Below are 72089 nucleotides of genomic sequence, written 5' to 3'. Positions count from 1 at the left end.
CTAGAAGGTGCCAGGTTTGGAATGACTAAATATACTTTCCATCAACAAATGACACAACGATATAACTGAACATTCAAGAGGGTTTCTTCATTACAACTACTACAAAAAAAGTGATAAAGTTTACATTAAAAAAGAACAACCCCTCATTGATGCTGCCTTTTATGTGCTGCTCTCAGCACGACAAGCAACACTGCAGAAAATCACTGTGCTGTTGACGCAGGCAAAAAAGAGGCTTGCAAGCTGGAGCACGTAAAAAATGTCAGACTAAGGATATTTATTTAGTTACACGCCTGTTACCACTCATTACTCAACATTGCTGCTTGTGTTCAGTACTACTTTCAACTGAAGACGCTGTGAATAAAGTAGGGGAACAAACAGAGGAAGGGGGAAAACAAGCCACAAGGGTCAAAGTGGGGCCACTTGGGGATGTCTTTATTACACCAGCATGAAAAAGAGATTATTTAGCTGTTTGGGTTAATGTAAAATAGAGGAGACATCAGCGCTTTCTTTGTCACTATGGGTTTGCTATGTACGATTATCCACTTACAGCATATTTGGGCTACAGTGTTGTATTTTTACGTTTTTTAGTTGCTGCAAACAAATTACCCACTGGGGAAACAAATAAAGACTGAACTTTTTGTGCTTGAGCTCTGATGCTTTCTTTGTCAGTTAAAGAAGCAAAGGCTGAGAATTCTTAAATCATCATGCTTCATTAGGTTTTTATGAGTTAGTAGTTGCTCACATCCATTAGCAACTCACATTGACACATACAGTATACATATAAAAGAGCAAGCACACATCCCATACACGAAGGCACACCAACATGCAGATTCACACATCGAAGCCATTTATCACCACATGTGTGACAGCGTGAAGCAACTGCAGTCTAGTTTCCAGGATCTTGACAGCAAACAGGAGCTACGTACATGGACGAATGCAATCTCCTCTCATCTCTCTACTGAAAACAGACAGACGCTGACTGACAACAAAAAGCAACTGCCTCACTCCTCTGTGCATTAGCTAACACAAACTTGATTACAGGTGGCAACAGTTTGTTGTCAGTTGGATCCAGGTGTTCATTCTTGAAAGCAATTATCAGCTAAAACAACATAACAAATACCGTTTGGCAGATATCCTGCCTATGATTCTTTGAGTGTCCAGACAAATAGAAACTCAGGTGCACTGTAAAGCAAAGCAACTGTCCTGTAATGAATGCAATTTTTGTTCAACTAAATTCTTAATTTTGACTAAACAATCTCCACTTAAGGTCAATTTACTTAATTCTGTAGCTTTTGATCATATCACACAATTTTTATCAGCAGAAGTGTCTTAAATTTTCTATCAGAAGCTACAGGTTATACCAGAATGTACTGAATTCATCAATTTTGGTGGTGTGTTTCATTATTTAGTTCAATTTTACATGTTTAGGAGGAAGAGTGTGTTATTACTTCTTTCAAAAGATACACAGTGCTACTTTAAAAGTTGAGATTGACAGTTTATTCTTGATTTTGGAAACAGCAGTTCCTAGGTGACTCAAGGTCCACTTACATGCTAGTTCTGGAGCTTCTGGTCATATCACTCAGTGACATTAATTTTTACTTGTTGATGAGACTGTGTTAGAGACATGCTGTATTTGTAAAAACACTGTCAACACTTAGGTATCAACAAAAACTGACATTTTCAATAAAGTAGTATTTGTTTGTATTTTCTGGTCACTAAGAGCATGAGTAAAAGCCTTTAAATGGGGCCTCAGTGGAAATTAAATGCCAGGTTTTCAGTCTTCATGTCACTTCTATTCATTGACTAAGCAAAGGGATTATTAGCAATGTCTTTACCTTGGCCTATCTTACTATTTATTCACAGTATTTTTCTAAACAGGGTTGTGAGAAGGCACTGTGCTTTCTGTTCCAGTGGAAGCTCCACCCTCACAGAAAACACCTATAAAAGAGCATGAGGATTAATAATTCATTGATATCCATGACTACTCACAGTCTCCTTTATAAGGCAGGATTATATTAGCACCGTACCCGTCAAGCAGTCTAAACAACTCTTACGGCGTCATTAAAATTTTAAAAGCAGCTCAGCATAGAGGCTGGGTAAATAAGAGACAATTACTGTGTTTGATAGAAATGTGATGTGGTTCCCATTCAAAGGAAGTAAGCGCAAACCTTGGTGGGAGGAAAATGACTTATAGCCAGTTGAGGGATGATTTATTTAAAGGGCACTTTTCAAGCTAAGTTCCACATCAGATAGTATGGACAGTCACAAGTTCAGTCACGTACAGCAGCTGCTGGAATATTTTGCTTGAGAGGGGTATTAATAGAAAATTGAAATCCAAAATCATTAGCATCTATCTCCTGCCACCATCAATGAAAGATGCTTACTCAATCTGTTTGGTAATGGGGGATGTTTAAGCAGGTTATTAGCATTAAAATCCAAATGGAAATAAAGAAGCAGACCTGATTGTAAAGTTAATGCAGCGTGCACTCATTTTACAGCCACTTTCAATCTCTCATAGATAAACCAGTAGATCACTTTAATTAGACAATGTGTTAATTGACTGCAGGTCCTGGGGTGTGATGTGTCAACATTAGTCTCCATCAATGACAACCTCCTCCAGGCACGACACCATTCACTCCGACCAAGAGTGAGACATGATACTGAGAATGATTGAGGGTGTGCGTGTATGTGCATGTGTGCATGTGTGTTTTTTGGGGGTTTTTTTTTACATGAACATGTGTGTACACGTGTACAAATTTGTTTCTGCCTGTTTGCATGCAGAGTTTGCATGTCCCTGGGTGCTTGTGATTTTGTGTATTTGTGACCTAATGAATACATATCAATGTGTGGGAGGGACAGAGTCTGCTGAAGGAGAACAGCGTGGAAAATAGAGGGAAAAAGTGAATAAAGGCCGAGGCGGAGAGAGAGAAACACAGCATGTGGTCTATCGCTTCACTGTGGTCTGACATTATTACGTGCTCATTGCATGGCCGTTCTCCCCGGAATGCCCATGTTTGGGAAATGGCAAGGGACATCAAAATTACAAGGTATTGCACTTGGCTCAGAAAAAAAGTGGATAAGGTCAAAATGCACTGTTCCTCTGGGACTTAGAAGTCTCAAAGCCAAAGCTCAATATTCCCTAAGTCAATCCATAGGTGTTCAAACTGTGCACAGCAAGAGGAAGACAGTGAGAAGAAGCCACGCTACCCTAGTAGGCGGTACCCCGCATTCTCTGGATACCCCTGATGGGAAAAAGGCATTTAATAGAATAGAAATTAAACCAAATTAAATCTGACACTGGGGTGTACCAATATAATTAACACACATATACTTACACACGCACTACTCTCTACCTCGCTGTCTTTCCCTCACACGAATAATGTCAGCACCCTTGTACTGCTGAACGGGATCAGTGGCCAAGCGTATGATTATACTCAACCCTCTGAAGTCATAGCGAGGCGGCTTCCATCAGCGCCTCAGCCACAGTGGCAATCATACAGGAAACATAATGAGGCTATTAGGTTTGGCGAACGCAGCCTTAAAGCCTCTTGTCCAAGCGGCTGGGTTTCTACTACGCACGTGCTCATATCTTCAAAGCTTTTAGTGGCTTGATTTGATCCGAGATCTGCGGTGCACTGCATTGCATCCTGATTGGATGGCTTCCTGAATGGCTTCCTTAATGTTGTAGCAAGTGTATGCTGAGCGCAAAAGAAGATTTTAACATTATGGGACACTTTTAAGTGCATCAGGTGACCTTTAGCAGGAGTTATAAAATGTACTCTCAAATTGTGCTCACCTAGTTAACGTCCAGGAGAAGAAAAGTGGTGGGACTTTTTTTGTGAGAGCAGTCATAAGGGTTAGATGTTTTTGATAGTAGTATGTGTTAATCTGATATGTTACTGTAGTTTTCTGGTTATATTTCAGATGATATACTTGAATGCACTGCCCTTCCCACACAAAACCTTTGTAAGCAAACAATGATTTTTATTCTGCATGGCTAACATCTGTGCTACACATTTAGATATCCTGAAATTAAATATGACCTGCGTGACTCATCCTACACATGGAAATTTAAAAGCTTAGGCACACAGTGTAAGCATTAAGTGACATAGCATGCTTTTAAATCCACACTGCATGGAATCAGGAGGTCAAGAGCGAGCCTCATTCCAGCCCCAACTGTTTAGGAACTGTGGCCAAGAGTTTAACGCTGGAGGCCAGTCAAGACAGATTTCATTCATGATTTCAGATTTCATTCAGACACATTCATGTTTTGTGGCACATGGCTTCTTGCCACACCATCATACTTTCACTGCAAAAAAAAAAAAAAAAAAAAAAAAAAACTAGAGACGGGAAACAAATTTGTAGACACTAATTAGAGGAGGAGGAGAGGTTGTAGCGAGGAGAGATCGAGGGATGAGGGAGATAAGGCCTGCTGGAAGGCTACATTATTTATGACATTCTAGTTTTTTCCTTCTCTCTTCCTCCAGAGCAGAAGGCCACCAGGGTAGAGGGAGAGGGAAGAAAAGAAACAACTTTATAATGTATTATCATCAGTAATTTAGGCTGACAGGTCAGAGGGGTTGATGAAAAGTGAGCAGGAGCAAGATCCACCTCTTCATCCTAAATCACATCCCCTTGCTGCAGAGGCTGTGGTTGAAAATGCTACACACGGCTCTGTCCTTGTCTTCCTACACTATGTATGGTGCATATAATGACCATAACATGCAAATAGCAGTCAGGTCAGGTTGATAATGTATTCTACTACAACATTTTTGCTGGATGTCATATTCTAAAAGACTCCTGTTCTGAAAGATTATGACGTCCTGCAAAATGTATTGTATTTTCCTGATCCTTAAGTTTAAACGTTTAAAAACGAGCACGTGCATTACAACATGCATGAGTGTAATGCCCAGTGCGTGTGTGTTTTTGCTGCATGACATTTTTGCCTTCAAATGCCACTCACTAGCCTGCGTGTGTTCCTTCGGTTCTCAAGAGGGATCTGGGAATTTCAAACACACACAGTCAGTCCTGATGACGTGCCAGATATGACTGACCTGCCTCAGCATGAGTTCTCACGACTTTAAAGACCACTCGAGTCGAGCTCATACTCGCACCATCTTATGCTAATTTTCCTCACCCCCACCAACGGATGGAGGACAACAAAGGCAACGCCATGTGCTAAAGTACATGAAATAAACATCAAAGGGTGAAAATGTGGCATTGATTAACCAAAAATAAGCTGATATTTATGGTTACGGTTTTTTTAAAGGAACATATCCATTGTGATTATGCTGTTAGGATGAAATCTCAAGGTTCCCCTAGAAGAGATGAATCTTTCAAGATCACATTAAAAGAGACACTGCTAAAGCTATCCATTTTATATTCAAGCTGTCAGTCACAATGCCATTATGCTCAAGACTGTGGAGGGTGGGGGGTTACACAGCCTCAAAGATACTTGAGGAGAAAGAACTTGTCATTTTGCTGTAGAGATGCTTCATTGGAATTATGCCCATGAATATTATAAATGACAGTTAGTCTCAACATTGCTACCTCTACATTCCCAGTTAATATCAAAGGTTAAGGCTTCAACATAACCATGAGACACGTACAACGACAGACAGAGAGAAAGAGAGGTAAGGCAGTGGGGGCAGAGACAGTGAGTTGGACAGGTACAGAGAGACAGTGAGAGTGCATTAGCCTTGTGTACACGCCTCAGAGGACACCGCCCCCCCCCAGGGAACCCACAGCAGCGTCATGTCCTCCAGGAGGTAGTCACAGTACAAGACACGGCCGACCAATCTGGCTGAAATAGGACTGAGAGAAAGTCTCTGCACCAAGAGGTGGTGAATTTATGCTCAATGCCGAGGCCAGTCAACCAGACAGCATACCAGTGAGCCAGCTGAGATTCATTTACATTTATATTCTAGGCTTTTAGTCCAGTGGAATTTAAATGGATGAGCAGGTAGGGATTTGCTGTCCTGGCTAAAGGTCAGTGGAACAGGGCACATGACTGCCATCCATCCAATCAGTCCTTCAGGATCAGTTATGTTCCACCAAAAAAAGAAAAATTATAGTACCAATAAGTCCTCTAACATGAATAATTAAGCAGGTTGTTTGTCCATGCCTTCCAAAACTGACCCATATGAGACAATGATTGTTGCCATGTTTAAAAGAACTACTTGGTTCAGATTAGGGAGAGATTGTGGTAAGGGTTGAACAAAACCAATGTGGTCAAGCTTATGAATTATCAGTGTCATGCTAAACTGAAGAACTCTTTGGTCAGGGTTAGGGAAAGATTGTGTTCAAGATTTTTTTAAAAAACAACAAAAGTGGGAGACATGGTGCAAACAGTGGCCTCCATTGTTAGGGTCGGCCACTTTGTACACCTGACCTCCTTCCTAAGAGGTTTTGCTGTGCAATAAGGCCATCATGCTATAATGACTGTTGCTTCTAAGAGACAACAGTCATTATCCACATGGCCACAAGAGTTACCATGTCAGGACAATATCACCATTGGTCAGTTGCACTTTCTGTTATTATAGTGTGATTATTTTCTTTGTTTTTTTGCCTTTATTTAATGGCAGACTGATAAAACAGAGAACATGGGGAGAAACCCCAGGGTATCACATGCAACAAAAGTCCCCTGCAGGGATCAAACCTTGGACATTGTGATTACATGGTAAACATCTTAGGCCACCAGGAAGGCCCTGGTGGTTTTAAGAATCTAACTAAACAACCAGTACTGTCCCTTTCCTCACAAGGACAGTGCCTGTAGTGAAATGATGTGGGAAAAATTAAGCCTGCAAAGGGTACAATAGGCGGTGAGTACACAGTCAAGGTTAAGGTGACTGATGCGAGCGGGTCATCCATCCAACTAGCCAGTCATCCCGTTAGCCAGCCACTTACTCTTACTCTAACTTAACTACTGCTGAAGTTAAGTTCAGGACTTCAAGCTCAATCTCCTTGTCTTTCCACTCCATTCATCACCAGAACAAGCACCAACAGCCAATGAAGATTAAGTAGCAGATCTCCATCTCTTGAGGATGCTCTTGAGGTCAGGCCTGATTCCACTTCTTTTTCCAATGAAAGAGGGAAAGACTTTGAAATAGAGGCCTCAATCTTCAAGATAATTATTAAAGATGTAAAGCTGAGGAGCAGGGGCACACAATAACCCCCTAACCCTCTCCATCCAGCGCATACTCACACACATGTACATGCCCACACAGACATGTTCCTCTCACAGTGCCTCAGTCTTCACTGCGGGTTAAAAAACAAGTTCATGTACCGTTCCATAATCAGCACAGACAAGACTGAATATGTGGTTGTTGTTTTTTTTTTTTTTTTTCAAACAGAATAAAGTGAGTGGAGCAGCCAAAACAACAACAAATTAAGCTTGTGAAACCCATTGGCTCTCCGTGAGCTTACATGGTTGTGTAAATGACTTTGATTCATTTTTTCTCATTATTCTCTTTCTATGAGGGCCCTCTTGTGTAAGAGGGGCAGTATGTTCATCCATTTTGTGTGCAGAATGGGCTTGACTATGGTCTGTGTCATTTCAGAGAAGTAAGAGGTACTGTGAGAACTATTTGCTACTGCTGTAAAGATTTACACATGTTATGGCATGAGGTTGCCCCTGTCTTTGACCTATACAGTAATGTTGTGACACTCAAAGGACTGCATGCTGCCTTCCTACACTGCAAGGTAATCTATTAGGGTGCCGGTTCTGATATACATATTTTTACAGTCTTAAATTGAGCATCTAGCATTCTCTAAATGAAAACTGTATTTTTGAAGGTAGTTGTTTCAGACATTGGGAAAATAAATATCTATTTGTGTCTACTGTTAAAGTGTTAAATGAAGAGATTTTTTCTCAATTTCTATTTTGCCTCGCTACTGTCACAACGGTACAAGAAAGTGTTGCATTTAATCCCTGAGTCTATGTCATTAGCCACCATTGTTTCAAGGAGGCACAGATCTCTTCCTTGGTGATAATGCAGATGGGGGTAAGACCCAACCTCCAAACACTGAACACCCCCCTTTGGAAAGTCTGTGGTAATGCATCCAGGCTGACACCTTTTTTTATTTTCAGAGTAGAGACTGTATGACACAGAAATGCTGGTCACCATTTACATTTGAAAAGTATATTGGTCCTACATATTTAATAAACCTGGACGAATTCACTGTTTTAGGTGTTCAGTTCAGCAACCAGTAAAGCCTCAAATTCAAAGGAAGCATAAGCAATTAGAGAAGAAATTCATGATCTAACGAATTAAAGGATTTATGGTAGATTGAGCAATAATTTATAACTCCCTCCTTCCCCAATCGATTAATTTGGATGAAAAACCTCGCTTCATTAGGGAGGAATGAATCATGCATTAGCATATCTCAAATTCGGCGCAAATAAATCATAAATATTTTCCCACTAAGGCTATAAATCACGACAAACTAAATATTAAACTCACAATGTAGATGTTAGGATAATGTCACAAAACAGCAGTAGAGATGCAGTAACAGAGAGGGATTTTCGTGGGTAATGGGAAAGTCAAAGGTCGAGGCCGAATTCAATTCACAGTCGCTGCACAAGTCTGGCATTTAGGGAACAGTGTGCGTCGGTGCGCATCTGTAGCCTCCAGTGCACCTGTTAACAGTGAACCACAACTCAGCGGCACGACAGAGCAGAGTCTCTGCTCTGAGCGTCAGGGAGTTTATTCACCCAGCGGCTCAAAATACCCCACTCTTAGGAAGGAGTTAATTTGAACTGTGGAGTCGTGAAAAGCAACTAAATATACAGAAGAAAAATAATAAACAAGGGCTGTACTTACGCTGCTGTTTTGCTCTGACCAGTAGACCACCGCGTGGTTATGCGCGGAGTCCCCCGTCAGAGCGAAAGTGCTACTGGTGAGCTTGGGCTCATCCTGCCGGTTATTCCCTCTCCCTTCATCCCTATTCCATCTGAACTCGGACCTGCCCTGCCTGTGTCCGTCTAACAGCGAGCCCCGATCCTCCGAAGTGCCTGCATCCACGTCAGACCGGCCAGTCCACCCGCTCTCGCTGAACTCGGCAAACTCAGGACCGCTTCTTCTCGCTCTCCGGAGCGCAGCATCCTCACCCAATTCGGGCTCCCCTTTCTTATCATTGCCGCGGTGACTTTTTTCACTGGACCCTGATGCATCATCTTTTGTACTAACTCCATCCAAACTGACATCTTGAGGGAACTGGGGGATATCCTTGGCAGAAACGCCTGTCTCATGGTCGTCGTCCACTCCAGTATTTTGGTCTGCAACCCCGAGTTCCCTAAACTCTACTCGGATGTTTTTTAGGGGGGTCGGCTCCTCTGTCGGGTCAGTGCGCATACCCAGCTGTAATTCCTCCAGATGAAGTTGAACTGGCGACGGGCAAGATGCGCAAGTTATCTCCGCCTTGACATTTTGTAGGGTATGAGCGGCTATCATCACCCAGATACCCAGAGATAAGTGCAAGCCTGGGCAGAAGCCAGCCCAAGTCTCCATCGTTGACAGAGATTTGGGGGGGTGAAGGACCGTTGGAGACCTTATCCGACACCTCAACTCCCTTCACTCAGGTCGATATGGAATAACTGACGCCTCGATTGTCCGTCTGGTTATTTGGGGGTGGGGGGGTTGCTCTTCAGCGAAACTGTTCACGTCCAAGGATCTTTGGTCGGGAAAGCCACCACACAGGAGGGAGGAGCTGTATCGCAGCCAGCTGCCGAGTGTGCGTCCGGAAGAGACAGGAGGGAGTGAGAGAGAGAGTGAGAGAGAGGGGGGGAGAGAGAGAAGAGAGAGAGAGAGAGAGAGAGAGAGAGAGAGAGAGAGAGAGAGAGAGAGAGAGAGAGAGAGAGAGGAGCGCTGTCCATGGTGCTGAGCCTTCTCCTATTCTTTACACTTAAAAGTAGTTTAGATATGACCTATGCAGAATAGTCTATAGCGCAAGTCATATGATAATCTAAAATCAATCTTTTTGAATGCATTATATTTTTCTTATTTATTATATATTTTTGTTGTGTATTATATTATCTTACCTGACATTTTGTAATATTGAATTTTGATTTAATTGGACTTCGATTCGATTTCAATCATTATCACCAGTATTAGCCGTATCACCCCGGATTTACACATCTAATGACTCAATCTAAAGGACTCTGTTAATAAATAGAATAAAAGTAACAAAAACTCAACTCAACTCAAGTCAAATTATATGAACTTATATTATAGAACTTATATTATAGAACTACAACAGACCTGCTCATCTGTGCGGTGGCACAACAGCACACGTTTTTAGGGCGATGGATCCTCTTCCTGTGGTATTGAAACCATTGCAGACTTGTATTGAAACGCTAGACAACAAATCATTTCCTTTACACTACACTCTGGACTTATCAGAATGAAGTGCTCGATGTCCACAACTTATTAATTAGTTATCAAGTTAATATGCTTAAATTTGGTTTTGTTGAAGGGTTATTACCAACATCAGCAGTGTCACCCTGGATTTACCTTATTAATGACTGGATGTTCATTGAAAACATCCAAATGTCCAACATTTCATTACTGCTATTTTAACTATTCAATAAAATAGCATTGTATCATATGAACAGCATCGGAAAACATTGTATTATATGACAATATTTAATTTTTTTCACATGAAATATTGTAAAATTGTGGCGGATATTACGAAATTGTTTCTTTTTTTTTTCGTTTCTTTTTCCCAAACTTGGGATGAATTTACATCATTCTGTTCAGTAAGACACCTGACACTGAAAAATATGTCTATTTAGAAAACCTTATCCAAACAGGACCAACCATATAGTTCCATTAAGCACTTTACTTACTTCAGCAGAGTGATAAAGATGACTCAGTCAGGTGGAGTTAAGAACAATTCATTTTTAACAAGATATCACAGCTAAAATATGGTCAGCCAAGGTGGTTTAGCACAGGACTCTCTAAAAACAGAGATACCATCATCTCAAAGTTAAGTAATTAAATAAATAATAAGAAGAATAATTGTGTCCTTTTTTAAGCCACAAATAGGCAAAATATCACATGTACACTGATATACAGCTGCCTGGCCAGCAACCAGCAGCCTCCACTGGTCAACTATTTGTCCCTTTTGTCAGTGTGGTATGTCCATTAACAGCATGCCAATCTCTCACTCTCATAACAAACTCAACATAATGTGAGGAAGAAGCAGAGACAGCTCCAACTCATTGAGGAGACCCGGTCAATGACGGTATGGGGGATATAAAAAAAAAACTCAGCGCTGGTGTATGTGGCGCCTCGGGGGGGCAGAACACTCACTGATGGATTGGGGAGAATTGGCAGGGAGTTGCACCACTCCTTGGGGGGAAATAAGGCAGCGCCTAGAGGCATATGAGAGAGAGGAAGGAGAGGGAGTGCTGGGATACAGTGCCGCGATATGCACATCAAGGACTTAGAGCACGGATGGAATGGTGATATAAAAGCAGAAAACGTGTGTGTGTGTTTGTGAGTGTGTGAGAAAGAGAGAGAGTTTGTCTGTTTGAGTGGGTGTTTGTTTGAGTGTGTGCCTCAGTACAGCAGGGTTATTCATTAACGATCTGGCATGTTGTGTCCTTGTCTATCAACTTGACTGCCCACAAATTGCCCATCAGGGAACACTCAGGGGACTCTGTCTGAATTTCAACAAATTTCCAATCATATCAGTGTGAAAAAGATGGTTGTGTGGATTTCCAACTCCAGCTGCAGAGAAACATGATACACATTCATGTGTGAAAATATCAGTTGGAGGGAATCGATGCAGCATTACATGGAGAGTAATGTGAGTCCTCTGTACTCCACAGAGCCAGGCGTAAAACATTTCACCAAAGTGTAACAGTCAAAAGGAAATTAACTGTCCCAGGGGCTCCTTATTCAAGGAGACTTAAGATGTGATGATCCAGTTTTGTGAATTTCTCTACCCACAAGGCCATGCTGCTTGTCCCCATAGGCCAGTGGTTGCCAACCTTGGGTAGGGACCCCTCCTCCAAAGGGGTTATAATATGGTTTACATGATAGAAAAGCAGACAAAAAAACATATGTGACACAAAACTGATTGCATTTTTCTTTGTGAATTCTTAAAACATTTTACCTGAGAACTGGTCTTAACCTGTGACAAGGGGTTGCAAATAGATTTAGATTTTTTTTTTCAAGGATCACTACTATAGGGCACCACTGCCCTATGGGCTATGTCCTCTACCACCTCTATCCTAAGAGAACTATGGCCATGCAGGTCAACACCCAGGAAAAACTAAGAGCCAGTCAGATAAACACAGACAGTAACTGTACGCTGAGACTGAATTATTTTGGAGAGAGACATGTAATGAGATTTTAATGAAAGCGAATGAAACTTCTCATCTCTTGTGATGCCACCATTCATCAATTACCGTGGTTTACTAATGGAGTGGAAATTATTAATCCCTTTTAACAATAAATCAGATGGAATTTTTCAAATCAATCAACATCCAAGTAAGATGTATTTGTAAGTTGAGGGAGTGCTGTACCAAAAAGATACATTTTATATCTAAGACATGCCTCACATGTATTTTACAGCTATATGGAGCACTCTTTATGAGCAGGGTTGCCTGGTGCTTAGAGACCACCCTTTAACAGGAGGAAGAGTCCTTGAAGAAGACACTTAATTTCAGGGCTCAAGTGGGGAAAAAAATGGCAGTAGTCCCCTTGTGTATCGCCCCGGGAAGGGTGGGGGGACATAAAGAGTCACTGCTAGGCCCTGATTACTATGAGGAGTCATAATAGCAAGGCCAAGATAGTGATAGACTAGCCTACATGACAAAATCTGGTGTCGGAGTACCATAACAGATGAAAACACGATCAGTGACAATGCACCTTGACAATTATGAAAATATTAGCCTATTGGTGATGGCACACAATGACACAGAAGAAAACATTATCAGTGATGGCGCACCCAAACATTGTCAACATTATTGATGTCTGTGCATAGGCCTCATAAACACTAAACACAAGTGTGCAGGTTGATTATTAGTCAAATAAATAATAAAGAACTTCTACTTACATCAGTGGTTTTGTTCGTTACCTTAGAATGAGTCCTTTATATCTACATACGGACCGGGTTCTCTTCCACAGAGGCCGCCATGATGCACTGCCATGTTTCTACAGTAGCCCAGAATGGACAAACCAAACACTGGCTCTAGAGAGGGCCTCTCACGTTTTTTGGCGAGTTTCGCAGCCACCATAGGTTCTCCTACACACCTTAGAAGGGGAGGGGGAGGGGAGGATTATTCAGTTGTTGCAATCTGCAATCTCACGGCTAGATGCCACTAAATCCTACACTGGTCCTTTAACTTACTTGCTGTGTGGATTTTGCTATGCAGTAATATGCATGTCCATGATTATCCAGAATTCCATGCGGGCACACTTTTCACATTTTTGAACATCAATCGCCCTTTAGTCCTTACTTAAACTTAATTTAGAAATGTAACAAAGAGGTATGAGTCAATAATCTACATGCTTGTATATATAAAACTGTTTTATGTTATTGTATTATTTATTTGGTGAATTAATGACATCAAGTATCTGACACCATGGAGTAGATGACTTGGCTCATGGAGTGTTATAAATACTTACAGCTTACAATTAAAATTCAGTTGTTGTGGGTATAAAGAGATAAAGAGGGGTTGCCAGCCCCGATGCAGCTGCATTACCTGTATATATGGTAGTTTTGCTGCTGCTAGGACACGCACAACAGGGACAGACACGGATAGAAGTGAGAGAGTACTGGCAGCTTGTGAGAAGTGCTGGTGCCCAAGATGAAATCTCATTTTACTCTAAAGAGTAAAATGGGGAGATGTTGGTAAGGGGTGTGCCCGAATACAAATATGTTATTCAGCAAAGCACAAATATTGGGGTTTTTTGTTTCATACAAATATTTTAAATATTATTTGTTTTCGGGAAGAAAAAAAAAACATGTCAAATACCAGCGTGCAGGTCAGTTACATCACTATCTCAGTATCTGCCCTCTGCTCCACTGTTACGTCTATCAGCAGGTCTGAACGAGGGGAGTCACATCCACCTGCTACATGGCGCACATTCCCTAATTTAGACATCACAGCTGAGCTATTGACACACTGTTGCCCCCCTTCTCCTTTCCACAAAGTTAGGTTGTAAAAAATAGGCAATAAATGAAAATCACCTTTGAAGTTCTTCTCTACACATTACACAGTGTGCTGTCTCTGTGTTATGGGTGTATAAATAGGTAGACGTATGACTGCAATGAGGCGATGAGTAAAGTTTTAGCTCTGTAGTCAGCACAGTTGTCTATGATCTGGGAGACTCAATTTGAGACCTCCTTCTTAAAGTAGTTTATTCATGAGCACTTATTGTAACATTTTAATTTTCTAAAATTAAAATTGTAATAAAATAAAAACAGGATTTTTAAGCCTCTTTCCACTTTTATTCGAATACAAATACAAAAACAAATAATTTTACAGCCTCAGCAAATACAGATACAAATACAAATACCAGGTCCTCTGCACATCCCTAGTGTCAGTGCTGCGAACTGGGGAGTACCGGCCCACTTCGAGCACTGCTTAATTCCTCCCTGAACTAGACGTGCTGATCTGAACCTGACCTTGCCCTTTGTCTTCCCTGGAGTAAGGCAGCAATAGATTATTGTATTATTACACAAAAGCAAGTTTTCTGAAGTGTTTATGAAACACTTCAGCTCTGTGAATGTCATATTGTCTCATAACCCTGATGTAGAAGTTAGTAGGTGTTAATGATTGTAAAACCAGGGATGAGTCATTGTTTTGACCTTCATAAAAGATGTAAATAAAAAATAGTAATTATGACTGCCTGTGATCCAGATGAAAAATAAAATATTTCAGTTGTATTTCACCACTTTCCAGTGGCAATAGGGCCATAACTAGGATTCTGGAACCACTGAGGTCATGTCCCCCAAACACAAATCCCCAAAACCACAAAAACAAAAAATATATATATATATATAAAATAAAAATGTACATTAAAAATATTAATTTAAAAAAATGATCTTTTTCATGTTTTATTAATTGCTAAATGTTTTGTTTTTTTCTAAAATTTTTATTTCTTAACATGAAGGTCTAGGTGCTGTTCTAAGTCATCTTCAAACTGCAACTAACTTTCTGGTAAGGAAAATGCTGAATCTTTTATGTATTTATTTATTGGAGGCCTAAAAGTAGTCAAATTTCTGTCAGCACACTGGCCCAAAAGGCATTTTCCCCCATACACAATCATTAGAAAAGGAACGTTAGTAAATAGTTAGTGTCACAAACACCCCGAAATGACTCTTTTTGACTTGTCTCTTTTCAGAATTTGATCCAACAACAATTCGAATATTTAAAGAAGATTTTATTCATGTGGGGGGAGTCAACAAGAAGTCAGCTGGCTCAGCCAGAGGAAGTTCCAAGTGATTTCTCCAAGACTTTGACAGACTTTGATGCATAAAATCCCCTTTAATACATCCATGATTTGGTCATACACCAAAGTATTGGACAAAGACGGATGTTGACCTGCTGGTGGTGCTACAGGAAAAGTCAGGAGATCATCATGGTCATAAGGATTCATCCTGTGGGGACCATGAATGTGTGTACAAAGTTTCATGGCACTTTATACAATTGTTTTGATATTTCAGTCAGGCCAAAGTAGTGGACCGACAGATCCTTAGAGCCATGCTGCTAGCACGGCTAAAAATCACAAAAATATTTATAAAACATAAAAAAGAGGAACATGGCAATAAAGTCCACTCTCTTCAGTGAGTGTTTCAGGAGCCCCAGAGTACAATGTTAACATTCATTATTTTCCCTTCTTCGAAAAACTATAAATATATAAAAATATTAATAATATTATAAAGCATTTCACTACCATAAATCATCCCAGCTCTAAGAATGTCACATATTGTCTCAAAAATTCATTATCTGCATGATATTGCAGATATTGATGAGGTTATTGCTGCCAGCTTGTGTTATTACTTAAATTAGTTTTCCTGTTAAAAATAAACTTTCAATAAAAACACATCAGCCTAGTCAGCATGTAAAAAATATCTCAGCACTGCTTCCAGCAAAGCTAACGTGGTGCTTTGAAAGCCATTGACTCAATTAGTTGAGGTTCAAAGGTGTTGATGTTTGCTTTATGTAGAGTAAATGATGCTTAGTTGCTTTAAAGCAGTGGTTCTCAACCTTTTTGAGTCGTGACCCCCCAGAATAATCAGGTTGGTGTTCTTGACCCGCCACCCCCCGCTCCCTGAACTTTTTTGCTTTAGTGTTTTTACATTTATTTAAATAACTGCAACTTCACAGTCAACATGTGTGCATTAGGCCTAAAAGAACAATAATGGAAAGAAATACATTCTCATATTACCGAGGTAACTGTTAACATGTAAAAATAAAACAGTATAGCTTTAAAGTCTTACAGGCCTTAATTTAAGAACTGTTTTCATATCAGTTTACACCAGTTCTGTTTACATCAGTTAATTCAGTACATTTTCCTGAAATAATGGAAATTCTCTGTGTTATCTCAGGTTTTGACACACTTCCGTTTAAAGGCTTGTTGCCTATCAATCAGTTCATTCTCTTTTTTTATCGTTATGTAGCAAGGACATCATTCACTTAATCTCACACGTTTTAGTGGGATGGCTGGGCCTGCTTATTTGAACAAAGCAACTCTATTCTTAGTTTTATGTTGGAGACTGCCACACGAAGATCTTCTTCAACTCTGATGAGCTGTGATCTGTATTTGTTCTTGATGAAAGTCAGTGTGGAAAATGTCTTTTCACATAAATATGTAGATCCAAAAGGAATGAGTATGTCCATTGCAGCTTTTGACAGTCCTGAGTATTCTGCAGCTACTGTGTGCATGATACGAAAGCAGTCTGTAATGTGTGAGGTCCAACAGTGCAAGAGAGGTCCAACAGTGCATCCTCCAGTTCCGACGGCAGGTGTTGCACACTGGAGGTGGTGAAAGGCTGGCCTATCCAGTCGTTTCTCTCTGGCGTTTCATCTTTTGGGAAGTATCTGTTGAAACTGTCGAGCAGTCTTCAGAGGTGAGTGGCAATAACCCCTTTCATTATTTGGATGGTTATGTCATAACTGTCCACAAAGTCCTCAAGCTCAGGGAACATTTCAACACTGCCCTCCTCGACTCACGCCGCCCAGCGCTCCAGCTTCTGTTTAAATGATGTTACCTTGTCAGAAAGAGCAAGGGTGTTTGTGTTTAGGCCTTGGAGGGACATATTTAGGCAGTTCAGTTTTTCAAAAATGCCTGCCAGACATGCAAGGCTAGCAACCCACTTCGGTTCAGTCAGATGGTCAGCAAGGGAAGAACCACAGTCAGATAGGAAGATGCGGACCTCTTCATGCAGTTCAAACAGTCTAGTCCATACTTTACCACGAGAAAGCCATCTGACCTCTGTGTGAAACAGTAGTGACTCATGGTCGGATCTCATTTCATGGCAGAGTGTGGCAAACAGTCTTGTTTGCACTGGCCGAGATTTTATAAAATTCACCATTTTAACCGCGCTTTGGAGAACACAGCAGAGTTCTGGCTCAAGGTTTTTGCTAGCCAGGGCTTCTCTGTGGATAACACAATGTGAAAATTTCACATGCGGAGCAACTTTCAAAACACAGGCTTTTAGTCCCTTTCTTGTTCCCTGCATAGCGCCAGCTCCATCTGTACACACAGAAACACAGTTGTCCCAACTTAGTCCCTCCTCGCGCATTTTACCATCCAGCCTGTTTAACATGTCCCGACCTGTGCAAGTTCCCTCCAGTGGTGTGCAAAACAACATATGCATTTTTCCATCGTAGCTGTATCTTACAAATACAAGTAGCTGTGCATCACCTGACACATCTGTAGATTTGTCACTTTGCAGTGAAAATCTTCCACTTTCCTTTACTCTGTCCATGAGCTGGTTTTTGATGTCGTCTGCCATGTCATGAATACGCTGCCCCATTGTGTCATTTGACAGCGGAAATATCTCGAGTGTGCTAGCTATTTTTTCACCATGCATAGCCCTTGTCATTGCAATGGCTGTGGAGCGGATGAGGCTCTCGGAAATAGTATGGGGCTTTTTCAATTTAGCCACCAGATATGCCACTTCATATGCAGCTGCCAGGGCCTTAGCGGGGACTGTAGCATACTCGCTCACCGCTGTCATTTCCAAATGTCTCTTAAGTTTAACTGGTTTTAAGCTTTCATGTACAAGCACTTCTGAACAAATAACACACTGAGGATAATCGATGTTGTTTTTCACTATGCATGTAAATCCATTGTGCAGAAAGTCACAATGGAGCTTGTTGGTAGCTTGGGGCTGTGTTGGAACCGCTGGCACCTTGTGTTTCTCAGTTGATGGTGCTGCTGTCTTTGAGGTGACTCACCTTGAGACATCTCCTTTTAGCTCGAGTCTTGAGCTGGAATACTTTTTCTGAGAAGCCATCTCTCCATAGTTGTGCCATACGATAGCTAGTATCTAGCAAAACCAGCTATGAGTGGGTATTAAGTATGCAAAGCGCTAAAATGATTTTGTGTACTGTGTGTGTGTGTCCAATCAAAACTCAAATGCAGGCATACTTTGACTCTCATACACTCCATAAAATCTATGCCAAGACAAATTATATCACTGGTACAGGCGGTAGAATGTAAAAAAGACAGTTTCCAGTCTAAAAAATTTTATTTTATTTTTTTTCACACAACCATCTGGTGACCCCCAGAAATTATCTTGCGACCCCCGTGGGGGTCACGACCCCCAGGTTGAGAAACCACTGCTTTAAAGAACACCAATTCATTACAGAGCATGATCTCATAAAGGCAACATATGTGCATTTAGGAGATACAGAAATCCAGGCTGTTAGCCTCCCATAGGATGGCTGAAAAACAAGAACAATCTTTGCTGTACACAGTTGTATTTACAGCCTGACAGTAAGAGAAAATCATTTGCTGCTCATCTTCTGTACACTACTACAGCCTCCAATATAAATAAAAAACTTTTTTTTTTTCGTTTGACTATAAAATTTACCCCATGGTATTGTCATTTTGATGTTCTGAACACAGCACATGAATCATTCTAAATTCTACTTTTATGTAACACAAACTCTGTGAACATTGAGACTGTATAATTAAATGTATTTCTATCCCTGGTTCAGGGGAGGAGATGTATTTTATTGATTTAAACTGAGACAGATGACCAAAAAACTTGGCTGAAACACGTTTGGAAAATAAAGGGGTCAGTATATTTCAAACAAAGTGTTTGTCATGTTGTCAAAGAGAAACTGAAAGCCATCCAGATGCAGGAATACAGAGGATGTGTAAGGTATGCAGGTAAGCTCTACTTTTTGAGTCCTTTGCTAAATTACTTCCCTCACTTTTGTTGCGTACAACAGAGTGCAATACCATAAATGATTTTCTGTCCCAAAGAGTGTGCCATTATCACCATTTGTATGATTTATCGCGTCTCACCCCTCTCTATTTTCACCCTGTCTTCAAATGTGGTTATACAGAACAGCTATAAATACTTCTGTCTTCAGATGTGTTCAGACAGCATTTCCTAAGACCTTGTTCCTTTGAAGCATCCTGTACCCTTAAGACAGATGTGGATCAGTGATGGCTGGTGATTATTTACCTGATGCGGCTAAAGGCACTGAGGGCTTTTGCCTTTAAACTGACAATGTTGGTGTCTATCTTGGTACACTAAGATTTGACTCCAACTACAGACAACTGTTACATTTACTCAACAACTGAATCACAAAAGCTAGACTAGTTATTTAATTTGTCTCTTTTCAAACCAAGCAGAAGAGAACATAACAAACCTTGGACTAGGAAATAAAAAGCTTATTTAAATTTAAACATTTAAATTCAATATGAATATTGAATGCACATCCATTCCTGTTTTCCATAAACATAATAGAAATATTGTTTTGACATGGTTGTCACATTCAGCTTTTCTGCTTAATGTTTGAATGGTCTAGTGCTTCTGTGATAGTTACAGTAATGTAAATATGCAATAGTGCAATTACAAAGTGGCAGCAGCCTACAGTTTAGCCTATCATGCCATCTGACAGCTGCTTTTTGGAGGGCTGCTGCCTTCTGTTGGACAGTGAAGCTAGCAATTGCTAATATTGTGGTAATGGCTACATGTAGGTGTGTGTGGTAGATAGTAGATGTCCTATTATGGCTGGATGTAAACAGGGAGAAGTTGAATAAAGCTAGAGTTCCAACTACCGCAATGTGTCCACCTCATATTGATAACACAAATATTAGACCTAATTTAATACTGTATTTCTTAACAGAGTGGCTAAAAGTCTCTGCTTTTCTAAAGATAAGCTACAATTATTGACAGTGTGAGAACTGCAGATGTTTTAATTCACTAAAGACTGGCGACTCAGCCGATCACTTATGTATTCCATTGTTCTACTGGTTTTCAGGTGCTGTCTCTAGCGCGCTTCTTATACAAATGTACCTGCACTAGAAGAGGGTGGGATCAGGAAGACACTAGTGATTAATTAGTGTGTATTACATGGCCGGGAGAGTGCACATTAGGAAAGAAAATAAACAATAGATTCATTTTTGTGTTTAATTTTAAATAGTATAACTTGACTTTAAGTGATATCAAGATGCTTAAAAAGTAAAAACTTAAATTTATTCAGTCATTTCAAATGTTGAAATAAAAGTCTGTGATCATGGAAACATGGTTGTGACTACTACAATCACAAATCGCAAAAAATACAGTGTGCAGAGTTTTGTATTTCCAACCCCCGCCCACTAATTGTAGGATTTCATCAGTGGGAGGTCATATGCACTGAATCAATACAGGCAGGGAACACAGTAAATACACCAAAGCCTTGGGAATCTGGGGAATCAAGCACTGTCAGGAAACATGTGACATTTGGATGAGGCTCTTGTGGGTTTCCTGGCACATCAAGCTAAAAGGTCATGTTATGATAGAGTCCTTGGACACGCATACTGTAATTGACCTTTTCCTTTGATAGCAGGCCACGGATTGACATATGCTTCTATAGGGGCACGGCTTCATTCACTGCTGTACAAATATAATTAGTTAAGTTGCTCTGGGAGTCATTAGGTACAGTAAGTATTAAGCTTAGAAGATGGGGTTCAGCAGTGGTGACGGAGTGAAACACAATAGCTTTTTTCCTTCTTTGTATACAGATCTGTTGTGGATTTCTTGCCTACAAAAGAACTTTAATTCAAAAACAAGATATTCATCATTCCATGGGTGGAATGGGCTGTCTTTTGAGATTAGATACACCTTTCTGCATCTAATCATATGACTATTTCCACAGCCTCTTTTTCTTGTAAATATTGATCAAAACATATAATAAAACATAGGCTTCTGTTATGACTGATGCAATATGACTATTTTTCCAGTTACAAAAGTTTCTCACACCCACTGTAATACAATAACTTTAATATAACATTAATTGACTTCTAGCCTAACATTGTGATTAGCTGATAGGCCAATGTCCCATGATCAGGCTCTCCTACAGTATCACTCTGCCTTATTTACCTTTTTATGCTTGTAACCTAGCAACCTATTAACAGCCATCAGCTAACCAGCTTTACTGAATTTCTACTGTGTGAAAATAAATCCAAGCAACTCTGTCACGTCTATTAGCTTAATATCTGAATGAGCCTCCAATTAGCCATAGATGTTGATTAATGAAAGACATGGAGTTTACATCTCTCCCATTAATGCAGTGCCAATCAGAGTCAACCAGCTGTCAGTCACATTTGAATGGAAGCTATCCTGTGTGTACACCAGTCACAGCTTAGGGACAAATACTGTTTAGATCCTGTTTGGTGCTGTGTTGGAGGCAAAGAGATAATGAATGCAAGTGGACATAGATTGGAAATATCTCCCGTGTTTCTGCAGACTACAGACAAGGTGATGGAGCAATATTTTCTGGCGCTTAGGAATTTGTCTGTTAAATGCATTTTTCCCTCTTTAATGTAAATTCACTTTCTCGCTGAGCTTCACTGTGTCACAGTTCACTAAACAGCTATTCATGAATGTCAGTAATATCACTGTGTAATAATAATAATAATAGATGAGGATGTGTGATACCATGTCACACTCCCTGATACTGGGTTAACCTATTAAGAGGCCCTGGGGCAAAAATTTGCTGTTGGGCCCTTATTGCTTCAACAAATGTTATACTTACAAGGAGTCTACACTTGAAGCATTTCAGCTGCTTTTCTGTGTTGTCTATCTGAAAGAACAAATGAATTTACACTATCATCAGTAACAGATTCAGCTCCATTTAAAACCCAAACAGACAAGGCACTGCACTATTTTAAAGCTGCACTAATAAATGTTTATTCATTAACAATGGGTCAAGTGACTGTATGCAATGTATACTTTGCTAACGTTAGCACTGATTCCTACTCAAAAATTACTTTTGTTCATGTTAATGACCAGACTGTCAAAACTCACAGCAACCGGTAGTCTTGGGACTTCAGCACTCATTATATCTCACACCACATGATCCAAAGCCTTATCCACTGCGTGGGAGAGAGTTCTGGACTCTCCCATAGAAAAGCTCAAGGAAGCAGACAGTTAACAAGATGTACATTCGCCAAACCAACCAGTTAGTCCTCACCCTTAAAGTCTTTCCCCTTGTGAAACTAAAAAATTCTGTTTGAAAACACTTCTGATGAAGCATAAAACTCAACTTTGTGTCGTTTGTCCAAGTAAGTTTATGAATGCAGCATCTTCTTCACCTTATTCTGATGTGCCAAGATGTAATTGCCGTAATTACGTATTTTTAGTAATAGAAATATTTCACATTTCTATTACTTCAGAAAACCTAATTCTTTCAATAAACACAAAATATCATTGCATAGTTACCATATAAACATTCATTAACTCTTCACGTAAGGAAATTCAAAATCTTCTCACTGGAGGGCAGTGTCATATGTAGTAAAAAATGTAATAAAATCTAAAATTAAAATCTCCTCAACAGATAATCACACATCTATCAAAATTATACCAATCTTCACGTACTTACTTACAAATAACATTACATAACTTACATAATGATTAGACATTTAATTTACATGAAATTCAGATTTGGCTCAGGTATGCAGGGAAACTCCATGAATGTCCTCCAGGAATGTGAGTTACAGTTTATGACCATAGAGTTATGGTCTGTGTAGATATGGAGAGGGGTTTTCTGTCCATGTTGTTATCGGTCCTTTCTGCTGGTTCACATGACCCCAAAGGTCATTTATGCTTTTAGTTCAGGCCATAATTTAGCTTAGGTCTGTTCAATCTCCATTTTGTCACTGCCAGGTTGAGGCATTTAACCATGTCTCTGTGGTATGCACTCACCTCATCAGTTTGAGATTAAAGAAAGGTTGTTTTATCCATGAAATTAGAGAAAAGCCGTAATGTGTCTTACGCTTATTTGGTTGTGACTGTAGTGGTCACATTGTGCACTGAGCAACATAACTTTAAATCAAAACTGATCAGTGAATGTAAAAGTGAATGCATCTCTCTCATCTTTGAACACCCAGCCCAACGTGTTCATTGCTCCTGTGGTGATTCTTATCCAAGATCACTTAAATACTTCACATTGTGTCTTTCCCTTGTTCACTTATCATTTGATCAGTCTTCCACTAATTGCTTGTTCTAGTCACTATCACATCTGTCAGCCTGATTTCTTGTATTGCTTGTGTGTGTTATTTTTCTTCAAGAAGAGCACAGGTGATGAATCTATCCCTGAACAGTGTTGTTTTCTGTGACTAATTGTAGAAGCTTTGAGGTCTCATAGCAGCATTTATTGATGAGTACGGATGCAAGAACTTAATATCTGCAGAAGTTTTCAAGTATTTCAAAACCATAAATTCATCTCTGTGGATTTTAAGTCTTCCACTCAGTCGTAGACACTGTGAGGGGCAAGGTGAATGGTTGCTGTATCGATTACTGCTTTAATTCTAAATAGAGACTGACAGTTCAGGCAGCTACTGGATCCTCCAATGGCTGAGTCAGTACCTTGTCGCTGTCACAGCTGTGCTTGCCAGTGGCAGGTTTGTTCCCCTATCAGTGGATAAGGATATCCATCTTCACACCTCAGGGTCCTCAGTAGGCAGCCGCTCTCCCAAATGGCCAACTTTGCTGAATCTAAGCAGGGCATTTCAGGTAACCAGCCTCTCTCCCGATGCATTATTTAGCCGTACTTCAGGGACGTTTTTTGTGGTGGAGCAGGAAACTCAGGGGCAATGCTTTGAACTTTATCATACCTCTTTTTTCATGCTTGATAAATTTTATGAGATAGCAAGCATGTCTAGAATCATGTCCTGACAATATACAGTGTTTTCAATGTGTTAACGTTTGAAGAAGAAAGAAAAGGTATGTCATGAAAGGGGGCTTGAGCCCTCATCCCTACTTAATAATACATCCCACAATTTATAGTGTATTTTGTAACTTTGTGGTATGAATCAGGTTCCAATAAAATATTTAAAGTCCCCCTCCACTCAAAAATATGTTTTTCTTCTTGTTCCTACAGTTGGATGATTGAGCTTCACTGTGCAGAATGATGTATGTGCAGAGTTTGACACTAGAAGGCTGTTTTCACATTCAGCTACTGAAAGTGGAAAGTTTGTCTGTGCTCATTGAAAATCTAATTTTAAGAGATGGGCCTAAAAGCATGATTTGTGACATCACAACTAGTTTGGAGCCAGGTCTTGGTTCAGTATGACTTATAAAAGAGTGATGTGGAGACTTGAAGCCTTCAGTGTACATCCTGTACACTGAGAATGGACTTTTCAGTGAACAGGGAGACATCTTGTGTCCAGCAGTTAAATTTTTGAAATGAAATAATATTCATAGATTCTTGAATTTTTAATGATGGAGAAGGAGTTCATGTCATTTTGGGGATTTTAATATGGTAATCATACTTTTCTTTGTGGAGGAAACATATTGGGCACACATCATTGTTCCAAACAGAGTATTTTTATATGTCTTAATACATGTCTAGAGGGAATCTTTGACAGCTCTTAATGGTACTTGAAGTACAAAAACTGCCACAGAGATATACCCTGACCTGCTTTTCTGGTTGGTCATAACATACCTGCAATAACCAATAACTTCTGCTGAAGCAGAACTCAGATAATTTCAGACAAGCAGAAGCATATGTTCTCTACAATGACTGATGGGAAATATAATGTTAATTGACCTCAGTGAAAGTTAATAGAGAGGACAACTTCAATCATTCTTCCAGGCTCCTTCATTCATTATTTCTTCTATGCCGCACCTCTTGGCTTGTTTCCCTGTTCCCTCTATTATCTTGTCAGTTTAAAGTCTGCAGTGGCAACTCCTTCGTGTTTAACTTTGTCAAATCACATAATACCATGCCTCCTTCCACTTACCAAAATGGGAGCTGATCACTAATCACAAACCCGCTATATCAATCCAATTAAATGCACACGTACCACGGTGCCTCCAGCTCCTGACCAGGTTTTGACCCCAGATACAGCACTGACCCTCAGTGCAGGTAGAAGATGTGGTACTTTGGGTTTTCTGATTAATAATAATAATCAATGGTCATGAAATTTCAGCATATTTTCGGTAGAAAATGATTCAAATTTCCTTACAGATTTTATTCTTCATAGCTGCATACTTTTCTTTTCTTTTGTTATTGTTTGTCAGGCTTTTTTTCCATTATATATTTCCAAACCAGGCCTCTCTTGACAAGGTGAAGAAGAAGTGAGGACACAAGCTGAGAAAACATGGAGCTTCCATTAACAGCCAAAATCATTCAACACTTTAAATCACTTAACACTAAAAGGAAGGTTTAGTTTACAATCGGTTAATTCTCAGTGCTTGTGGTTGTCAACACATCTGTTACTCATAAAACCTGCCATTTATTTGTAAGAATAATTACTGGAACACTGCATATGGTACAAGACTGTATTCTATTGTATATCTATATAACTCCCCAGCTGCAGGTGCATGCTCTGTTTAATGTTCTCATCGTGGACTTCTTGCTAGCTCATGAAACATTGCATGTATTTGCATAAGGGGATTTCACACAGTATTGTGGCAATACATTTTTAGCATCTCAGTGCATCTATGAACATTGCACGCACCAAAAGAAACAATAAAAGTGCTGAATGTAAATTCTCAAAAATAAATGTAACACATTGTCTGCAGGTGGCAAAAATGTTAAAATGGCAACACTTGTTACTTTCTCTGCCTGTAGGAGAGGACACCAAACTGCTGCTGCTATTCTTTTCTTAGGTGGAGTAGGCTGGCTTGACTGGTGTGACTAAACAGCTGTGACTGAGGATATTAAAAATTGGTTTTGTGTATGCTGAAACTATCTGTCTATCTACCTGAAACTTTTGTCTTTTTACAGCACTTCAGCAATGTGTAGTTCAAGGTCTATTTGCAAGGTTTTCTTTTTTTTTTTCTTAAGATTCCACTTTAAGTTATATTTTACCAAGTTTAGGAAACCACCAAACAGTAACAAGAGGCACCTCGACCTATTCTAAAGTTAAAAGAAGACAGCAGTCATTCCTGTATGTAGCTTCACAGTGATGGAACTGCAGGCGTTTTATCTTATATGTAAAACAATATGGGATTCCAGTAACTCTTTAATTTCAAGCACAGAAAAATAGAACATTTAGACTCTCTGTGGTTGTCAACAGATTACTCAATAATAGTAGGTTGATGTGTTCGGTTATGGAAAGGTTATTTTTACTAGGTTTACTATGTTTTTACTAAGCTGTTTTTGGAAATTAACAGATATGAACAAAAGATAAAAAGAAAAGTTTTTTGTTGCTTTTTTTCAAGCTTTATTTTTTTAGGAAATCTCATTGAGATAAAGATCTCTTTTGCAAGAGACACCTGAGAACATGTTACATATGCACAGGATCACAATAAGAATAAAAATCACAAAACAATCATCAAAGACACTCACAAACACAAACTACTTAAAACAATCACAAACATTATTAAGAATATCAGCTAGTAAAACTTTAAAGTCTCTCAGAAGAACAAGTGTCTCTTCAAGCTGTGCTGCAGTTCATTGCAGTAGTAGGGTGCATAATAATACATTATTTGGCAAAGCACAAATAGTGGGGTTTTTTTTACAAATATTTGTTTCTTACAAATATTTTTAAAAATATTTGTTACTTAGAGGTCTGTCTGCAAAGGGGTGAAGAGTAAAGTTTTAGCTCAGTGGTCAGCACAGTCGTCTATGATCTGGGAGACTCCAGTTCGAGACCCAGTTTGGGGACCTCCTTCATAAGGTAGTTTATTCATAAACACTTATTGTAACACTTTAATTTTCTAAAATTAAAAGCGTAATAAAAGCAAAAACAGGATTTTTAAGCCTCTTTCCACTTTTATTCGAATGCAAATACAAATACAAATACAAATACAAATAATTTTGCTGCCTCAACAAATACAAATACAGATACAAATACAAATACTGGACTCTCTGCACATCTCTAGTGCATAGTGCTGGAAACCAGTCTTCTCCAGTTCAGAATTTGTATGACTTTGAGGTGTTTTTATGCAACTTAATAACATCTATTTAAAGGAAATGCAAAAAGTGCATAGCTGCATTGTCGTAAGTCTTTGAATAGGTCTGCACATCCTCAATTGTTTGTAATCAGGAAAGCCATCTATATTATTGATCAAACTGAGTTAAGCCTATTGTGGTGGGATGAAGAAAGAGGAGAGAAGAAAAACATTTTATCTTGCTACTGGCTTGCACATTGAGCTAGTGATTTCCATTTCCACTAAAAAATATGAAGACATTTTATGAACAGATCCAATTAATATGAGTTCTGAAATATTCACCTTAAAATTGCACTGTGGAGTTTTCATGGAAATAATACTGCTTTTCTTGGTACATTACAACCATCTGTAGATCATTGGAATAATGTAAAAATATATTTAAACATGAAGCTAATATCTGAATCTGAAGCTAATATGAAGCTTCAGCCATCCATATAATCAAATCACGTAGATATCTCCCAACGTTAGTCTTTTTAGAGCCAAATTTTCTCTTTCTGTTAGAATCCTTCCACCACAGCTCAACAGGGAAACACCTACCAAGGAAACGCAAAGAGGGAATTTTAAATCCACTTGATTTGACTAATTCAGACAACTGAAGCCTCACATAAGCTTCAGATAAAATTTTTAATACATTTTTGCACAAAGGAGGCTTGTGGATTTTGGCCTCCATCACTTACCAAGCACATTTAAAGGGGATCTTTTAATAGCCAGTATGAATAGGAGGAATGATTACAGCGAGGAAAACCTCTTTCACTGTTCATATGGACAGCTGACTGCTGTTTTAAGACATACCTGAAAATAACAATAATAATAATAATAATAATAATAATAATAATAATAATAAATCTACTTTAAAGAGAAATCAACTTTTAGGTGGTGTACATGAGCTACCGACTGCAGTCTATAATCAGTGGATAAACTGATTGACTCCTGCTGCTGCCAACTCATTCATCAGCATTCCAGTAGTATTATTACAAAATTGGCTGTGGAACTTGTGGCACTTGTGATAGTGCTTTTAACACCAGCTGATGCATTGATAAGGAGGCAATGAATTATTAATTTAAGTGCAACATGAATAGGAATAATCCAATTCTGATCTCCTAAAAAGGCCAGGAGCTTATACTTACTGCTGCAACTTTTTTTTTTCCTTTTGAATCTTTTAAAAGTGATGTTTTTAATTGCACAAGCATTGGAGTTGTCACCACTTCTGTGCCATTTCATTTGCAATTCTTTCTTTCTTCCTTAAGAAATAGAAGAGGCAAACTGCTTTATTTCAGTGCCTCTGAATAATTGATGCATAATGCTGTTGTGAAGTGGAAAGCACCTCATAGTGGCTGCTTCAGCGAGCAAGAGAGACATGGTGCACCTTTTCAAGCCTCCTCCTCCTCCTGCCTCAAGAACAGAGAGACAAAGGGGGAGAGGGGTAGAGGAATGGGCAGACAAAACAGAGAGGCAGCAAAATAAAAGGAAACAGAAAAACCCCCCATGGTCATTGACATGGCTGGCAGTATCCTTCTGCAGGTTAGACAGGAGCTGTGACTGAGAGAGCAGAAAAACAAAGACTACAACAACTGCTTTCTTTCCACCTGAGTTCCTCTGACGGTGTGTGTGTTCATGTCTCGTAGCTGCCCCCTTCCTAGATGTTCCTGGTGTGAGTAGATCTTGTTTAAATGCTAGGAGCTGTTGTGACTAGCGGGAGGCCTGAGATGGTGATTAAAGCAGCAATCATAGCTGGGCTGAGCAAGCAGCTGGAGCTGAGGAGCGGGAATTTCCATTTTTCAGTTTCTCATCATCCAATATTTTTCACAGGCCAATTCGTCTAAAAGCCTCCGCCCCCTTTGAGGAAGCATTTGGTTCATGGCACTTCTAAAGAGGAGCCTGTGTGTGTGTGGCTGTGTGTGTGTGTGCATTCACAGAAGTGGATATACTGTATGTATACATGAATGTGCAAAAAATGTGTAACTGTAACTGATCACTGAAAGAAGCAGCAAAATGCGACAGGCTTGGGAAAGTGAGTTTGGAAAAAGAAAAATGAGAGAAAAAACTGCATCTCTAAAATCTGTTCCTACTATTCATATGCAAGTATAAATATTAATGCAACTGTGCTGCCAACAAGCTTTTAAAGACCCGTACACTGAAATGTGGCAGGGACTCCACTGACACATTTTGTAGTCGACTCTTAATGCTTTTAAGTGATTTGGACAGATGCTGACAGAAACCATAACAATCATGAACTTTGAACAAGGCAAATCTGTTCAGTTGTCCGCAGTCAACTGTCATCAGTAACTAATATGTTAACAATGACTGACAGTATAGTGTGAGCAGATTAGAATGAGATTAGAGTACTCCCACTCAACACTCTCCCCTCTATTCTCTATCCAAGCTTCAATTCACCAGGTGTTCAGCTTATAATAATAGCATATGGTGATTTTAAGCCCTGTATATTATCAAACAGTGTTGTGTTTTAACATCAGCATTACTGCAGCATAGCATTACTGAGTAACATGTATTACCTTTAATTAACTAATTACCTTTTTCAGAAATGGGCTGTGTAAAGTCCAACACACTCTCACCAAATGATGTAACATTATACCATTTGACATCAGTAGCACACATGAAACATATAAAAGAAACAGCCATGTGAACATCTCTGAATGACCTCCATGTTTGTTGCCTGCTTGCTGCCAGCATCACCGTATCATTTGATGGGCTGAGCACAAACCAAACGTGTCATAGAGGAAGATGTGGGTGTCAAGGTACAGTAGCTGGGATGTGCAGAATACAATAAAAAGCAATGCTTTTCTGGAGCATCGAAGTGCATCGAAACCAGGAAACAGGACAGTTTTATCCTGAAATGTCAAGAGACTACCTGTGTGGACTTACATAAAGATAGTAAGTGCAAGTGTTTTGATGCACGTGATTTGCTGCCAATGTGTGTTATCCTAGGATTTACAGTTTTGTAGATATTAGGTCAAAACACTGCTGTTTCAAGTGTGTGTGTCCTGCATCCTCTGTTTTTTTTTTGGATTTTAGAATCCTGAGTTTCAACTTCCCAACTTGAAACTCCCAAGGATGTGAGTTTGAACTTGTCATACCCAAGCAGCAACCTCCGGGGCTGAAAAATGAAGCCAATGCGGAAGTGCCAAAAACTGCAGTTCCTTGAATGGCCACTTGAGGCTGGCTCCAAAAGCGAGTCATTCCCCATAGATCCCCATGTTAAAATGCCCAACTTTACAGCAGAAATAAACATGTTTACAGCCTAATACAAAAAACAGTTTTGGTCTCTATAGCTAATTTCCCCTTTCATGACAACTGTACAGGGGGTGAATTTTCTCACCTGTTTAAATTTTATGAGGCCGTAAAGTTATGCATAATAAAGGACATGGCTGCTTTGAGTGACAGGTCCGCCAGCCACTAAGTGGCTTTTTTCAGCCATTCGGCCCGCTTCTTTGCCCATTTTTGATTGGCTGGGAGTGAGGCAGAGTCACGCACTGCCAAAATGGCGACGGCCGGAGCAGCTCACTTTGAGCTTCAAAACCACTCTTCAGAAACCAATGGGTGACGTCACGGTAACTACGTCCATATTTTTATACAGTCTATGGTCATACCCTGTCCTTACTGAGAGGTCTAAACATTATTCATCATTCATTCAACCAACTTTTGCCTGCTTTTAACCTAAACGTTACCCATACCCCTGTTACTGTAACCCTAACCAGTACACCATGCTTACTGGGAGAAATGGAATTCTGGAATTCAAATCTTGGATGTTTCAGTCAGTTTAACAGAAACAACTTATGGTATATCTGAAATAAACAAGGCTGTAATGTCATCAGATGGCATTGTCTGGATCAGTTCAGTTGATAGAAAGATTTTTCAGATAAACCATACCATGAAGGCAGTACCTGCAGCTCTAAAGTTGGAAATCAAACCACACCTCAGGAAAAACAACCTCTGCAATGTCACATATGCGAATTTGTTCGCCTTGCACAGACAGTTTGCAGTTGAAAAGAATTTAGACAAAGACAATTTCCTGTTTTATTCAATGGAAAATCAGCAGCCAAACCTGTTATCATGTACAAGGGTGCTTTTGGTTTGCTCTGGGAAAGATTAACACAATAGGTGTCTGTAGAAAAATGTCTAGACAATGATTACTAGTGACTGCTGACACAAACGTGGGAGTACAAGAACGATAATATTGTCACTACATCCTCCCTGATATTATCTCTCCATTTCATATTACAATTTAAACATCTTGCCACATCTGAAGTTCTGTATAATCATAGATGTTTGGGAGGAGAAAGATACAATGATGTCAATCGTTTGTTTTCAACCCTTTAACATGGTGTTCTGAGCTACTTCTGACCACTCTACAACTGATCTGTGACATGCCGCAAGTATTGATCACACAATCCAAAATCAGTGTTTGATTGTAGCATTCATAGATTCAGGATGTAAATTTATAATGAGAGAATGTTCATCTTTGGTGCTTTACATACAACCTGCACTGTAACAGGAATGCAGACTCTTTGAACAAATGTTCTGTTTCTGGCAGGAGGAGCTTTCTGTACTTCCTACTCCTTAGTTTTACACTGTATTGTCTCCAATCCACTCTCTGTGTCACTAAACAGCGCTTGCTAATTATCATGGTAAGACGGTAGGTGTCAAGCAGCAAAGAAGATTTGGCATGGCCCCTTCCGCCTCACCTTCCGCTGGCAGCATGTATAATTAACTGCTTTGGATTGTACCTCTCATCTGCTTTTAATTTGGTTTGCAGAAGGGCACTTTAGAGTGAGACTATTTTTCATATCTCCAACTAAGAAGAACTCCCTTTATCTATACATACTAGACAAACAGTCTGTCTTGATTTGGAGCTATTTATTCTGATTTGGAACAATATATTAACCAGTTTGCACAACTTTTTCCCCTAGCATTACTGATTTTAATATTATCTTTGATAACAAAGCACTGTGAGAGTGCACAGCAAGGATTTCATTGTAGTAGAAAAAAAAAGATTCATTTTCACAGGCAGTTGAAAGATCAGTCTTAATTATCTCAGTTTCTGGCCTTTCTGATCTGTCTGATTCCTGCCCACGTCTCTGGGTGCCTCAGGTGTCTTTACACATCATTTTGGATGTATTTGAAGTGTGGGAGTGTGTGCTGTTTCACTTGTGTCTTTGTGAGGATCAATGTCCTCACAGTGATAGAAAAATGAAGAAACCTTTAAAATTACTGACATTTTTGTTGGTTCTCAGTGTGTCCAAGTGAACTTTGGGTTATTTCTGGACTACAGTTAATGTCCCACTCATATATTACACTTGGGGCGAGGGTTAGGGTTCATATTAAAGTTAGGGAAAGGGGACTATTAGGAGTAATCTTTAAAAGAGCAGGATCCAGCCACAGAGCTGATCTGGTAAGCAGGGGAACTAGATATCAGCCCCTGGGCATCAATTGGATATTAATGATTCCCCTTTCAACAATGCAAGGGCCAATTGGTTGTGTTTGATTAGGAGATTGTCTTTATGTAAAAAGCACACAATGGTAATTACCGTACATGCAAATGAAGTGGAAATACATGGGATTAATTGAGGCTCCTGGTCCCTGCCGAAACTTGGGATTTAACTGTACTGAAGTGTGGCTTGTTTTGTGCCACTGTGCCTGTCTGTTGAGCTGAACATGTAGCTACGATGTTAACACTAAGCGAACTGATTGGCTTTTGTTTCTACATACACAACACATGTCAAATACAACTAGGGCATTGTGAAAAGAAAGAAATGTTTTCCTGCCGTGAATCTAGCTCTGCAGCAGTATCTTAACACTTTTAACACTTCTCACTATGTTTAATTTTTTTACACTGCCATACTTTGCAGATAATGATAGCCCTCTGGTAGGACATTGCTGCTTTTGAAGTCAGAAATAGGCCCAACTAACCACAGCACCTTTGCCCTATCATGTAAAAAATCTCCACTATAACTATGACCAAATCTAAGTTTGTGTTAGTTTTTAGTTGAAGCCAGGCCATCCTTGGCTCCCTCCAATCATGTTTAAACAATGTCTACGACTTTATAATGAAGCATGATGAAGCCTAAGTAATGAGGTGGCAGTGAAAGGCCCTTGTATAGCTTTTCCCAAGCCCTTTAACATAGAGCCTGACCTTTTTAACTAGCAGAATTAATTGGGCCGGGCTAACCTTTTAGAGGCTAGCTGTGAAATAAGACCAGCATTCCCGGGTCGCCTCATTATACCACACTAGCTTTGGAGTGAGAGTGTTCCTTTTCCCCTACAGTTTGGGGACGCACAGCAGCCAGTCAGCAGCTTATATGGAGAATAAATTTCAGGTCAGTCCAATTGAGCCTGATGCTCTAAACCTGGTCTTTTAGATTCCCCAGTCAAGGGCGTAAGCTACTGTTCACTCTCAGGGAAGGGGCACCAGGGCTACAGTGCATCTAAAGTGTTTTCATGGGACACAGCAGTACTACATCAGAGTTGTCCTTTCTAAAAATACATGTATTGAATAGCGTCCTATTGAACCCAATTATCATGGTTCTGGAGAGCTTCAAAAGTGGTGTACAGAGCCTCGAACATCCACAGTTAAGCAATTAACCCATTGTTAAAGAATTTTCTGAAAATAGCTTTTTTGACTTAATAGGTACCTTTCAGGGGTAGAGGGGGTAAGAGGGAATGAAGAAAAAAAAGTAAAGAAACATTTAATTTTAAGAATATTCAATAAATATGCAAGAATACAGAAACTGAGTTTCATGGGGTGAACAGTTTAATTTCCAACTTGCTTAAAATAACTGGTTAATGATCTGAGGCCTCATTCATAAAACAAGTGTGAAGGATCCATACCAAAAGTGTATGTGTGCACAAAAGCCAAAAATGGCATAGGCCAAAAAATAATCAGATTTATAAAACTGTGTGCTCACACAAATGCGTGCGTTTTTCTTTTCATAAATCACAATCAACTTGAAAATGTTGGACATGGACAAACCTCAAATCCCACCCCCTACACATTCCCACAATTAACCATAAATGATCAATGTTAAAGCCTTCATGATGTACACGTTCCAGTGGAGAACAGCAGCAGTAACAGAGGAAAGTTTGAGAGGCTGACGGCTGCAGGAGCTGTTAATGCAGTCGATGCAACAAACAAAACAATTCCTGAAGTTAAACAAAGTGGTCAGACATGGAGGTAGATGCCAAGAAGCAAATTGCTGCACACTGTCGGTGTTTGGACTAGTAGTAGCACTGGGACACCAGAGCTCACCACTTGGTGTTTGTTAAGCATCTACTGTATATAGACACATACATGACTGATGAGACCACACACTCAATATCTAAAATACAATAAGCACTGTATTCAATTATATTTACTCCAAAATCCAGCATACAGCTGTTTCTCTAATCAACACAGTCCATATATGAGTGCAGGTGGTGAAGATTAGCTCTTGAGGTGACTGGAGAAGGCAGAGTGTGTGTGTGTGGCAGCCACCGTGCTGTCTCCAGTGTGCTCTGTGTGCCTGACATTCGTGGTCAATGCAGCGATTTTACACACAAAAACTATATGGAAACTAAAATCATACCTGGCGATATATGCAGAGTATTAGAAGATATTATTAAAAATCTATTAGTGCTCTGTTCTGCAGTTCTTTAGAGTTATTTGATGTCATCTTGGATTTCTACAACTGATGATGATAATTTCATCAGATAGTTACTGGGTTGAGGTGAAAAGGAATCAGTATATATTTACAGTTAATATTGGGGAAAGGCAAGCCAGACTTTCCAGAATCCTGCCACCTGCCACATCCTGACATCATCCTGACATCATCCTGGCATTTCAGCAGCTGGATTTCCTGTTAACTTGTTACCTTTGTTTGTAAACATCAGGTGTTTCTCATGGCGACAGCAGATGTTCCAATTACGGAGAGGAAACCTAGCTGACCTTGCTAATGCCTAATTATGACATTATTATTATTATATCACTCATAATTCCGTAGATTAGGCTCAATCAATCTGATTAATTCAGCTATTGATGGTTTATGGATCTTAAAAAATGTTTAACTTCAAACGTGCAACAAACTGGGCTTGTGTGGCTGCTATCATTGCAATAACAGTGATCACAAGTTAATCTAGCAGAGGTATTTTAAAACCCAAAGATAATATACGGTTGTTTTTGATTCGAAATAGGCTGTGTGTTTGGGTGTATGGGTAGTTCTCAAAGCTGCATGGCTCAGTGGTGCAGCGCAAAGCAACAGAAGTTTTCCTTTAGATTTAACACCTGGTATCGAGACCTGGGTGGGGAGTTTTTATTTTGAAGAAAATACATCAAAATATGGTTAAGAATATTTCTGATCTCACAGTTTCATTGAACTCCATAAACCATCAATAACCTACATTAATCAGATGGATAGTCTAGTCTACAAAATTATGAGTGATATAGAATCATAATCAGGCATTTACAAGGTCAGCTACGTTTCCTCTCCATGATTGGAACATCTGCTGTCGCCATGAGAAACTCCCGGCATTTACAAACAAAGGTAACCAGTTAACAGGAAAACCAGTTGATTTGTAACACCGGCCCTCTTCTCTGCGCTCTGGGGGTTGGGAATGTGATGGTGAGACAGCAATTTGCACTCAATATTTTATTAATAGTTCAATAATACATCACAGACGTAATTGGTTAAAATTTGAGTTGGCTTATATCTTTTAAAATTGAAAAGTACTTATGGAATAGTTACGGCTCACTACAAGCACAAGTAACACTTCTGGCTTGAATGCTTATAATAAAATGGATCTATAATTAATGTTTGATATGAAGTGAAATAAAATGTGTGAGAGGAATCATTATATGGTACTATCTGGCTTCAATTCACCACCTCACCATCTGTGTTGTCAATCTTCCCCTCCAAAATGTTCCCACACATTAGGCAGAGTTTCTGTACAGGTGTGCACATTCTCCTGGAAAGTTTGTTTCTATGATTTCCAACTTTTTCGTGGGAAGTGATGTATCTTCGAAGCCTCGTTTTGTGTATAAACAACGGTTATAAATGAGGCCCATGGTTGGGTGGTGATATGAGCACAAATCAGCGGATGTTGAACCAAAGCTGTCCCTTATCACCAATTCTGTTTGTGATTCCTGAGGCCATGGTAACCCGTCAGAACACAATGAATTGACCCTTCATGATGGAAAGAAGTTGCTGCCCCAAGTGAGGGAGCCAAATATATTAGGGTCTTGTTCATGAGTGAGGGGAAGATGAAGCGAAGGATCAACAGGTAGATTGCTGCATCCTCTGCAGCAATGGATTTGCTCCCTATTCTTAGTTAATAGGCAGAAGTGTAAAGGCTAAATTCTCAATTTACCAGTTGATCTAGGTTTCAATCCTTACCTGTGGACATGAGCTTTTCAATGTAGGTGTGGGAAGGCCTTGGGATCACCCAGGAAAATCTGGTGGAAGTAGCTACTGCTACCTCCGTGACTCAGACCCAGAGAAGTGTCAATGAACTCAGGTGGCCCCTTGCACACACTTTTGATTTATGTCAGTTAAAGGGATACTCCTCTACCAAATGAGCTTGCATAGGATTGGAAGATGGTAGTTTAAAGTGGATACTTTCCTACAGAGAATGGCAGCTGTGGTCAGCCTGGTTATAATACATAGCAACAATAACAAGAGAAATAACAGTAACTTCCTGGCTCAGCCGGCCTCATCAAAAAAAAGTTGTGACATTATAAGAACTGAACAGACAATGTTGCTTTGTCCTTTCAAGATGTGACACAGAGAGGTACAGTAAATATTCCTGCTGTCTGGTAGCAGAGAAAAGCCACCTGTGTCTGACCTGGAATTGTATCCCACTGCCTTGCACAGACTCAACTGTCATGAAAATATTTTAATACAAGCCTCCTACATTTTGTCTGTGATTTTGGCTTCTCTCTAAGAGGATCAGGGCTGTAAATTTGCCTAGTGGATCACTAGCCAAATAATTGCATCGATTTCAACATTTTTATTGGTAGAAAGAAAAGATTTTAATTTTATGAATCTAAAACATGCACTGTACATAATTTTGCAGTTATCCATGAATTGCAATTCAGTGTAAACTGGTAGAGTATTAATACATACAAGAGAGATAGTCTATGTTTTCCTATTTGTTTACAGGTCTGAGTAACTGAGCATGTAACTACTCACTCAACCTAAATTCAGGTTATTTGAGAAACCAGGTCAAATACAAAATTCTCTACTCACAAAGCAGTTAGGACAGCTTTTATGATACAACAAAAGAGACTGTTAACATCATGTAGTTTTCTTTGAATCACCCCACATCCATACAATAGAGCAGTACACAGTACAGAGCTTATACTGTTCGACTGATCATTTCCACTGAGTACATGTCAACCAAAACAAGGGACATCTGCTTTGTCCAGTGGCCAAGCACGTTGATGCTGCACTGGATCTTATCTTGAGGTCTGTACTGTCTGCTGAACATCTATTTTTATATTTTGCTTGACAGATACTATTAGTCTGCCTGTGAGTGGTTTGTTTTTGGTCCCAGAAAACGAAAAAACAAACAAAACAACAACAAAAAAAATACCTGGTGTAGCTGCAGTCAGGTGTGCTATGTCAACACATCTGAAAAATATGAGAACAATCTGTGGTACCCTCAATCTCTTTATTTATAATGTACCCGTTCCATTTGCATTGCAATTACATGCGAAATGAAATACATGTTATAGATTTATTCCATTTTGAAGTTTTTGAAAAGAATCAATGTATATGCTTTAGTGGCTGCTGTGACTCATAGGTTGGTTTATTTTAAGATATAGAATAGTAGCTGTTGGTCCAAGTTAATTTCCAGCCCTGGTTACAGCATCTGACTCACTCAGAAAGGGGCTGAAGTCACAGTCAAGATGTTGAGAACTTGTGCTGAAAATATCTCTGACAGTAGAGGCAGAGAAAGACTCTCCTACCAGACAGCACTTTTAACTGACATCTTGAAAGGAGAAAGCAACATTGTTGTTTCAGTTCTTGGTATTTCATGACTTTTTTTTCTTAACAAGTTTTCTTCTGACCTTCTAACTGTGCTGTTACTGTTATACTCTTAGTAATTTGAATGGGTTTCTACATTTGACATTTTGTTAAGGGAGCTAGGTATCAAGAAAATGCTGGAAACTATGTCAGCAAGACAGGATCTATGTTTTACTTATTTTCAGCTGTCACTGGGCCCACTGTCTATCACCTGCAAAACAAATTATTACTTGTTTCTCAATATGTTAAATATAGTCAGGCCCAGATGAATGTGATGATGAATGTAAATAGGCAACAGTTCACTAACATGTTTGCCAACTTTAAAAGGTGATAAATTGTCCACGTTGTGTTTACAGCTTATTATGCTGCCCCCAATTGGCCAAAAACGAATTAATGCTGGTTTAAAGAGATCACTGAGTATAAGTTTACAACTGTTATTTTGGTCATGCTAGCATAGTTTAGAGCAACATCATAACTTGCCTCTTATCTCTTTGCTTTCTTCATTACTTCTTTTACTGATTCTATACATAATGAGCACCTGCACCTTAAAATGTTACTTTCTCCTACTAAATAGTACACACTAGGGGTGTGCCCGAATACAAATACATTATTCGGCAAAGCACAAATAATGTTTTATTGTTTTTATTAATATTTTTTCATACAAATATTAAAAAATATATTTGGTAGTTAGAGGTCTGTCTGCAATGTGGTGATGAGTAAAGTTTTAGCTCAGTAGTCAGCACAGTCGTCTATGATCTGGGAGACTCCAGTTCAAGACCCAGTGTGGGGACCTCCTTCATAAGGTAGTTTATTTATGAGCACTTTAATTTTCTAAAATTAAAAACATAATAAAAACAAAAACAGGATTTTTAAGCCTCTTTCCACTTTTATTCGAATACAAATACAAATAATTTTGCTGCCTCAACAAATACAAATACAGATACAAATACAAATACTGAGCTTTCTGCACATCCCTAGTATATACATCCAGTTTTTTTCTCTCAAATTTAAGTGTTGACATTTAGGTTATGCTCAGTAATTCAAGGCTAATCATCCATAATGCTAATCTGTACTATACTATATCAAACAGAGATAAAGTTACAAAAGAAGTCTCATTGAAAGATTGAATCCTAGATTCAAGAACTTAGTCTTTATAAACAGAACAAATTGGCTTACTTTTCAAAGTTCAAAAAATTCACCTGCCTGTCAAGAATGTGGACATGGGTAATTGCTGATCATATTAGAAAGCTTTGGGAGTTTATTGGGTGAATTATATTATCTTTCTATGAAAAATGACAATGACCTCCTTAATATTATTTAACATTCGAGGATACAATTTGATTTTGTTTAATCCTTATTAAAAGTATTAATGTATTGTTTGAACTGCATCATTTTTCTAAGAAAGAAAAGAACTTAAGCAAATAGTACTAGACTGAATTTTAGCACAGATGAAAAGGTCCAACTACATGCACTTTCATTTTATTGACAGTTTCACTTGGGTGGCAATTTCCTCATCTCTGGCAGCCAGGAAAATGGCAGTCTGCATTAACCGTGTGATGTTTAGTTCACAGAGTATTAACCAGGCTTATCCCTGCAGTGTCTGATGAGCTCCTTATCCCTACTAACCCGCCCAGTGATTTGATTTTTTTTTCTCCGCGGGCAATTCTTGTTTCAAGAAGACCTGTGAAAAAGCTAAACCAGCAGTAACAATATCAAAATTGGAACTTTAAGCTTCCAGAAAGGTGGCTGATAGTTGGATGTTCACTGAGTTCCTTTCTAGTTCAACATGTGAGCGAATGTATCCTCTGTGTGTGCTTATTACTTTATTAGATGATTCATGCATGATTCATCCCGGAACAGTAGTATTTATGGTCTGAATTCAGCCCGACTGGGTAATTGCACAGTAGATATTGTCTTTCCAAACAGAGAAAATGCTTGCTTTTTGCGTCCTGTTTAAGGTCTAATGAGTAGTTGTCATTTGTAATTACATCCTCAAGTGGCACACTGACAGTCTTGCCTCCACCAAATTCCAAATGCCACCCAAACATTCGAATCAATCCACCCTCAAATTGTATGCCAGCTTTTGTCAGTATAATTCCGCTTGAAGAAAAATAAAAAAAAGTACAATTCTACTTTATATGCTAAAGATTTAGTCTAGGTAAGAATGCCTTATCTATATGCAAATTATAAGTTATCAACTTCAATAACTGTTGAACGAGGTGTCTCCAAACATGCTATTGCCTTCATTTGTCAGACTGCCAGGGTGGCCCAGTTTTTAATGCAAAGCATTCAATCTTGAGGGAGATGGCAGCAAACACAGACAAATAGTCCATGGAAAAGGAGAGGATAGTTAAGAGCACAGAACACCAGTGATGATAATGAGTCTTCTTTGTGTTGCCCACTTCATCTTTATAAGAAATGATAAACCAACTAGTCAAAAAGCAAATGAAAAACACCTCTGTAAAGCTAATTGAAACAATTTCCTCTGTGCAGCTAGGGGAATTATTCAGTTTTAGAAAAGAAGTGAAAGTATGTCCTTCAGAAGATTCTGAGTTGCAACATTGTCCAAAAACCATCTGCAATGGAAAAAAATGGCGAGCATAATTTCAAAATAATGGCTGACATTTTCTTTATATATCATTGGCCCACTTTATGTTGTACGGAAGTTATTTCGTATGGCCCCAGGGCAGCTCCTTTCATAAGACTTATTGCTGGCACAAAAAAAGGCAATGATATAACTGAGCTTGGAGATAAAATATGGAAATCATACTGATACTTAATTTCTGTTCAAATGGCATCATGAGAGCTGATACTGGAGCAGGATGGGGGGATGTTTGGTTGGTTGGTGAATCACTGGGTGTGGCATGGAGGATGGGTGATACAGCCGAAGGGTCATAGTTTTGAATAAGAAGTCTACTAAGAAATAGTGTCCTGCCAACAATAAATATATGTGTCCTTGAGCTAGGCACTTACCAGTCACCTGCAACACTGTCCTCATTACAAAAAGAGCAAGAATGTGGAAGCTTTCTCTCTTAATGTGTGTGCTTTTACCTTTTTTTTTTTACAAGTTTTACATGCACCATTGCTGGATTTGAGGATGTGGTTTCACTTCTGTATGTGTTTTTTTAGTTATTGCATTTTTATTTGGATACTTTTTTTGTTAATATGTTCACTGTTGTGTATGTTTTAGTATTTGTGGCATTTTTTGCATTTGGAGCGCATTTTCCCCAAATATTACTGTTTTCATTATTGCACATGTTGCATTTTGTTGAATTATAGTACACTAATGAGAAAATTAATGTTTTGTGTTTTTACCTTTGTCTGTGTTTTAGTATTTGTAGAATTTGTAGCTCATTTCTTTTAATGTTTGTGTGCCAGTTTTCTATGTGTTTTATCATTTGCAGCATTGTTTGATTAGGAGCACATTCCTGATGCTTTGTGATTTTTGCTTTTCTGTTTTATTTTCTATTCTTTTATTATTTGTAGTTTTTTTTTTTATTTGGGGCACATTTTTCTTAATGTTTGTGTTTTTACTATTTTGTGAGTTGTAACAATTGCTGTGTCTCTGGATTTGGAGTGCATGTCCTTAGTATCTGTGATTTTCCCCTTGTATGTTTTGACCTTAGGGGCCACTGTAGTCTTTTGCTGAGAAAATTTTACTTAAATTACACACATTTGATTTAAAATAATTAAATAAAAGAGGTACACAAAAAATGTGCTAGTTGTTATTACGCTACTAATGCTCTAACACATTATTACAGTACTTGATATACAAAGCAATATTTTCTCCTTGAAATTGGCTCTCTTTTTAACATCCTATCATCTTGTCTGGGCCTTCCAGGTTCATTGTGAGGGTGTAGGGACTGAGTCGCCAACATAAACCTGCTGAGAGGAGCCTGGCTGCCTTTTCTCCCATCTGTCTGCCTGCAGAAATGAGATCCATGAAGGCAAATTGTCACCAAAATCCAAAAGGGAGAGGGTCTCTTTTTTTCAGCCTCTTTGAATGTCAGGCAGTTGCATATATCTAATACACTTGAAGGCAAAACTGTTGAGATCCAACGAGTCTGAGGCAGATGATTTGAGCCTTAGAAGCCCTAAGAGCTATAGTCCTTATCTGGTCCTCCTTCCCTCAGCAGACGGCAAATGTATGAACGTCTCCTCCAATCGTCTGTGCTGCAAATGCTCTTATCTCCGCTCCACTGCATACCTTCTCCGTGCACTCACAAAACTGAGCCACAATTCATTTAACTGCATGTTAACGGTTTCATCCTAAAATGTTATATGTGATATATCCATTTGGAAGAAAAGCTTCTTGATATTTTTCCTTTTAACACATATGATTGCATCCTCTAAAAATATTACGACTTTGTACGTAAAGGTCAAGGTATTGCTAATGACACAAGGGATATTCCAAAATAACTTCTCCTCTCTTCATTCAATTTTACATAAAAGATGCATTTCAGAATGTGACCGTCTCCTTTTAAACCCCTAAAAATATAATCACTGATACCAACAGAGTTTTGCCATTAAACAGCCCTTCAGAACTGTTGTAAGAGCTGAAATCCACAACAAAAATCAATAGTGCAAGGAAGATTAATGCTTCAAAGCATTGCAGCTTAAACAATAATTTTGTTACAGTTGAGTACTGACTTAAATTCCCTGCATGCCTCCTACAAGGGTTATTAACAAAGGTAGCGTTTATCATGTCCAACGAATAAAACAAAGGGAAAAATGTGTTTGTGCTTGTTGCGGTGTAACACACTGCATCACTGTAATTGAGTATATACTGTATATCGAGGCAGAGCAAGAAAAGATGTTGAGTAGCCACACTAGTGATTGTGTTTGACATGCGTACTCATTTTAAACAATCATACCGCACATGTGTACACAGCTCAAAGTAGAAATCAACTGAACTCAAACTTTGAGATGCATGAGGCTGCATACTTTCTCCTTCTGTCATTTTGTTGAAAAATATATTTCACCATCCCAAAGAATATTCTACTCACAGGCATTTGTTTAGCTCTGCAAGGTATAAAAATATAGCTAGAAGATATACAGTGTGTTGGCAATGGGCAATAAAATGAAATGCACTTCAGTGTGCTGTGTGTCAAAATGTCAGTGTTTTGAGTTTGCAGCTTGCTTACTGCACTAAAAACTGTAGAGTGTTACAGAGCCTTGTCAACAATGAAACATGTTGAGGTGAGTTTGGGCGAATGTAATGATTTGACAGTTGAAATCTGTTAAAATACACTAATAATGACGTATTTCTGAAGCCAAAGGCTTGAATTAATGAGGACCTCAATTAATCAATTAATCATATGTTTACTACTCCTGATTCAATCCACATGCTTTGGGCCTTCTTTAAAGGGGACATATCATGCACATATCCAGGTCTATATTTCTACTCTGAGGCACTACTGGAATATCTTTGCATGATTTACAGTTCAAAAAACTTATTTATCTATTTATTTACTTACTTATTTAACTTATTTAACTCGTACTGACCCTTAATGCAGTCCCTCAGTTCAACCTCCATCTGATACAGGCTGTTTTAGCTGTTGTGTCTTTATGGCCCCCTTCCCCATGAGCCCATTCTGTTCTGATTGGCCAGCTTCAGGAAGCTGCTCTTCAGGAGACTTCCACCGGCTCCAGAGGCTATATCAACAAAACATGAAAAAAACTATAGTAGTAGGATTTCACTACTTTTCTCAATCTTTACTCGAAATGTCAACTTCTAAAATACATCCATACAAATCTGAGAGGAAATCCAATCCAAAATACAAGAGTAGACAATGGAATAGACGGCCATTTATCAGTACGCACGACAGGCCAACGTCTGTTCGTCGGCAGGGTAGAAAAAAACATTGCAAACGAACCATCTGGGCAGGTTGAAGCCCTGGCTTTTGACTTGCAGGGAGCATTTCTACATACATTAACCTCAAGTTTTGGAACTTTTACCATGTTTAACATACAGATGGGTGACAAATCAAAGGAAAAACTGATACAGGTCTGAATGCTTGACCCCTACAGTGAGGGGATCTAGTGGCTCTGTTATGCTTTGGGGGGCATTTTGCTGGCATGGTTTGGGTCAACTTGACCCCTTAGAGGGAAGGGTCACTGAAAATCAATACAAAGTTGTTGAGCGATTACCTTTATTCTATGATGAAACATTTCTATCCTGATGGGAGTGGTCTCTTCCAGGATGACAATGTCCTAATTTACAGAGCACGAATGGTTTGATGAGTATGAAAATGATGTGAATCATATGCTTTGGCCTTCGCAGTCACCAGATCTCAAAACAACTGAACACATATGGGAGATTTTGGACTGATGTGTTAGACAGCGCTCTCTACCACCATCATCAAAACATCAAATGAGTGAAGATCTTTTTGAAGAATGGTGTTCATCAGCCTTGGCATTGAGTCTACAAGTCTCTGGAATTCTTCTGGAGGGATGAACACCATTCTTCAAAAAGATATTCCCTCATTTGGTGTTTTGATGATGGTGGTGGAGAGCGCTGTCTCACACATCAGTCCAAAGCCACCGGATCCCCTCACTGCAGGTGGTCGAGCATTCAGGCCTTTACTGGTTTTTTCTTTAATTTGTCACCCGTCTGTAGATATATCCGACATCATAGCAGTAGTAAATAACAGAAAATCACAAAAAAAGCATAATATGGCTCATTTAAGCTTAAGTCAAAGGCCTCATATGCTTTCACCGTACTCCATGTTTACTCTGCTTGTACTGTCAGCTATACACAGGGAAGATGTTTGAGGTGCAGATAAAGGAAAATGTGCAACTGTATATTTTCAAGTTTGAAAAGTAATGATATTCAATACCATTACCACTACAGCGGAGTGGGAATCAATACTGGAAAAAAATAACACCATTTGAAATTTTCCATATTGATATGTATTGATTAAAAATAAGCCTTCAGCACAGGTTCAAGCTGGAAGAAAATTATCATTCTTATATGTCATCACTCTGGGATTCCACTTTCCATTTAGCAGTCATTTATACAATAATTTGTTCACATGCTTTCCTGTACTGCAACAATAATCTTGACTACTTAAACTGACTTATCTTCCATCTCTCTGCCCTTGCTGCAGTTATTCCCTTTTGCTGCTTCACACCTACACCGCCCCCCACTGCCAATAATGTTGAGGTCTATATCTATCACTCCCCAGGGGGGATCTCCAATTGGCTGCAATTTGTACAGCCCTATCCCTATAAATCTAAAATCTATCTTAAATGAAATGTGTCTTTCTTGATTGAACAATTTTTTTGACAACACAAGTAGAATTCTGCTATAATTAAACTACCAAAAACTACCAAAAACCTAAAAAATCTTATCTCAGCTACCAAGAGCACAGAGTCAAAACAAACAAGACACAGCAAGAGTGCTGGTAAAAGTCAAAGACAAAAAGAAAAAAGTAAACGAGTGAATGTTTTACTGGACCAATCAGTTTAAAGTCTACAAAGAGATGCACCTTCTCATTATAGTCTATACATGAATGACCTGAAAAGGTAATCAACATGCAGAGGTTGTTTTCTTTTGTGTGTGAACCAAACTCTCCCACAAACCAAACCAAACCAAACCCACAGCTCTGATCCATTTTCTATCAATTTTTAAACAGACATAATTGCCTCCCTTATGATAAAAAGGCAGTCTTTTCTTTGAAAAAATCCCTCTGGGTTATGAGAGTCCAACTTCCTTTTCTTAAATTGATAAACTATATATTATGCCCTGGATCTATTTTAAAGCTGATAGATTTCTGGATGTAGAAAAGCAAAGAGGCCAAACACTAACGCGTCAACACAACTGCAATGAAGGGAGACTGTTTCAAAACACAGAAGCCTTAAAACCAAAGTGATCACAACTGACCACGGCAAGTACTCTGCATATATTTTTCTATAAAACAATAACAAGCAAGCATGAAAGATTTACTTATCACAGCAAGCAAATAAACCTAATGGATGTATTGATCTCTGGGGGGATCTCATGGTTTGAAAACTGACTTGTACCTAAAGCCCACAGACCACAACTTCCTACTCAAAGCAGAGACAGTTTCTCTAATCAGCTACATTAACAAGTTCCCTAGAAACTGGGTGTGATGTATCATTAGGTTGATATTCTTATTCCTATATTACTAAATTCTGATTGGTGCTTTTTATCTATCTATCTTTACGATGTTTAAATAGATCTCCATCAGTGTTTCCAATTAAGATTTTAGCAGTTCTTTCAATAAATTCTGTCTGGATTTTCTACATAATCATCACCAAATGACAACATTTTTTCTAGGACATTTCTTATGGGTTATTATTATAACAGAGGTTCAGGAACAAGACCATGCCCCTCTCTCTCACTAATTTAATCACCTTTGCACACCTATATAAGCGTGCCTAACCCCTTTCTCTCCCATTCGTCTCAGTTCTCATGCAACCTACAACACGCTTGTATCGCAAATGCTTACCTCCCATGCTCCATGATCCACGTTCCTTGGCAACATACCACCAACGACCAGATCCAGCAGTACCAACGTGATATCTCCTCCACCACCACATCCACATGGAACCCTTCTCCTCCAGACGCCGCGCTTCTGGTCAGCTGGGATCCAGACGCTCCACACACATCCACGCAATGGCCCACTCAGATGCAGCTCTTTTCCAAGCGATTAACATCTTCAACCAGATGTTTGCTCACCTCTGGTAAGCTCTCAAGGAGACGGTCGTCCCACCCCTTCGATGATAAAGACAAACTTTACAACTCTATGCAGACTCTACTTTCATCAACTCTCTCGCCGGTAGCCGGGCCGATGCACACCGATGACGTCACAACGCCGCCTATTACAGAGTCCAGACTTCTTCAGCCCCGGCTGACGGCCAGGCTGAACTCCATATACAAATCCCGTTCCGTCAAACCAACAATATAGCCAGGTTCTTCCTGCTCCTCTCTGCTTCCACCTCCACCGCTCCAGATGGCCGCTCACTTCCAGGTTCCCCGCCCAGGGCCACCCTTACGCCTCACGTCGATGACGTCACGACGCAGCCAACTATTTCAGGCCTCTCGCAGGGCCAGGTCCTAACTTCCAAGTGGCAACCTCTGGGGCTGTAAAATGAAGCCAATGCGGAAGTGCCAAAATCTGCAGTTCCTTGAATGGCCATTTGAGGCTGGCTCCAAGAGCGAGTCATTCCCCATAGACCTCCATGTTAAAATGCCCAACTTTACAGCAGAAATAAAAATGTTTACAGCCTGGTACAAGAAACGGTTTTGGTCTCTATAGCTAATTTCCCCTTTCATAACAACTGTACGGGGGGTGAATTTTTTTATAACTCAATAACTAACCCTAACCCTAACCCATTAAATTTTATTAAGCCGTAAAGTTATGCATAATGAAGGACATGGCTGCTTTGAGTGACAGGTCCACCAGCCGTTAGGTGGCTTGTTTCAGTCATTCGGCCCGCCTCTTTGCCCATTTTTGATTGGCTGAGAGTTAGGCAGCGTCATGCACTGCCAAGGTGGCAACAGCCGGAGCGGCTCACTTTGAGCTTCAAAAGCACTCCTCAGAAACCAACGGGTGATGACACCATGTCCATATTTTTATACAGTCTATGGTATCTTCCTCTGTGCCTACTCCCTCCCTGTCTGATCTGTCTCATGTTTTTCGTCTTTTCTCTCATCCCATGTCCGCAGGCTGCACAATCAACCCCCGCACATACATCCCCTCCTCCTTTCCTCTTCCCTTCCTTCAGCTGCAGCTACCTCTACGCTTTCGGTTCCACCCGCTCCAGCAGCTCCTTCTTTTATGTTTCTTCCCTCAGCCACCTCTGGTCCTGCCATTACCACAGCAACAGTTGCACCGAGCCACGGTGCTCCCTCTGATGGACCCACTCAATTTCCTACTGTTTTATCCCTGTTCCCCTCCGTTCCCCCTCCCTTCCCCAACACCCAAATATTTTTTCTGTGTCTTCAGCACCCCCCGTCGCCGATCCCCTCGCTCCAGCCATCGTTAACACTGTGCCCGCAAGCACTTTCACTCTTCATCCCTTCATCCCTCACCCCTCATTTTCAGTGACACACTTGTTTCACGCACACTTCGGCATGTTATCTGTAAGTCCGAACCACATCTTATGCCAAATGTTCGCCCCCCACTTCAGACTTCCTGGCCCACTACCAAACTCTCTGCACAGGCAACCTGTCTCCCCACATCGACAAAGTCAGTCCACATTCCTAACCATACCATAGCCAATTCTTCCGCACTGGAGCCGCTTCAACCTCTTCCAAATAAGAAATCCCAGACCACCTGTTTAAAATTAGATAAATAAAATTCTCGACCGCTAGTCTTCCCAAGATTCCTTACCTACCTCAGCGACATTCAAAGAGCCCGTTCTCACTTAGTCCAATGGGGTTAACTTTGGGGGATGACGAAGCAGAAAGCTCATCGAGACATGTCCCCCACCCTGACTCTCGACTCCCGGGTTCCTAGACGCTCCAGCCTCTTTGTGATTCCATTCGGTCCCCGGTCATCCCCATGCCATCGACCCCCTTCATCCCTTTCCTCGACCCCCATCCAGCCCACCATACACTATTCTCATCCAACTCTGAACCCTCTCGACAATCCAAATAAAACTACTTTTTATACCGTTCAAACGGCGTGGTCTTTGTTAGTGAAAGGAGTATTATCTGTAGAATACGTCATTTCCAAATGAAGTATTAGTTGTAGTTGTAGTTGTATGCCCCGAAGTATCTTAAACATTTACAGTTTTTCTCAGTTGTTTGGGCCCAATTCTCAAATGATAATGAATATTTGCTTTTTTTTGTGATCATTTTTAAAAAATAATTATAGTTAATAATAAAATGAAATAAAAAAAATGATTATGAATATTTTCAAAACAACATGTGAAAACCTGTTTTAGCACATCTATGCAAATGATTAAGTACAACTGTCTACAATGTGCACAATTACCAAATGCAAATGTCTTGCTGAACAAAACTGATTATGTTGCTTCTAAGTTGAATAGTTTTGCTCTACAAAACATGTAGGAGTTCTTTCAATGTGTAAGTCATCGCGTGCACAATAGTCCATTCCATTGTCAAAATCTCTCAGGCATATATTCCATAACTAGCACTGATATGGAAGTTTTGTAAATCTGCTAAATTGCTAAATTGCCTGTCAGGTGAAACTTGAACATCACTAACGAAGGGGAGTTTCTCAACTCTTACATCAACCAGTCACACATCCTGTCAAGTTAGGTGACAGGTGCTATTCATCAGTATGGATATTGTCAAACATATTTATAGAGCTTGAGCAACAGAATCACTACAATTTCTAAACATGGAGGAACCTGGCCAGGTAAATAATGAATAAAGGCAACTGCCTGCTCATGGAGGAGGAAGAGGATGCATGGTGGTTTAGTGTGGACCATGTAATTAACCATGGCCTTACAATAGTCGCTGAGTGCAGCCTAATGTAAACCTGTCTACAGTGTCTTCAATTATACAAACAGTCTTCAGGGAAAACAGGTATGTACTCACTCAATACTGTAATTATTCATGTCACAGTATTCCAGTTAACCAAAAGTCAATGCATGTCTGAAAAGCATGCTGTAAGAAATACATGAGGCACGCAGTACAGCACAGTACATTACAGTACAGTACAAATACAGTAATATGGTCTATTTCTGAATTCCAATGTGTCGGACTAGACGACTACCTTGTGCTGGCGGCAGAAGAGCAGTTTTTACACCTCAGCAAGAGCAAGAGATCTGCAGCATGGTGACAGCAAATAATGCTGTTAGATTGAGAGAGATCTAGAATACAATTTTAGAGGACAGTTGTGTCTTTCAAAATATCAACTCTGTCAGCATCTCAATAGACAGAGTCTATCTACAATAGACAGAGTGTTGAAGAGACATCAGATGACCATGAAACAACTCAACAAGGTACCATTTGAGAGAAACTGTGACAGAGTGAAGGAGCTGTGGTACCAGTATGTACAGGTAAAGCAGTGGTGTGTGCTATTGTACAGTGTTATGGGTTTTCCTTCATTATGGCATGTATATACTTATTGAAGTTGCAGAGAAGAACACAGAACATTTACTGTATACTTTGCTGTAACTGTATGATTCTACAGTAAAATTGATTTTATATTTTGTTTACTGGATTATTGAGAATTATGGAACTGAAAGGAAGTGAAATCCTTCACACCCTTGTGTTCGTGGAAGAGGCTGGTATCAATCTGGTGAAAGGCAGAAAATGTGGCTGAAACATTATAAGCCACTGAGCCACAGTGGATGTGCCAGGCTAGTGCAGGGGCAATATGACAATGTGTGCTACAATATCTGAGAATAGTGTAAGTACACATATTTCCACTATTGGCCCATACAACACCCAGCATCTCCTCACGTTCTTGGACACCCTCTACAGAGATCTTATCACCGAGAATGAGAGAGGTTTGATAAGACATGACAAATTTTGTAATTGCATGGGATAATGTGAGCTTCCACCATGCAAATGTCATCAGAGAATGGTTTGCTGTCCACCAACGGATGCTGATTGAGTTCATTCCACCATATTCTCCATTCCTGAATCCAATTGAGGAATTCTTTTCTGCATGGAGGTGGAAAGTATATGATCATCGGCCTCAGGATCAGTTGTCTCTGCTTGCTGCAATGGATTCTGCTTGTAATGACATCACAGCAGAAGATTGAAGGGGATGGTTGCACCATGCAAAAAGATTTTTTGCCACGTTGCATCGCAAGGGAAAATATCAGGTGTGATGTCAATGAAAATCTGTGGAGCAACAGGACGTCCAGTGAGGTGGATGGAGTCTTTGATGTAGCACTATAGCTTCACTGTGTTACTATACAAAATACTACATAGTATTTTTGGTTTCCACAGCACATCTGTTTTTCTGTTTACTGTTTTATAAGATGTTTACAGTTACTGTAAATAAAAATAAGCTACATGGAAATGTGAGTGCCCTTTTGCTGTACAAAGTGCAATGTAAAACCTTCAGTGTTGAAATCAGTGTGTGAGTAGTATTCAGTTTGATACATAGTAGCATTCAGTTTGCTAGAGAAAAATGACATTCTAGTACAGTAAGCATTCAGTGGCACTCACGTGAGACAAGACTGAAATTTGGATATACAGAAAGGAACACTTCCAGGATCCACTGCCATACACATCTAAACATCTTGACCACAACTGTTTACACAATGTGAAAAGAACTTTCATTTTGGTGACATTGGCTTATTTACTGACACAATAACTTCATTTTGAAGCACGAGTTAAATGTTTTAGGTGAGTTATGACATTTGGCAGGTGAACTATGGTGTTGTGACAAATCCACCTGGAGCTTTGAGAATGTTAAAACTGTTTCAAGAAATGAGCCAAACCAATTGAGAAAAACTGTAAACCAAGGGTCAATTCCAGCGACTTCATGGTTAACAAACATGCAATATCTAAATGTCATGTAATGGTCTGATAACGTCGCACATGTTTACGTTTCCGTCTTTGAATTATATGCCATGGTTTAAAGTTGAAGCAAGAAATAGCTGAGGTTATGTGTGTCATTGAGGAAAAGCCAGTATTCTCCATTAACAAAGAGATAAGAGCCCATTATTGTGTTTTCTCTTAATCTCTGTCTAAAGCCCAAACACACAAACACATACACACACACAATGATGCACCTATTCACTGACAACCAAGGGCATGAAATCAATCTCAATATTCATATGTAGCTTGAAGAGTTCACTACTCCGAGCAAAACGTGCGTCCTAGAAGATACCATTAAAGTGACGCTCACTTGACAATAACTGGCATGAGTAGAAAAGGGCTCATTTTACCTGAGACATGTCCTCTTCATTCTATGAAGCGAGGCCCTGTAGGACTCAAGGTTACCCTCTATCACCGGGAAAAATCATTACGGCGAGACTGTGAGACAAATCTACAGAGCATGGTCCCTATTCCCCAGCATCACAGCCAATCTGTTTATTGGTTTTCTAACGATCACAGCACATGGATGTTGTCACAGCGAGGCAAGCTTTTTCAGACCTCAGACCTCTTCTTTTCTCACAATTGGCTGTTCAGCACATTTATAATACATTAAAATATGCTTGGATCTCTCCTGGTGTTGCCCTTTCCCGCACCACATGCACTGATTCACGGCGTAATCATAACAGGGTGATGTCCATCAAAACGCTCACTATGCTCATGTCTTTCGGTGGCATTGCAATACTCACAATGAAAAAGTTTCACATTACCTTTTTTTCTGATGCTGAAATACTAAATCAACAAAAAATATGGACAACAGTAGCTCCTGTCCTGTGAAATACCTGACTCAGTCTGCACAGGTCCCATGTGAACCTGGATGCATATTGCACCTCCTCACTGAGGAGCACCATCTAGTAAAGAACTGAAAAAAGATTTCATTTTCAAAAGGTTTATTGCATTCTTTAACTTGATCTTTTCCCTGACATCAAAGCCTTTGCAATTAACAGGTCATTTGTATTTCTTTATTACCGTCTTGGCAGGTGCCTGAAGTCTGTTCATTTCCTCCTGAGAGCCGTGGCTGCACTCTCCCCGACGTCTTCATCGATTATAGAGGCTGATAGGACCGAGCCATCAGGGAGCCCATTCTATAAATGCAGCACACTGTTTGTTCCCCCATGTGCTGGCCAGGCTCTGCTCTCTCTCAGCTGAAGGGTTATGTATGGGCTCTATGATGTGTGTGTGTGTGTGTGTGTGTGTGTGTGTGTGTGTGTGTGTGTGTGTGTGTGTGTGTGTGTGTGTGTGTGTGTGTGTGATGTTTGCGGACATATAGTTAGACAATAAGAGGTAGGAAAACCAAGTCAAAGAAAATCTGAGGTAGTAGAGTGTGGGAGAGTGAAATAAAGAGGTTGAGAAGGAGAGCATGCAGGTGCTGGCGCCAACTCCTCAGATAATTGTTTTCCTTTCTACTCTCCTCACTTCATCTTCCTTCTCTCTTTACTGTCCCTTTTTTTTAACCACCTCCCTTCTTCTGTCCCAAAACACCCCTCCCTTCCCCCTTTTTATCCTATTTCTCCCCCCCATTAACTCCCTTGTCTTCCCTCCCATCCTCCCTCCTCTTCCATGCTATTATTACCAGCCACATTAATACCAGGCATGTAATTGTAATGATTCTCCTCTGTTTAGTAACATAGACAAGCTCAACCATTATTAAAGCACAGTTAACAGTGGCAGATTCAGGTTAGCTGCTGTGTTTATGGTGAATCTGGGATGGAAAGTATGGTGTTGGTTTGGTTTGATTCTGTCATAAAACAACATAAGCATTACATACTTGCTGAAAAGGGGGTTTCTGCACATCTTCCAGCAATGTGCAGCTGAATCAGGTGCTTCTCAGAACAAAGACTGAAAATTTCAGAGGAAAAAAGGACTGAGGCACACTGTCAGATTTATAGCCTTTAGTAGCGCAAACAGGCCAATATTTCAATACAACTGCGTCTTCATCAGAGTTAAAATGTACAAAGACTTACAGAAAATACATATATAGTCATCCTAGAATAGGTGTTATATTGTTATTGGATAATTGGATGAACAGGATTTCAGATCTATTGGATGATGGATACAAACATATAACATACTTGCTACAACATACTGAATACATAATACAAACAAAAAACAAACATATCTAAAACATATAACACAGATTCAATAGAGCAAGTGTATAAGACAAAAATGTAAATAAAATAAAATAAAATCAGTTATTTGTACTTAAATACTTGAATTACTGAATGTATGTGCACTAGTTAATAATTCATGCTCTGAACATAATTTATACTGTGAACATATTAACAGAACTTAATATTAAACAATATTATCAACATTTTGAAATATGTTTATGTGATGTCAAAGATGACTCAGTGTTGTGTTTGACAGGCAAAATGTGAATGTGAAGTATAGGTGATTTAAGGCATATTTTGACATTTAAAGAAACACTTCAGTTTCTTACTGAGAGTTAGATGAGAAAATTGATACAACTCTCGTGTGTATGGTAAATATGATATCATGCCAGCAGCTGGCTCGCTTAGCTTAATTACTGGAAAGAAGAGGAAGAAGCTAGTTTGGCTCTGTCTGAAGGTAACAAAATCCACCTACCAGTCTCTTATACTTTCTTTGTTTCATCTGTACAAAACTGAAGTGTACAAATGACAATAGACCATTTTATGAGTGGGTTTTTACCAGACTATTTCTTGAGCAGGACAAGTTGCCAGGCAACCAGAAGAGAGACTCCAGTAAGTTACTGGTTCCAGCCAAGAAAGAGTTATTCGTGTAATAAGTAATAACATTAATAATCAAGCTTTAGAGGTACTGGAAGGCAGGTTTTGTTACCTTTGGACAAAGTCAGGCTAGCTGTTTCCCCCAGCTTCCAATCTTTTCTAAGCTACTGGCTGCTAGCTCCAGGTATATATTTACTGTACAAACATGAGAGTGGCATCAATCTTCTCATCTAATACTTGGAAGGAAAACAGATAAGTGTATTTCCCAAGATGTCAAACTGTTCCTTTAAAGCCAAGCAGCTCATTCAAATTTTCTGGCTACACATAGGTATATGTGCTTCTACCTCAGCCAAAGCTGCAGCCACAGCTGATCAATGTATTGCTTATATAATGTCCAATGTAGCTTCACAACTGTAGCCTTTATATGTAAATAAGAGTGGGAGGGGACACTATAGTGAAAGAATACTATAACCTAATAATATGAATAAATTCATTCAGGACACTCAGTAGCAACATGCGGCTACCAAAGAGTACAATATTTCTCTGAAATGTAATTGAAGTATACAGTAACGTAAAATATAAAGTAATGTAGAATTCAATTGGGAATTAAAACAACTAAAAAATTAACTTACATAGAACACTTTAAATGTGCTTATTACTCTCTATCATTGCTAATTTGAGAGCATTATTTACTAATTCATACACTCCAGCTAAGAAAATAATTATGCTCCTGATATGTGCTGGCTCATTGAAACACAAACAAGACTGAAGCATGGCACAGCATAAAAAACAGTTCATATGTCTTATTTCTGTAGCACTCCTGGTAGCAATGCTGATCTGCCTCACTGTCATGGTGGTAAGGATTTTGTTTAGTTTACCATAACTTGAACTGTTTGTGAGCAATTAAGTTAGCAATAGGTTATTTATTATATTGTCGTTTACATGTGAAATTAGAATAAATGATATAATGACACATGCACACACCTACAGAATCATTTCCTATATTGTACGTAAATGCTAGTCAGCCTCAGCTTGGGCTTCAGCAGACAGAGGGAGGGTTCCTCCCTCCCTTGCCAAAAAGGATTCAGCAGCGCTTCAGTTGTTCATCTCCAGAGTTGGTCCACTGCACAGCTCCATTTGTAGCATCAACTGTCTGAATGCACAGCTTGTTAGTGGCTCCAGGCCAGTGAGCTCGCTGTGGTGCAATGGGGACGCAAGCAGGGAAGCAGCAGGCCCACCGGCACCGCTGGCCCAGCCTTAATGGTCATCATAGCAGACAGGTCTGATACTAGTTGGAAAGAGAGGTAGGGAGAGAGAGAGAGAGAGGAATGGGGAGATGGAAGTGAGAGATGAACAGAGAAAGCAGAGTCGGCCACAGATACAACTTTGATGATATTAAAAACAAAAAAGAAAAAGTAGTCATCCTGGGATTTTCTGTCTATCATAATACTGACTTCTGCAGAACAGGCTGGGGGAACTGTCAAATTGATGTAGGCTATGGGCTAAAGGGTACTACAGAAATACTGTAAATGCTACAGGATCAGAAGAATGAGAAGTCTTTGTGATTAGTGAGGGTGAGGATTTTCTGCGCAGAGCTCAAGTTAATGTACCTGCCTATCTCAAAGACACATAAGACAACATAAGACACAGCATGACCCTGGGGCAGAGACCTGAGAGGGGCAGGTGCTCAAAGTTACAATAAAAAGGGGCACATGGAACAATATTTTAAAACACTATACACCAACATAATTTTCAGCATAACCGGTTGAATTATAGCAACCCATATTCAAACAGAATGTAACATGGAATCTTACAATAAACCACATCATACTATATCATTGTCCCCTACCCAATGAAATCCCCCCCCCCCCCCCCCCCCCCCCCCTCTATACCTGGGGGGTGGGGAAGACATTGATTTGCTCTCGTGTGTGTGTGTGTGTGTGTGTGTGTGTGTGTGTGTGTGTGTTCTGTTGGCACCTATTAAACATCACACAGCCAAAAGCAACATTCTCTGCAGGCTGGACAAGGCACACTGAGAGCTGAGAACCAAAATGGCCACAGTATAGATCATAAACTGTGAGGATTGAGGTTTTGTTATTGTAAGTGTAAATAAATGGCAGGATTAACCCAAGGCTTCACGTATTTTTGTCTGAAGGACTCAGTTTATAAACTCCTGAGTGGTGAAAAGGCTGATCCTTTAAAGACATTTAGCATATACATATTGTTTCTAAACAAAGAATATGCTTTTGATATGGTGACAATCTCTGATCCAGAGCATAACATGTAGCTCTTCAAATCCCATAATTACAAAGAAATAAAAAAAAAAAAAACTATTCGGCATACAACTGCTGGGATGGAAAGGGGAGAATCTTTAAAGACAAAAAAATACAGCTAAAAATAATGAAGAGGCAGAGTTCAAAAGTAGTGCAAGAGACAGTTAGACAAAACCATGCAGCTATAAAGTCTTATCTTAAAAGAAACCTGCACAAGTTAGGTGCAAGCAGCACATGGCTGCCATTTCATAATTTATTTGAATTTAGATCTTTGTTTCTGCAAAAGTAAGAAAACATTCAGAGATCTATATTTAACAGCTCCAAGCAACACAGTGGAAAAATATGTATAAATCCTTGGACACCATTTGCTGTATGTCAGAACATGTTTTGGCTGAAATATCTTATTGGATGTTGGACTTTTAGTTGTTCTAAAATGGAGATGTCATTGAATAAAGATTCAACTTTGTAGGATTCTTTAATATGCATTTTCCCAACCAAAATGAGAACAAAATGAATTGTGATTATTTCCCACTGATTTTTTTTCTGATATATACAATACTTTTCTGCTACTTGTACCTCTAGTCAGCACATCTTCAAGGTTTAGAACAATAAGAAATGTCCACTGAGCTGGGATGTGTCATTTGCAGATGTTTCCAAACATGCTTTTTGTCAGAAATGGGGGAAAAAAGTCTCCCAAGTATTTAAATATTTACACAGACATTTTGGGTTTGTTTTTTTTTTGCTGGCGTCTCACCTATTTCATTAAGGTACTGAGATCAACCTTTTAACAGCTTAAGAAAACATCATGTGAACAGAGTTGTTATGTAGTGTTAGTACCTTTATTAAAAGATCTGTAAATCCTTATATAGCAGGTTTCAATCTTGTGCTTTGACTTTTAGTAGTGAGGATGCCCTTCAGTTTACATTTGGATAACAGATTGTGCCTTTAAAATATTTACCAGAACAGTAATTCATCTAGATACAAGTGGAAGTTCCTTCCAGTTTTAATGCTTCAAATAAGTTCATCTCTCTCCATCATCTGGTACCTGGGCTGCTTTTATGTGTTTCTTTCCTCCTTAAACTTCTTTCTCTTAATCTTGAATCAGTTGTGTCTTCTTTACTTTCTCCTTGTTTTTCTTTCAGCACCATTACATCCTTCTTCCTCACTTCTATCTCCTCTCTGCTGATTCCTTCACTCCCTCTCTCAAAATGTAAAAAGCTTCCTTTTAATAGTCTGAGTGAGCATGAAGCAGAATTTTAACTTGCATGGCGTTAATTACAGCAATTGTGGACAAACAACACACAGTGAGAATGCATCAGCAGTCAAGCTGTGCAGATTATCAAGCTACATTAACATTACTGTAATGTAAAGCAGCAACAGCAGATAAACTGGATGGTTAAAACAACACTAATGTCAATTTAAAAAACTTTAGCTCCACTGGAGTTTTTGCTGACTACCCACTTTGTGGTCTTTTGCCAAAAAGATTATTATTTGATGTTAGTTAATGTCACAGTTCATCCTCTGAACTCTGATTTATTCATCTCTCATGGAAGCAGCTCCAGTCTGTCTGCTAGCTTCAGCACAGAGGGCTTGTTTGCTTTAAAACCAGCGTAGCAGGAGTAGGTGGTGATTTGTTGGTTGCTCCTTGTTAACAGTAACAGCTGTCTCTGTGTCTCATACAAGGATACAATCCTCAAATGGAAAACAAAATGGACGCTCCTAGAAGCTACAACAGAAACTGTGGTAGGAAGCCAGTATGAGCTAACTGCTGTAAAGTGATGGATAGTCTGTGTAAAGCTAAACATAAATATGCCTAGACAAAAGGGCACTTTGGACATCAAGGGGCAAATGGTGCTCAGGCACCCTCAGCAACCCCCCCTCCCTGCACGTGCCTGACCTGGGATGCATTTATGGAATTTACGTCCTTAAGACAGGCATGTGGGATTATGGGTTTGACAAAGAACTATTTGAGCCCCTATGGACTAAAACTCGAAATATTGAAATATGAGTTTATGTCCCCTATACCCAAGTTCAGACAAGCTTGTAGTGTGTTTGTCAGATTTCTTAAAACTTGATTTCCTAATTACTCTCTATGGTGTACTTGCCTGAAATTCATGACTCAGTAGCCATAAAATACTGTAACATAATAGTATAAACTTTATTTGTGAAGTATTTTTTAAAAAAAACAATTACAAAGGGTTTCATTGTCCATAAATGAAGAGAAGAGCATGGCCAGACATAAAGGAATGAATGAAGTACAAGATCACGTACAGACAATAAGTTAACAAAATCACCATCCAAAAAGACAGTGGCTAATAGAGAGCAGAGTTCCCTCAACAAGGCATTCTAAAGCAAAAGCCTTGACAGCCAAGGCTCCTCAGGTTGTTAGTCTGGATCAAGGAACAGTCAGGTGACCCCTGCCAGAGGACCTCAGGTTGCAGTCCAGCTCATAATCAGTCAGAGAGTCACTAATATAGGGCGGGGCCCAATCTAGTTGTGCCTTGAATGTAATGTAATGTAATGTAAAATTTTAAAATTGATTCTAAAATTACCTGGGAGCCAGTAAATGGAGGCTAAGACGAGCGATCTGATGTGGGTACTGTATTCTGGACCAATTTTGGGATTAAAGGAGTCCAAACTGGATAAGATAAAAGCATGGATACTTTTATTCAGGTCAGAAGAGGATAAAACAACTTAATTTTGATATATTTTTTTAATAGAAAGACTTCTCTCTTAACTGGAGCTTCCAAAATGAGGTCTGAGTTCAATAACACTCCCAGGTTTTGAGCTGCAGATTGTACATTGACTGACAGACTACCAAGGTTATGGATCAAATGGACAGGATTGAGAGGGCCCCATAATATCACCGTTGTTTAGTTGCAGGAAACTGTTGGACAAAGCAACTAAATAGCTGTTACTAAAGGTCTGTCATATTGAGGCCCAACGCATTTTTGACAATCATGAGGGAAATGTGGTGGAATCTTTTGTCATCAGTCCAAACTGCTGCTCCAAGATTACACTTACAGTCCTGTCCCCTGAGGGCTGACTCAGAGCTTTTGTGAATAAAGGCATCAACAATGCATCAAAATTCCAACAGGATTCTGTCAGAAATTTAGGACTAAAATCTCTCAATGTGACTGCTGTTACCTCTTCTACAAACCACCAATTGGAAAACTGCATCAAATTATATAGTTTTTTTCTGGCTGACACAGAATTTTAAGTGACCGCAAACTTTTAAAAAAGAAAAACTTTTGAACTTTTCGGACTTGAAGATAGAAAAGTATGGTGAGCAGAGAAATGTCAGTGCCTTGGACAAGGCTTGGTTGATGCTGCATTTTCAAAACATAAGAGTAGCACAGATGGATGACGCATAATTGATCACACAATCTGACATGCCTCAAAACTGACAGTGTATAGTCTGTAACAGATTGTATACTCTATACCCATCTCACATGTGTGTTTCCTATTTCCCCCTGAAATAGAGTTTGAATAATAGTGATAGTGATAGAATTTCTGAATTGCTGTAAGAACATAGCTGTCTTGTCACACAATGTCTCACTATGTACCTGGTATATAAAACAATGGACAATGATGCTAAAGGCAGAATAATAAAGGTAAACTAAAAAGGCAAAAATGTCAAACAAGTAGCTAATAACAGCAACACAGTGTCAATCTGTCCTCTACTACAGACATACACACAGATAGAGGCATGTGTAGGGTCCCACCTCACTGAACGCCATTCATTTCTCTCTAAGCGCAACCGAACACTATCATCACTGGGGCATGTTGCACCTAAAATAGGAGTGAAAATACAATCCTATAAGCCAGCGGGAAGACAAGGTATATTCACTGGAAAAAGCTCAGCACTCAGCCATACCTGAGTCCCTTGCCAGCTGCACACTTAAAGTGTGTAGCAATTGCACCATTTACCAGCACTTTTTCCCCCTAAGCTTTATAAGAAACATATGTCATACAGAACATGGTTGACATAACAATTATCATTATAGTATATGAAAATGAAATGTACACTGGTATAGAATCTAAAATGTACAATAGTTTAATTACACGTTGAGATCAATTAAAACTTATAATAATGATGCACATAGTAATAGTGTTAATAATAAAAATAAGCAGATAAATAAAACATAAATATGAAAAAAAAAACACATTTCTTATAATTGATAAGTTTAACAGACTCAATGTAATTTCCAAATTCAATATTGAATAATTCAATAGATGAGAGAGATACAGAACATTTGGACTTATGGATATGGAGTTTACCCGACAAAATTAGTGCACTCACAGTCTGTTGTAATTTCAGGTTCTTGTTCTCATGATTTAAAATATTTCTGGCTGCCAACTTAATTGTATGGTTTGTTTAATTTCTAAATAAAGGTTTTATTGTGTCTTCTGCATCTTTACAACATTCACATTCGTTGATGTCATCTACACATCAGTGAATGTATAGATGGTGGGAGTGGGATATACAGAATATTCTGCACAATTTTTTATTTCTCTTAATTAATTAGGGATGTCAATTATCAGGACACACATCTTCCTCTACACTGCATTGATGATTTTATCGTAATATTATATGTGAAAGTGAAAGCCGGGGGAGCGAGTGAGTGAGGGAGTGTTGCAGGCGAGGCTGAGGCTCAGCAGGAAAGAGAGAGGTGCGCACAGTATTGAAGTATTGAAAATATCTGTTTACTACTGTATGTAATTCTTAAATGTGACATGGGCCTTATGGGTGGTGGTGTTAGTGGGCCAGTCCAAGTTTTTCCTATGTCAGTTTCATCATTGTGTCAGTTAGAAGGTAAATAGCAACTCAAATTATGTGTTATTTTAAAGATAATTTCCTGTTTTTCTTCCTGCTCCAGTGTCAGTTGAACCTGCTGACCCTGTGCCTTCACCAGAGGGAATTATATATCTGTGCAATGAATAAAGTATGTCAAAATGAAAAAATAAAACACACTGGAGAGCCAGAGCCAGGATGTTTGAAAGACAGCAGAATAAAGGATGTGCATGTTGTCTGCAAACTGATGCTGATTCTGTTTACAGTCTTCAGGCTGGATCAGATCCACCTCCAGCAGGAATTGAACAAACACTAATGGGTAAATAGAAATGAAGTTTTGGAAAGGAATCTGCACTCTCAACAGCCTGCAGAGACGAAAAAAGCATGTTTGTAACATTGTAATTAACATGAAGTTACTCTAAACAGCACAGTATGAGAGAGGGCACAGCAGTTGCCAACGTTTGTTTTCCGAGGAAGAGCGAGACAAAGAATAAAACAAACAGCATCTGTTAACAAAGGAAAACTGTATGACCCATTTAGAGACAGGCTCTGAATGCAGTGGTCTTCTCTATGTTCTGCGCTCTCTACACTTCAAAGATACTCTCTCGTTATTCCTATTTGAACCCGGACGACAAGACACTCCACTGACTCTCCACTTTAGCTCGGCTTGTTTTCTGCCGCCTGCTCACACTGCTCCGTGTCCAGATGGAACCGAACAGAGAACAAGCGTTTGCACTTTCTGCAGGGGTTCAGACATCTGTGCCATGCTTTTGGTTCACTCTGAGCACTCTTTCTGGCTTAAGAAAGCTTTGATACTGAAAACAGCAGGCACAGAGCCACAAGTACCAACAGCTATACTTAATGTGGAGCAAGAACAATGATACATTTGTAAAAATCAACCTATGGAAATGGAACCAGGACAATTGTAGCCCCCATTGAAAGTGGAAAATTGAAAAATGATACACCTGGTAATGCTAGCAGCATCCAGGTGGGGCTAACAACCACATAAAACTCAAACAAATTAAGTCCTATTTAAAGACCGGTGACATGGCTGAGGTGTTACTGGGTTTCTATTTTGTTGTGGAGATAAGCGAGAAAGCAAGAGAGAGAGAGCAGGAGGGAGAGAGTGAGAGATGTAAAATGGAACAACTCCCAGGGGCATGAGCATTCATATTTGCAGGGAACATCAGAAACCTAAAAGGGATTGTTGAAGAAATATAACAGCCATTAGCTGTGCAGAAAGATGCTGCTGACAATGAGGAAACCATTTTCCTTCAGCTTGAGATTGTCCCTCAAAAGTGAATGGAATGAGCCCTGTGGAGGAAAACAGTCCAGGGAAGGAGGTGTGTGTGTGTGTGTGTGTGTGTGTGTGTGTGTGTGTGTGTGTGTGTCGGCGTGTGAGCAGGTGTGTGGGTGTCATGGAGAGGTTACAAACTGAATAGGAGGTCTTCAGCCTGGTTAGTTTATTTGGCTCACTAAAATAGCCTCCAGGTACACAGCAAAATGAGAAACAGTAACAGGCAGTGAGTTTACTTCCCCTGTAAATTATCAAGTGTGAGTTCCACTCCAAGGCTTGTCTGCTACGGCTGACCAACAATGACATGTTTGTGAACATGCTAAACATGGTTACCAGTACATTTTTTCCCGATCAAGGATACCTGAAAGGGTGCACATAAGAGTAATTGTGAAGATACGTTTAGAATATAGAAACTAAATATAGAAAACTTCCATTACTGAATTCATTAAACTGAATCTAAACTGCTTCTAGAACAACAGCAATAATTCTGAAAAGTACGGACATAATACATGCTGTGTCAAATAGGAAAAAAACAGTTTGGAAAATGTGAAACTTGGATAATAAAAATGTGCAAAAATGAAAATTTTATAGGTGCAAAAAAGATCACCATCACTGAAGCACACGGCTTGCTGTGTCTCAAACATTGTGTGCTGTCTCTGCAGATCCTTGACCTGATTCACATGAAGGTTTTCTTCCCAAGTCGCCTGGAATTGATTAATCTTGGTGTCACAATCGGTACATGTACTCAAGGGACAAAGAAGGCAAACAACAGGTAAACTAGGCTCAAGGCCACATGTAAAGAGCAAATACAAATACAGGATGACAGGGTACGTAAACACTGTTTAGACATTCAAAGAATCCATTATGACTTAAAATAAGCTCATTCACAGTGTTTCATGGTTTGTTCAAATAATTGTTTCTTTGTACATAAGGGTTGACACGTAAGTGATTTAATTTGTCACAGTGCTCTTAATATGGTCAAAGGAGACAGAGTGAGATGTTCCCAAAGCTCAGAAAGAGCTCTGGTACCTTCATACCAGAGGCCTTGAAGGTCTGATGTAGGAATATGATGGATGCATGTTTTGGCCAGAGACCCTAGAGGGACACCTTGGAAAATTTACTAGGAGCATGCAAATTAAAACATGTCTCAACTTTATTTGTGATTTTATTTTCTACTTGTGCATTGTTGCAGTAATGACACCACTGAAGAGAGAGGAATTGAGGGTATGTTATGTGTCAAGCAAGGCAGTAAGTCTGTAAAAAAGCTTTGTGGTGTAAAGCCCACCAAACTTTTCCATGTGTACAAACAGAGAAAATATTAGAGTTGCCTGTTTGATGATGACGCAAGTATCTCCCAAGTTACCCCCAAAATGTCCAATAGCAAGGTGCTTCAAAAGTAAATGAATAATACTATAGCCTAATTAAGTGGCCTACAAGGAACCATTAGGCAAGGTGGTTAATGCTGCACTAATCTATATTTTTCTAGTAATAATGGATCAAATGACTATGTGTAATGTGCAAGGGGTCACTCATAGTGATAAACACCAAGAATTATCCCCAACTCTGCAGCTCCCCTCAACTTTATGGAGCATTTTAGTGTCTCTCAGCAAGTTGTTTTTGGTTTTATGGTGCAAAACTTTGCTCTCTGTTGCAGTCTCAGTGCACTCACCAACCTCCTTTCCAGACACAGCAGCCAGCTGTTTTCAGCAAAAAAAAGCTTTGATAAACCCATTGTATGCTATCTATCCAGCACCAAACAGCAAAGATACAAATTTAGCAACTAACTGGTAAACATACTGGAGCATTTAGCAGCTAAAGAGCCAGATATTTGTCTCAGCAGTGGGTGGAGACCAAAACAGAGCTAAAAGGATAGTGAATAATGGATAGATGGCAAGAAACATTACTCTAAATGAATGTTTATGTTGCTCTGCCTCTGTTGGATGTGTAAATAAGTAACTGTTGCTAATACGTTAGCTATAACAACTTTATATGGTGTTAACAGGAAAATGTTGTGTTTGCAGCTTCCCTGCCCACATATGATCTAAGAAGTGACTACAGCTAGAGGCCAGTGGTTGGCTGCATTTTACATAATAGGATGAAATTAATTTAAAAGTAAAAAAAGATGAAATGCAGGGAATTGATACTTTAATTTTGCCTTTTGTAAAAGAAAAATCCAACATAATCTCTGGTTGTGGGGCTGTGACTGTTGTCATTTATAGGTTCCCATTTTCGACTGTAGGCTCTCAGTCCAGGCTTGCCATCTCTGGGACAGGTGAGGACAATCTCTTCTCGTCACTTACTTGATCTCCGGATTGGGAGCAGGCAGGCAATTCCTTTGTGCTGACAGGCAACAGCAGTTACTCTGAAGAGGAAGAATCACACTTTGTAATAAGCTATCTTCACCAAATAGGCTCAGGAGGATGGGCAGAAGAGGTAGCAGCGTGGGAGCTGGCACAGGGGTATGATGGGAATTAAAATACCTTGCGTACGAGAGGAACATCACAAGTATGATAATGCTTCTTTGCTTCAATGGAGAGTAGTAACTGTTACTACTACAGACTTTTTGCTTCATTTTGAGTCAGTAAGCACTCTGTGACACAGCCAGAATATACTTCATTTTACACTGCTGACAAATGTTTTCTTAGAATGTGTAAATAGTACAATGGTATTTAACTTGTTCCTTTTTTTTCTAAAATCTAATGCCAGGATTCACTGTGAGAGCGCATGTGTATACTGTACTTATTTTTCCCAGTTTGTACTGTACAACAAGCCTCTGAATATTAGATGTGGAAATGATAGTTGAGTTAATTCAGTGGTAAACAATAAGAAAGAAGCAGTGATTCAATATACAAAATTCCCCTGAGGCAATTTGATTATTTCAACCGTTAGAAAAAGTGTTTGTTTACAAAAAACATCAACCCACACGGGAGCGCTTAAAAATTCACTAATTAATTATTGGCAAATACTATGAAGTCCTCTGAAGTGGCACAGTAATTAGTTGTTCCATTATTAATTTTTTATGAATTTGTTTTCACATGGGTTGAGAATGATTGCTTTTTTTATTTCAGTTCAGTGGCGATCCGCGACTCTGGGGGGCCCCAGGCAAAGAATCCCATCATGTTGTTTTTTAACCCTTTTTTTTTAATGTTCCTAATAATTAACTATTTGTTTTTATTTTTGTTTATTGGAAGATCACTTTAAAGATGTAAAAAGTATGACATTTACATTATTGTTAATTCTGTCTTTACCTTTCAAAAACCTGTAATTTCATAAGGGTGTGTAGACTTTCTTTATCCACTGTAGGTAATCCTCTTCCAGTTAAGTTAAATATACACGCACAAACACACACACAGCAAGAGAGAGAGAGAGAGATTATTATTATTATATGTATATATTATTGGCTATATCTTGCACATGCACAATAACCAATAATTTACTTATGTGATTTTTTTTTCACATTTTGGCATTTAGGGATGGGGTTTGATTTTTGTTGCTTTTGTTTGTTCATGTTTTAAAAAAAAAAAAAAAAAGTACCTTAGTTTCCTCATAAGGAAAAGATGTTAATTCTGTTGCTGGAGTTTCATACACTGTTCAAACTATATATACTCAAATGTATATGCATAGATTCGGTTACTGTCAACATTCATTATTCATACAGTGCTTTGGCAATACTATATTTTGTTATGGTCATGCCAGTAAAGCTATTTGAATTGAATTGATTTGAGAGAGAGAGAGAGAGAGAGAGAGAGAAGAGAGAGAGAGAGAGAGAGAGAGAGAGAGAGAGAGAGAGAGAGAGAGAGAGAGTTATGACTGTGTTTGAATGCATGAACTTGTTTATCTGCTTCATTAGACCGTGTGAGTGTATTTTTGCATAATTGTGGGGGGGGGGGGGTTATATTGTATTGTAAACACTTTGGTAAATGGAAAATGTTGATGAATGTGACATCCCAATAAAGTTCCATTTGAATTTGAGTAGTACCATTTTTCCCCAACATGGCATGGTGGTGGTGTATCTATGCCAGTTTGTTGGAGGAGAGTTAACAGTGTTCACTTGTCTCAGCTGGCCACTGGGCAAGGACATCTAATATTATGAACAGGTTTGAGTAGGCTTACCCTCTGCAGGAGTGATATGATGGGCAGGGTGTCATTCTCATCCTGTTCATCTTGTGCTGTATGCTCTCCCTCATCATGGATGGCATATTGTGTTTGTGTGGAAGTTGATGGCACTGCTGCAAGAAAAAGAATACATTTAAATGCACACAGAGAGAGAGAGAGAGAGAGAGAGAGAGAGAGAGAGAGAGAGAGAGAGAGAGAGAGAGAGAGAGAGAGAGAGAGAGAGAGAGAGAGAGAGAGAGAGAGATCAGGAAACAAAAAAGGGGCTTGTAAACCGAGGATATATTGAACTTACAGTCAGTGTTGGTGTCAGAAGTGGTAGATGGAGTGCACCTAAGGCCAAAAATGGAAAACAAATGATATGGCAAGAAAGTGATTTTTGTGCATAGACTGACAAAATGATAGCACAGTTGAACTGCATTGGACTCCACAACAAGAAAATTAGATGTCAAAAAACTAAAATGAGACTTAACGTCTTTGCACACCAAGTCTGTTTTTTTCATTTTCATTTTTTTAATCTGTCATCCGACAAAAATCGCCAGCAGTGAGGATGATTTTGTGGTCCTCTCACTTCTTGAAAGAAAAAGAAAGAACCACACAGTAAAAAGAAGATCACCAATTTCCGCGATCCAATTGATCCTTAACAGCAGCTGGCAGCATGCGCGCACACACACACACACACACACACACACACCTGATCACAGTTGATAAGCCTTTCGACTGGATCCGCAGATATTCAGGGCACAGACTCAAAACGCTGCAACATACAGACAAGATCATGGTCAATAGTTGTCCTGTGATCAGTCTGTGTATAACTTTTCTGCTAGAGCTGATAGTATCAGTGCTTTGAGGCTGTGTCATTTGCGTGTACGGTGGCTCTGAGTAGTCAGACAACTCTGTAAAGGCTTTTGACGGATGCAAAAGAACGCAGAAAATCGAACCTGCTCCAAAAACTTTAATGACGGACAAAACTTTCAGAGTCGGTGTGTAAACGTGATTGACACAACATGACGTTGTATATATTTTTTAACATGCAACAATTTCGGACAAAAAAAACTGACTTGGTGTGCGAGTTAATTCACTAACTGGTTCGCAATGTGAAGCTAAGCTAACCTATCTACTACACATTAGCTAGCTAATTTAACCATGAGATATTAAAATTTGATTTTATTACATGATATAACATGTGACAATACTGCCCTCTACTGATAAGGTTAGAACTTCATATTGAATTTCAAATGTTATGACTAGAGTTCATGAATGTTTATATGGTCACTATGCAATTGTATTTTAAAATCACCTAAATGTTGACTTTGGCTCTACTAACCTGAATTATATTTTTGCCCATTAGACAAGAAGTCATATTGAATGTTTTTATATTACGCAGTAAGAGTTATGTTGAATTAATATTTGAAATTGTTTCTGAAGGATTATCTAGTCACTACAAATGTTATGCTTTCAGTCACTGAATGGTTGCTTTAAGTTTTGTTTTATTCACTATAGGTTTAAACATTATTTCCTTGACAGCCAAATTAACCAGAAATGTCATGTGAAAGTATTGACTTATTATGAAATGAATGTATAATGCTAAACTGTTTTTCTAAATAGTTTTACAATACATTATTATCTACAATTTGACATGAAGTATTCAGACACAGTGACTCTAAAGTGTGGATTTCGCGTTTAAAACTCAACAGTTAATTCTCCAGTGTAGGAAAGTAATTTCCCATCTCAAATCAGAAGATAGGAATCACTATCAGCCATTCTTCAAGGTCCCAAACAAAGAAAATAAATATTCATCAGAGTTTCAGCGCAAAAGCTTCCAAACTCTGCCTGTCTCGTCCAAGCTGATAAAAACAAACCTAGAGGGATTTCCCTTTGAGCTGGTCTCCAGTAACTCATCAGTTAATTAAGACACTTCTTCTATTTTCTCTTAAGACATCTCTTTTCTTTTTTTTTTCAACCAAGTATGCCGGTGACACAACGCTGCAGCTAACTACAACCCAATGCAAGCTGAGACGACATCAACTACAGCCAAATTCTGCAGCAGTAACAATATGACATAACATGACTTTGTGATTAAGGGCTGATGTTGAATAATGTAAAATTACAGTTTTTTACTATTGCTAAAACCCAATTTCTGAAACTAGGGCCTTGTTAGACAAAACTTAACACACAAAAACCAAAAACATACACACAAAAAACAAAATATCTTACATCTCTTGAAAAAGCAAACACTTCATTCAAAACTACATAAATTCTTCTAAAAATGATATTTTTGCATCACAACTTTAAACACAAACACCAAATAAATAGCTCTTTCCACATGCCCACTGCACACTGATGTGCTAAGTATAAAACACTATTATCTAGAGTCTGTTCTCATTTTGAAATGTCAATGTTCACATAGGCTGAACCCTCTTACCAGCCTCCTGTAGACTCAACCCATGGTTGATTATGCATCTGTGCGCCTCTGTTTCAGTTATTAGGATATTACTTGAAGAATGAGCCTTAATAAGCAAAATGGACACTATGGCATCCTGATGCAGACTGTAAAGCGTCCCACAATTTGATTAGAGGCTGGGCATGTTTAAATGCTTTAACTGGCTTAAAGAAACATTTAAAAGAAATTAGGAGTTTGAAATAGAATATGAAAATATAACTTGGTAAAGTAAATTTTAAAATACAATTTGGACTAAATGCAGGTACAGTACAGCACCAGTCAAAAGTTTGGACACACTTTCTCTTTGAAGTGAATGGGAAGTTGTGTGCAAACCTTTGACTGGTACTGTATGTATAATCACTGGCCACTTTATTAGGTACACCTGTACAATCTAATGCAATCCCTTACATCAGCTCTCCTGTGTATTTTACTTTTACAAAGCATTTTCAGTTTATGTTGACATTGTCAGAATGGTGACAATTCTACTCAATGTTTTTAGTGGGTGGTGGTGTTATATTTACCTCCACTCATGTGTAAATGGGTCGGACACAATACTAGAAACACCTTTGAATGTAATGCAGCCCAATACACCACCGCCAGCCACTATGACTTAATAATCAGCAAGAAGTAGAATTATCACCTTTCTGACAATGTCAACAAAAAATGAGCTGCGTAAAAGTAGAATTTATGGCAGAGCTGTTGTATTAGATTGCATCAGATGCATGGGCGTACCTAATAATGTGGCCAATAAGTGTATAAGCAAATGATGCAGTTTGTCTTGTGCAACTTGCAATGCCAAATTCATCTCAATATTATTTTTCTTTATGAACAAAGTTGATCAGGTGATTAATCAAACAGAAACTCTCGTCAGAGTTTTTCTTCAGTTAATTGTTTAAAATATAAGATCCTTTAAAAATGTATATAATACATCATTAGTGAGTAAAATACAAGCTCACAGATTAAAGTACTTTGTAAAACAGACACATTACAGGTTAAAGACAAACTGCAGCCTTCAGTTTGATGATAGAAACCTCCTAATGGGAACATGTGAACACTCCAGTGATGGAGAGCACACTAAGAAAACACCTCTTACTATCTACAATTTTCAATCTGCAGAACTTTACTGTTAATTATTACAAACTGAGTTTCACATATTAATCTTTTCTCTCAAATCATGCTGCAATTACTGTCATTATGTGCACAATGAGTGCTTAGTTAAGTCCTGTGAATTATGCAGGGTTCCCCTTTAATCTTATCTCATAGTTGCTATTTTTGGCCCTATGAAAACAGAATATGTGAGATGGTGAGATAATTGGGTATAGGGTGGGGGCTGGGTGTCGCTTAAAGAACTTTTTATGAAATGCAATTATGAATTATTAGATGATACTTTTGTATTTCCTGGTATCTGAAACTTGTGGAAAATCTTAAGTTTCTTGTTCAGTTCATTGCAAAATAATGTTCATATACTACTAAACTGTAAGTTGACTTAAATTGGGATATCTCTTTAATTAACACGACAAACAAACAAAGTTAACTACTTCTATCAAGTGCTAATGCTAACCATTTCCGTGTCAACTGAAAATTACCTCAATGGATGGATAAACAAACGAATACTGATTGTTAGGGCAAAATACCACTGTACTAAAAGGAAAACCAAGCAAAAACATTGGCTGTTGTTCGAGCTAGCACTTAAAATGGCTAGCATGGGCATTATTTCAATGTCACCAGCTATAATTAGCTTCTTACTGGATATGGGCTAACGCTTCACAGAAAACAATAATCAGATTAAAGTTGCTGCTAACTTTTACTTTTATGTTGTTTGCTAATAGTTCAGTAAATAAAGTTATCAGATTGGATAAGGACAATATTCATTCAGCCTGTTAGCAGTTTATGCAAAGCAATAAAGTGTGATGATGTCTTTGTCTATATTACCTCTCACTGCTGTATATGGCAGCTTTAATCAGTTAGGCAGATATTAGGAAGATAGATAAGTCATACATTTCTGTAATGGTTAAAATGGCACTAAAACATTGTGTAACAACTAAAGAAAAAACTGAAGAAGGCAAGCTACCTTATGGAAGCTGAAAAGATGGAAACATTCCAACAGGCACATTCACTCAACTTTTTATAAGGATTATAACTTAAACTTAACTTCACATAATGCCTTCAACCTTTGACCTACCCTTATCATACCTTTCACCATGTGTTTATTTTACCACTACAGGATTATTTACTTTGAATTTTCAGATGTAATTGACCTAAGTAAGAGTACCAGAGTGACCTTGTGCATTGTGCAGTGGGTACA

This window comes from Thunnus thynnus, chromosome 3, assembly GCF_963924715.1.
Source record: "Thunnus thynnus chromosome 3, fThuThy2.1, whole genome shotgun sequence".
NCBI lineage: Eukaryota > Metazoa > Chordata > Actinopteri > Scombriformes > Scombridae > Thunnus > Thunnus thynnus.
Note: the sequence above shows the minus strand (reverse complement) of the source record.